Source organism: Adiantum capillus-veneris, chromosome 23 (assembly GCF_014529385.1).
Source record: "Adiantum capillus-veneris isolate H3 chromosome 23, ASM1452938v2, whole genome shotgun sequence".
In the NCBI taxonomy this organism is placed as follows: Eukaryota; Viridiplantae; Streptophyta; class Polypodiopsida; order Polypodiales; family Pteridaceae; genus Adiantum; species Adiantum capillus-veneris.
The window spans coordinates 3,011,594-3,083,682 of NC_140953.1; the positions used below are offsets into that span (position 1 = coordinate 3,011,594).

At 41.9% G+C, this 72,089-nt stretch overlaps 2 protein-coding genes across 2 annotated transcripts; both read left to right on the plus strand.

Annotated features, from left to right (window-relative positions):
- Positions 1–30,765: 30,765 nt before the first annotated feature.
- LOC147427334 (hydrophobic protein RCI2A) lies at positions 30,766–31,555 on the plus strand. The gene is made up of 2 exons (XM_086496629.1): positions 30,766–31,061; positions 31,156–31,555. The coding sequence occupies exons 1-2, from the start codon at positions 30,981–30,983 to the stop codon at positions 31,237–31,239; spliced, it is 165 nt and encodes a 54-aa protein (XP_086352755.1). The 5' UTR covers positions 30,766–30,980; the 3' UTR covers positions 31,240–31,555.
- Positions 31,556–57,229: 25,674 nt separating this feature from the next.
- LOC147427335 (uncharacterized) lies at positions 57,230–57,622 on the plus strand. Its single transcript, XM_086496516.1, has 2 exons — positions 57,230–57,367; positions 57,473–57,622. Exons 1-2 carry the CDS (start codon positions 57,230–57,232, stop codon positions 57,620–57,622), a joined length of 288 nt encoding a protein of 95 aa, XP_086352642.1.
- Positions 57,623–72,089: the final 14,467 nt, after the last annotated feature.

A 72,089-nucleotide genomic window follows, 5' to 3' on the forward strand; every position in this document is an offset into this window, starting at 1 on the left:
AGGACGGAATCTACATCAAGAGGGGGGCATATTAACCCTCAGGCACATTCCTATCACCTACGACGGACATTGTATTATTTATTTGGTAGAGTCAGGTACCGCGCTTGTCGGTCTAATAAGAAAAGGGATAGAGTGATCCCCGATGAGAGACGCCTTCTAACTAGAACATTCAAGGGATTAGTTGGATAAGCATGGGCGCCCAAGTGTGAATGGGGCGAGCTCATATAAAAGTCAACTAAACCTAAAATTCACTCATTCTCTCATTTGTGCAATTGAAGAGTGCTCTTTTGTTAACCCTCATGCACATTCCTATCACCTACGACGGACGCTGTATTATTTATTTGGTAGAGTCAGGTACCGGGCTTGTCGGTCCAATAGGAAAAGGGTAAGATTGATCGCCGATGAGAGGCGCACTCTAACTGGAACATTCAAGGGATTAGTTGGCTACGCATGGGCGCCCAAGTGTGAATGGGGCAAGCTCATATAAAAGTCAACTAAACCTAAAATTCACTCATTCTCTCATTTGTGCAATTGAAGAGTGCTCTTGCTCCATCTCCATCTTCTTCTTCTTCATCCCCTTATGTGTGTGTATATGTGTGAGAGAGTGAGACAGGGAGAGAGAGGGAGTGTGTGTGCGATCGAGCATCACGAAGGCACAATGACGGCGAGGCAGTTGAGCGCGGCGTAGCGGCGTCTCCCTCTTCTTTGCGGTGAGGAATCCTCCACGACAGCAAGCGTAGAGCGGTGAGTGACACACATCGCCATCTTTAAGCTTACTAGTTTAGGCTTGTTGTGTGCTTGGAGCCATTTGTGGCTCGCACACAGTGTACCGCCAAGTTCCTTGCATTGACACGTGTAACATATGCGCACATTTTTGGCGCCGCTGCCAGGGAATGCCATACACTAAGCTTGAATGGCACTCTTTGCTTCTTTTGTGGTGCAATTTCAATTGTAGGAAAGGTAGGGAAGGAAGGTGTGTGTGTTGAGAAGAAGGATTTTGTGTTACTACTGTGTATTTTTTTTGTTAATAAAGTTTTGAAAGGTTACTGTGTTTTCTGTGTGTAAGGTGTTAGTATTAAGGTTGTTAGTTCTGTGTAATGTAATGTACAGTAAGTAGGAAGTAGATGTGTGATAGATAATGAAGTATGTTAGTGTGTAACAGTAGGTGTATTAGTTGTAAGTAGGTAGGTAGAGTGTGTGTGTGTGTGCTCGTGTACATGCTGCGGCGACCTTATCCCCAAAATAAAAAATAAAAAAATTAAATAAAGGTAGGACCACTCAGGAATATCTCCCAGACCCAAGCGCAGACCCAAGCCCAAGCTCACGCTCAAGCTTAGGCCTTAGTCGCTTTTTAAAATTAATAATTTTAGCTTCACACGTAGCTAAAAATCGATTTTTTTGGACCAACAGAGTTTCAAGTGACCGAACGTTGTGTTGTAAAGCACACCGCGACCCTCTGAGTGATACGCTCGTTTTGAGCTATCACACACTTTAATCACAAAATCGATCATTCAAAAATATTAAAAAGCATATAAAAACGAGTGAAAACGGACATTTAAAAAGGTAAGCGGTTAACCTTCGAAGTTATTCGCCGACGCTTGTAGGGTGCCAAAGGCACATGCATATGCGCTCTAGTCGTGTGCTAGAGACGGAGCAACTAGAGAGAATTTCGACTTACGCGAGTTCTCATTATCCACCTACCTTAGGTTCCGGGCCCTCGGCGGGGATACAAGGTAGTACAAACCAAGACACGAACATAGCGGCTAGTGACTCTTCCTCTGACTACGACGTCATGGAGGGTTTTCCAATGCCTAATCCCGATAGCTCAAGCCAAGACATGCATGCCATGGGCCCGCGGTCCGGGCCGAGCGTGCTTAGCCGCCTAAAGGAAACCTTTAGTAGAGCCACTCGCTCCGAACATGGAGCTATGGATGTAAATGACGGGGGTGGGGAAGTAAATTCTCCATTCGTGACCAACGTAGACCCTATACCCTTAGAGAATGTGCACGTGAATACTTCATTCACTGCACCTCATGACTCTTCAGAGTTATTTCCCTCTAAGGTCATATTACCCGATGGTAGAAGCCTTGCCGAAGTGCAAGAGGTTGAGCGATATATCATTGCGGCTAGGGAAAAGGAAGTCGAGAGCTTACGCAAGGTTGAGCAACAAAATGAGTTAAAAGCGAAATCCCCTATGTCAATATCCTTGCTAAGAGAGCAATCAAGTTCTCCTGACTTAGCAACCACTAAGGGCCAACCCCTAGAAAGCAACATTACATCTAGGTCAAAGGACACCGCTAGCACCTCAATCCTAGATGGAGTGCTCTTAAATGAGAACTGGGAGTACGAACTACAAACAAAAACTCTAACCGACTTATACACAGGTCACACCTATCACGTGGGTTGGTTAGATGTCCTACAATCCACAATGGGTGCTACTAGTGTGGAGGATCAACAACAAAGAGTTTGTGAGGTCATCCATAGGGTCATTGAGTTAGAGAGACAGAACAAGGGGATCAACATGTCTTCAACGGGTCTCATGAGATTCTTGGTCTGAGCCCACAAGTGATAGCTTTACCTTTCCAAGTCTAGCTCATCTTTCCCTTGATGACACCACGGCTACCATGCCTAGCCCAATGATGGGCATGCCAAGAAACACGCCATGGACCTCTTTTGTTAGTAAAGCACCACTACATGGTAGCTCAGTGCCTACAACAGCACCTACAAGTGTATACCAATTGTATACACCCATGAGTCCTCGTACTCATGTAGTCCCTACCCCTCCCATTGTTTCAACTACCTATGCTCCACAACCACAACACCCAATGTCTTATTTCCATGGGACTATATCGGCTAGCATTAGCATGTCACATCCGACGTCTGCTATGTGTAGGGCCACACATATGAACTTTGGGCCACCACATGGCACAACATCGTACCCAACGTGGAACCCAAGGGCTTCCTATGCACGAAGCCCAATGCCAATACCTACTCCACATGTAGTCTCGGGAGTACCTCCACCCACGGTTCCTGCTCCCTTAGGTGACTTGGCAACATTTTCTCAAGCTATTGGTCAATCTATTGCTGAGAATATGCGTAACACACCTGATAGAGAGCATAGAAGTAAGGCAGTACAAATAGCCAAGCTCACACAAAAATTTAGTGGGATGGGGATGTGAGAAAGCATATCGAAGTGTTTGAACAAATATGCGATTTTCTAGGAGAACACAATGACCTGCATATGAGTAATGCTTTAAGCCTAACCTTAAGTGGAAAGGTTGGGGATTGGTATAGAACCCTAAGGGTGGAAGAAAAAACGATTTACCCTACTCTTAGGAGACTATTCTTGAAAGAATACATACAAGAGGGAGTGCTTTGGGGTGTAGCCTCTCAGCTCCAAAAAGCCCAACGAGAGGAAGGAGAGTCGGTGAGAGACTTTATTAGTTGCTTGAAGCATTTGAATTCTCGTTGTAATCCAAATGAGCGCTTCAATAATCATCAATTGCTTGATAGATTCATTAGGGGATAACGACATGAGGATATCTACAATGGCTTAGTCATTAGAGGTATCACCACTTGGGAAGCAGTTACCACCAATCCGATCCAATTGGAGGATAATTTAATGATTCAAGGAGAAAGAGTGTCTGTTGAGACTAAATCTATTAGCTCCCAAGCATCAGGGTATCAGCCAATGACCTTAAAGCCTATTGCTAAGGAGCCAAAGATATCTGAGATGACTTTAGCAGATCGCACCAAGGCCATTCAAGAGAGTCTTAGAGACAATCGTGCTCTACAAAACAATCATATGTATCCAAGAAGGGACCAACAATGGTGCTCAATATGCTATGGACCACATAGTACCAGTGATTGCCCTACTTTTAGAGTAAAATTCAATGGGAATTTCAATGCCTATGGGAGGTATGGTCATCAAGCTAAGGATTGCATAGTATTCAAGTGCGTGATGGCAAATAGACCAACCTTAGCATGGACAGACACACCTCAAGTGCCTGCATTGATGTCGGCCCCACCTCTTGAACAAACATCACACACATAGTCCCTAGGGCCCAAAATGTTGTTCAAACAACACCTTTACCACCTCCAGTGCTAGGACCGCAACCACCCCATCTGAGAATCACTTCTGTGAATCAAGTGGATTGTGAGTCATCTATTGCTTGTTTGGAAGGCTGTGAGGAAGATACAGATCCTAATATTGCCTATGGGCTGGATGTGCTTGAAGAAAGTCCACAATACTATATGGAGGACTATTGGGGACAAGTCAAACCTGTATGTCAAGTAGCTGCTCTTGCGGAAAGAGGACAAAATATCAATTACACTGCTAAGAGACCACCTCTTCAATGCTATGAGTATGGAGGTCCACATCGTGTAGCCGAGTGTCCTATTAGGCTACAAAAGAACGCCCCACTAATGCAAACCAATCAAGGGAGCACGTCTACAATACAAATACTCATGTGTAATCGATGTGGCATAGATCATTTGATTGCCCAATGTCCAAATAATCCAAATGAACCAAAGATCACGCCATTAAACTTGATTGAAGTTACCGAGGAGCCATCACAAAGTACACATGTGGTACCAGTAAATGTACTCACACGATCGATGCTCCAAAAACAAAATTATATTCTTGAGAAAAGAGACACAGCATCAATCTCCCAATCTCAGAAAAAGAAGAAAACACGAAGAAAGAGATCGCAAAAAGCAGCGAAGTCAGACCCCAGTTCAAAGACCAACATAGGGACTGGTGACGACCTTGTATATATGAACGACGCTGAAGACGATTCGGATTCAGGTGAAACCATGGAGACCAAAACGACTACTAAGATAGAAACCAACAAGGAAGACCTTCATGAGCCACAATGGCCAGGATCCAAGAAGAAGATAGGAACTTATCCAAACCCTACAGAGGAGATTGAGCGAGTCAAGAAATTAAGTAGTTTGGTAGAAGATACCCAAAGGGATCTAGAACCATCACCTAGGCAGATCCAGATTACAGACACCGTGTTCCCTACGCAACAACAACCTCACCAAGTCCATAGACCCTTAGCCATACCTAGTGTCATCCAAGAAGAAAGTGACTTAAAGTCATGGGAAAGTGGGCGTACTCACTTCTTGATGGAAAGAATGTTTACGGAGGGACTACTTGATCCTATCAAAGAAATGGAGATCCCATCTTCCCCACGTCAAGGGACTGAAGTCCAAAAGGTGCCGTTAAACATTGCCAAATTGATGGATTTCATGTCTTCAGAAGTTAGAACCACCATCATGTCCAAACTATATAAAGACCCTGAGCTAGTCTCAGCTCTTCGAGCCTTCGTCAATGGAGAACTAAAGTTTGGGCTACCACAATTTTCACAGATGGATGCAGCTGGGGAGATGCCAATAGAGGAGGAACACTTAGATCCACAACCCAACCTAGAGGAGAACCTTGTTATAGAAATACATGTTAACAAGTTGGGACAATACTTTGAGGGTGATGAATCCAATGCGACCATACCAATCACTACTAAGGGATTAAGCGTGAAGAGAATCCTTGATGGTGGCGCTGGGGTTAGCATTGTGAACTAAAAATTGTTGGGAAACTATGGGAAGACCTCACCTTGCAACCACAACCATAGTAGTGAAGACGGCCAATGGGTCTATTGCTAAACCTATTGGGATACTAGAAGATCTCAAGATCAAGGTCTTTAGACATAAAATAAGGATTACCTTCATTGTTATGGATTTCTCCAAATACACTATGGCATCAAAAATGATCTTAGGACGTCCTTTCATGAGGGAAGCAAAAATGGTGCATGCTTGATCTAAAAACCATGTCTACCTGCAGTTCCAAGATTCTGTTATTCGAGTAGATCTTGTAACTAGTCGAGCACATCCTCTAGGAAACAGGTTTGTAATTGATCATAAATCTGACACCACAGTTCACTCGGCCCCATTGCAGTATTGTTACACGTGTAAAGCTGACACTGATGTTGGGGAAGATTTTCCTTATATGGACGTACTACCTGGGATGACTGAGTTGGAAAATGTGGATTGGGTCCACCTAGCAGCAACCATAGACACTTGGAGTAACAGAGGGACGACCTGGGTAACACCTGAGGGGGATGAAATGCCCGTACGCTTAAATATGCTACAAGCAATGCCTATAGCTTCTGACAAGACTCATCCTAATGTAACGAAGAAAACATACAAGTGGATCCCTAAATCTTCTTTAGCGACCATAGCTAGTGCTAAAAAACAGAAGCCTTGTAAGAAACGTCCCACTCATCCCAAGAAATGTAAGAAAACATGGCGGTGGATACCTAAACGACTATTGGAAGCCCAAGGATACTATCAAGAAAATGATCAAATCTGCGTGCCAAAATGTAGATTGTGTTCATACTTGTCACCTGACCCATGTGAGCCCAATCCTGTAGCTCCAAAACGAATTGACGATCGCGGAAAGAAAAAAATCACAAAATGCTACACACCCGCTCTAGAGCTAGTTTGGGTACCAAAGAAAGAACAATTTGTTCCACCTAGCTCAGGAAGGGGGGAGTCCCATGAAGCTTCTAGCTCCTCATGTAATGCATCCATAGAGGTAAAAGCTTCTCCACCTCCTCCACCTACAATAGTGATCTCCATAAAGCTACAAAGAAATCCACACCTCCCAGTGTTCAAGAATCACCTGATGAACCACTTCAAGTTCGATCCTAGGACAATACCTTACCACCCTTGCAACTCGATGAGGCACCTAAGGTAATAGAAAAATACTGGCAAAAATCCTTACCTATTACCAACTGGAACAATTGGTTTCAAAGGGTGATGAGCACATTTCAAACGGTATGAACTACCCAAGGAAAGGGGAAGTGTTTGCTGACAGTCATCATTCACTCACTCCCCTCTCAACCTTCCTCCCTGACCTCTCAATCTCCCAATCTTAGGGAATTTATATATAAAGCCTTATACTCACTTTAAAAAAAAAAAAGAGCAAGAGCAATTAGCAAACGAGTATGCACAATAAAAGTCAAAACATTGACCCAAACCTACACATTCACATCCGTTTCACTGAAACAGAAACCTATGTCATCAGATACCTTTGATCCTCATCACTTTAGTGATGGAGGGTAGGTCAAATTAGTACGATAGGAGTGTTTTTGTTTTAGAGTTTAGTGATTAGCAAAGTTCTTTTTTCCCACTGATGTGCCTCCTAGAGGTATTCTTTGTGTTTCCTAGTGTGTACATGAACGTGTTGCTGTGACTAGGATTTGGACCTTCATGGAATCTTTCTCTCATCCACTTTTCAAATCAAGCGCGATCATCAACACAAACAGGTGTTTCTTTTCCATTAGCATTGCCCCTTATCTTTTTACATCCATGTTTGTCTGCTTTAATTGTGATTGGTAGCATAATATTCAGCGCATTTGCTTAGTATGAAACATTAAATTCAATGTAATTTTTTGTCATAATCACTTGTCTAGGTTTAAAAATCAAGCAATCTGACTAAGCTAGTTTGACCAAGTTAGGTGTAAGAGATCTTCTCTTAATACCATGGGGAATGCCTTCCTACAGATCAATGGCTACTTAGGTTCTTAATACGATTAGGCAGAATTGTGTGAAATATACTAGGGCTTTCTAGTGGGCTTAGTCCCTATTGACCTTTAGCTTAAGTATTATAAAGGGATTTTACTAGTGTGATGAGCCTGCGGAGGTGTAACAGTGTTACATAACCCCCCAAAGTTACAAAATTAAAATGCTGAAAACGAACAAACCAAAAAAAAAGAAAAAAAAACAAGTGCCACAATGTAAAATCTTAAGCTGGAAGAGAAATCTCAGCTTAATCTGGTACTTCACTCACATGTATCGCCTATGGTACTAGAGCCCTAGAGGTTCCCAGTGTGGGCGCTTTTCCTTGAAAAGCAAAAAACCCAAGGCATACAAAATAAGCACACACATCAAAATGGAATCACTGTGAAAAGACTTTGGGGGGTCAAAGAAAAGGTAATCAGTCAGGCGATGAGAAATTCCTTTTATCATAGCTTAACTACAAGGTATTCTAGGTATAGCCTCTAGTCAGCCCTCGAACATGAAATACTTGGCTCTCGCGATTAAACAACTTAATTGACCAGAGAAAATTAAGAAGCTTACCCATGGTATTAATAGTCGATCTTTAGTGCCTTTCAACCGTTAAATTAGCAACCTCGGACTTGTTTAATTTTTTATCTTTACAACTGTTTATGAATTTGATTATATTGCAATTTAATGTTTATTACTGACAAATGGTTTAAAATTCTGTTACCAATGAAATTGTCTGCCTACAACTGCATATGATTTTTAATTGCTTATGAGAATGCAATTACTGTGCGAATGTTGTTTGATTTTGCAGTGACTGAAGAAGGCTAAGGGTATTCATCTCAAATGCTCTTCCACCTCGATGAGCAAGCTTCAACTCAATAGCTTTCGAGGACGGAATCTACATCAAGAAGGGGGGCATGTTAACCCTCACTGACATTCCTATCACCTACGACGGACGCTGTATTATTTATTTGGTAGAGTCAGGTATCGGGCTTGTCGGTCCAATAGGAAAAGGGTAAGGTTGATTGCCGATGAGAGGCGCACTCTAACTAGAACATTCAAGAGATTAGTTGGCTAAGCATGGGCGCCCAAGTGTGAATGGGGCGAGCTCATATAAAAGTCAACTAAACCTAAAATTCACTCATTCTCTCATTTGTGCAATTGAAGAGTGCTCTTGCTCCATCCCCATCTTCTTCTTCTTCATCTCCTTGTGTGTGTGTGTATGTGTGAGAGAGTGAGAGAGGGAGAGAGAGGGAGTGTGTGTGCGATCGAGCATTACGAAAGCACGACGGCGGCGAGGCGGTTGAGTGCGGTGTAGCGGCGTCTCCCTCTTATTTGCGGTGAGGAATCCTCCACAACAGGAAGCATAGAGCGGTGAGTGACACACCAACGGCATCTTTGAGCTTACTAGTTTAGGCTTGTTGTGTGCTTGGAGCCATTTGTGGCTCGCACAAAGTGTATCGGCAAGTTCCTTGAATTGACACGTGCGACATAGACGCACAATATAGATATGTGCTTATAGATCTATCTCAACATGGGGCCAATGGTAAAGGGGCCCAAATGAGAGATAGTCTATGAAAGAACAAGGCTAACCCATGGAGCATAAGACCTTAGGGTTAGCATCATTGAAGACCTCCAATAATTAGTGTAAAAGTCCTTTGAGTTAGGTAAGCTAGGGCTGCGCTTGAGGTGGGAACCCGACCCAAGCTTAAGGTGCTTGACGTGCTTGATGACTAAGGTGCTAAAGATACTTGAGGTGCCTGATGACTGATATGATTGAGATGCTTGTCATGCTTGAGATGCTAGGGCTGTACTTGAGGTGAGAACCCAACCCAAGCTCGAGGGGCTTAAGGGCCAAGCTTGTGGTGAGAACTAGGCCCAAGGTTGAGGGGTTTGAGGTGGCACAAAAGTCAATACCAATCCCTACAAGGAGGGGGCGAGCCCTACAAGAGGGGGGATGAGAGAGAACACACACACACACACACTCACACAAGGCATGCTTGGTACAAAGAAAGCAAAAGGGACACTTGTCAAGTTCCTCCTCATGCTACCCTCATGGTGTGCCTGTAGCCTATTGGTTGGTCACCCAAGGGGTCCAATGATAAATTAGAAAATTTAATTAATTGTCTTTGCATTTATCAAATCTTCTCTCTCAAAGGGGAAAGGGAGACACTTGTCCCAAGGCTACCCTTGTTACTTGATTTACCTCCTACTTGTGATTGGCACTTCCAAGTGAGAAAATCTTTGCACGTCAAAATCGAACACTGAACTAAATAAAATTTACCTCTATTATATCATATTGCATAAACTGATTACCTCATGTGAGAGTACACTGCGCATGTCAAGGCTAGGGACTTGCTACGCGCCGTGTGCGAGCCACAAAGGCTCCTAGCACACAGTCATACAACAGACAAGCTCACAAGGAAGAATGGTGTGTCACTCACCTTCCTGCGTAGTTGCGAATGAAGGATTCCCGCGCCGCGAAGAAGAGGGAGACGCCGCTACGCCGCGCTCAACCGCATCGCTACCGTCGTGCCGCCGCAATGCTCGATCACACACACACTCTCACACTCCCTCTCTCTCACACGTACACACACACACACAAGGAGATGGTGAAGGAGAAGGTGGAGATGGAGCAAGAGCAGCTTCTATTGCACAATGAGAGAATGAGTAAAAATTAGGTTTAGTGGCTTTTATATGTGCTCACCCCATTCACACTTGGGCGCCCATACTTAGCCAACTAACTCCTTGAATATTCCAGTTAGAGTGCGCCTGTCATCGGCGATCACCCTTACCCTGTTCCTATTGGTCCGACAAGCCCAATACCTGACTCTAAATAATACAACGTTTATAGATCATAGGGTGTCCGTGTGCCGTGAGGGTTAACATGCCCCCCTTTCTGATGTAGATTCCGTCCTCGGAAGCTATCCAGTTGAAGCTCGTTCGTCGAGATGGAAGAGTAGTCGACATGGATGTGCGTAGCCTTCTTCAATCACTGCAAAATCAAACAACATTGCCACAGTAATTGCATTCTCATATACAATTAAAAATCATATGCAATAGACAAACAAAGTGATTGGTAACAGAATTTTAGACAATTTGTCAGCAATAAACATTAAATTGCAATATAATCAAATGCATAAACAGATGTAAAGGTAAAAAATTAAACAAGTCCGGGGTCGCTAATTTAACAGTCAAAAGGCATTAGAGCTCGACTATTAATACCATGGGTAACTTCTCAATTTTTTCTGGTCAATTAAGTTGTTTAATCGCGAGAGCCAAGTATTTGATGTTCGAGGGCTGACTAGAGGCTATACCTAGAAGACCTTGTAGTTAAGCTACGATAAAAGGAATTTATCATGAAATCATCGCCTGACTGATTACCTTTTCTTTGACCCCCCAAAGTATTTTCACATTGATTCAATTTTGATGTGTGTGCTTATTTTGTATGCCTTGGGTTTTTTTCTTTTCAAGGAAAAGCGCCCACACTGGGAACCTCTAGGGCTCTAGTACCATAGGCGATACATGTGAGTGAAGTACCAATTTAAGCAGGGATTTCTCTTCCAGCTTAAAATTTTACATTGTGGCACTTTGATTTTTTGTTTGTTCATTTTCAGCATTTTATTTTTGTAACTTTGGGGGGTCATATAACACTGTTACCCTCCCCAGGCTCATCACATTAGTAAACTCCCTTTATATTACTTAAGCTAAAGTTCAATAGGGTTAAGCCCACTAGAAAGCCCTAGTACATTTCAGACAATGCTGCCTAAATCGGATTAAGAACCTAAGTAACCATTGCTTATTAGGAAGGCATTCCCCATGGTATTAAGAGAAGATTTCTAATACCTAGCTTGGTCAAACTAGCTTAGTCGGACTGCTTGATTTTTAAACCTAGACAAGTGATTATGACAAAACATTACATTGAATTAAATGTTTGATACTAAGCAAATGCGCCGAATATTATGCTACCAATCACAGTCAAAGCAGACAAACATGGATGCAAAAAGATAAGGTCAATGCTAATGGACATAAAACACCTGTTTGTGTTGATGGTCGCGCTTGATTTGAAGTGTGAATGAGAGAAAGGTTCCATGAAGGTCCAAATCCTATCAATAGCAACACGCTCCTGTACACACTAGGAAACAAAAGGAATACCTCCAGAAGGCACATTAGTGGGAAAAGGTACCAACACTTATTGAACACAACAAAAAACATAAGGAACCCTAACCTAATTATTTGCACTCTCCCTAAAGAGTCAAGGGAATAGGATATTGTAGAGGTTGGGGGGAAACCCTAAGGCTAAACCCCTATTCTCGTCGTCGAGATAAAAAAAGTCATCATCCATGAGACCATATGTGCCATCCGTGTAGTCATGTAAATTTTCTTCTTCATCATAGGTGCCCATGTTTACTAAGAAGGTCACTAGACGCCTATAGTCATCTTGGTCAAAAGGGTAGGCTTGTGCAATGGGAGAAACGCTCTCTACTAAGTATGGATCAAACGTGGTCAAGAGACGTATCAACCATTCTAACTCCTCAAAATTCCTCTCACATGCTAGCATACCTATCAAATCCCATTCACATGCAAGCACTGGAAAGACCATGTGAAATATTTGTGAAAAGTAACGAGGGTACCTCTCACCCAAGGCAGGAGTGGATGACTCTAGCGTACTAGCCATATCTGTACACGCAAATAGATGATGGTTAGAGTGCAAATATTACAAGGGTTGTGTTCTTGTGCATAATTTGTTTTTATGATTTGTGTGATGGATCTTGCTCTTTTACTTTTTTATCTTGTTTTTGTGAGTATAAGGCTTTATATATACATTCCCTAAGATCGGAGATTAAGAGGTCAGGGAGAAAGTGTAATGGAATTTGCCTATTCAATTTGAGAATAGCGGAATTTAATGAGAGTACTTTCAAGAAATGATTTTGTGAGCATAGCGGGTATACATAATTGAAGATAGCAACATAATCATAGCAATTAGTTAACTTGGCATAGACAATACTTTTGCAAGAGAGAGAGTTTAGAGAACATGACAACAATTGAGGACCGGATTTATGTGGAGCCGGTCCCCCCTCCAATAGGCATTTGTATTATGATTTCTCCCATAAAGAGAGACTTGTTACAATACAGTCTTTGTGTTCCTTGTGACCTAGGTGATGCCATGAAGATGGAAGGCTTCATGCACCACAAACATAACATAAACTTGAAGAAAGCTTTAACTATCCCAAGCCTCAGTCCCAAGACCTCAAACACCTTCGAAGGTGGAGAGAGCTAGCAGGGAATGAGGGTAGGGAAGAGGAAGAAGAAACATTTCGTAGGAGAAAGAATGAGTTCCTCACTTATCATACTCTTGTTGCTAGGATACATAATAGCATAGTAATGAAGAAGAAGGAGATGGCAAGCTTAAGCATTGAAGCATGGCTCTTGGTTGGATTTGCACTCCATAGCCAAGAGTGTTGGTGTAGGCTCTCAACCTCTACTTGCTTGGAGAGGGAGCTCTTGCACTTTGCATATCACACAATGAGAGTGCTTGTGAGTGTGTGTGAGTGAGTATACCCCCTAGGCACCCCCCTATCTTGCTTGGGTCGACCCCCCCTTGTAGCTCATGCCTGAAGCTCATTGGACCCCTCCAGGCCTAGCCAATCACAAGCAGGAGCCATTACAAGCAACATGGGTAGCCTTGGGACAAGTGTCCCCTTTCCCCTTCCCTTTGAGAGAGAGGACTTGATAAATGCTAAAACAATTAGATAATTCATGTAATTTATCATTGGACCCCTTTGAAGCCTAGCCAATAGGCTTCAAGCAACACATGAAGGTAACATGGGTAGGGGCCTGACATGTGTCCTTGCTGCCTCTTCAAGATGGGCTTCCCTTGTGTGTGTGAGTGGGTGTTCTCTCTCTAGGCCCTAGGAAAAGGGCTCGCCCCCCCTCTTGTAGGAATTCTTTTGACTTTTAGGTGATCAAGCACCTTACTCACCAAGCATGACAAAGCACTTCAACTAGGGGGGGTTCCCACAAGCATCTCAGTCAAGCTTCTCAAGGCACCTCAAGTACTTTAATCATGCAGCAAGTCAAGCACCTCAAGCATGGAGCCAGTCAAGCACCTCAAGCATCTTAATCAAGCACCTCAAGCATGAAAAACACCTCAAGCATGACAAGCACCTCAAGCAGGACAAGCACCTCGAGCTTGGGCCAGGTTCCCACCTCAAGTTCAACCCTAGCTTACTTAAGGTCAAAAGGACTTTTACACACATTTATTGGAGGTCTTCAATGAAGCTAACCCTAAGGTCTTATGCTCCATTGGTTAGCCTTGCTCTTTGATAGACCATCTCCCTTTTGGGCCCCTTTACATTGGCCCCGTGTTGAGATAGATCTAAAAGCACATACCTATATCTTAACACTTGTTCCCGTTTATTCTCCCACATTAAGTGATCAATTTAATATGAGAAAATCATTTGGGTTAGTTAGATATTAGATTTTATGACAGAAAGGTTGAGAGGGAAGCAAGTGAATGATGGATGTCCACAAACACTCCCCCCTTCCTTGGGTAGATCATACCGTTTGAAATGAGCTTGTCACCCTTTGAAACCAATTGTTCCAATTGGTAATAGGTGAGGATTTTTGCCAGTAGTTTTCTATTACCCTAGGTGCCTCGTCAAGTTGCAAGGGTGGTAAGGTACTCTCCCAAGATCGAACTTGAAGTGGTTTATCAGGTGATTCTTGAACACTGGGAGGTGTGGATTCTTTTGTAGCTTCATTGAGGTCCATTACTATAGATGGAGGCTGTGTAGAAGCTTTTACCTCTATGGATGTATTACATGAGGAGCTAGAAGCTTCATGGAACTCCCCCCTTCTTGAGCTAGGTGGAATAAATTGGGTTTGCCGTGGAGCCCAAACTAGCTTTGGACTAGGTGTGTAGCATTCTGTGATCTTTCCCTTCCCACGGTCTGCCATTGGCTTTAGCGTTACACTGTTTGACTCATATGGGTTTGTTGTCGATAGGGAAGGACACATTTTACGTTTAGGTACCCAAATTTCCTCATTTCCATCATAGTATCCTTGGGCTTTTAATAGTCGTTTAGGAATCCAGCGCCACGTTTTCTTACATTTCTTGGAGCGAGTGGGACGTTTCTTACGAGGCTTCCATTTTTTAGCATCAGCCATGGTTACTAAAGAAGCTTTAGGGACCCACTTGTATGCTTTCTTTGTTATATTAGGATGGTTCTTGTGTGTCTCAAGCTTTCTTTCAACTACATCAGTTGAAGATCTAGAGAGTTGGGCTATGGGGACGTATGGTTCAACCTCCTGGACATGCAATGTCTTGGGTTTTATTTCCTTAGGTAATATCTCAGGGACTATGGCTTGAGTGGTAGGGATAAGAGTTGGTTTTTGCGTTGTGACACCCCCAGTCCCCCAATCAATAGTGCATTTGGTGGCTATCATCCACGTGCGTCCTAGGTTTATATTACCCTCCATAGTTCCAGTAGGCATGACCAAAAAGTCTTGAGCTACAATTCCATTGTCATAACTGACAGAAGTGTGCCAGATTCCAAAAACCGTAGTTTTTTTTCTTGTTGACACCCTTGACTTGGATAATACTCTCAGATAGAGGTGGCTTCCCTAACTGACACCACACCCCATAGGATAGCAGATTATATTTAGCACCCGTGTCCAATAAGGCGTTATATAGCACTTTTCCATAGGCACTATTTAACTCAATAGGGTATCGTAGAGGTGTGTCAGAGTCCAACCAATCCTCTTCGATTTCCACGTGGAATGCATTTGTGACTCCAAGGTTAGCCTCTCGTTTTTGTCTTATACGTTGTTGTCTCCTTAGCCTCAGCTTGAGCTTGTATCTTGTTTAACTCGGTTTGTGCTTTGGCGGCCTTCTTTTGATGAATGGCCCGTAGTTCTTCTTGGCTTAAAGGATCATAATATCTTTTGAATTTACTCCCATTGAGGAATCCAATGGTTTCAACTCCATCAAGAGTTTCCACACGAAGGGTACCTTGTGGGGTAATTTCACATACTCTATATGGTCCTTTACCAACATATTTCAACTTTTTCTTCTCTTTACGTACTCCATACATAAGGACTTTATCACCAACTTTGATGTCCTTGTCCTTCACATGGCGATCAAACCACTTCTTTCTCCTATCCTTTTCCACAAGAGCATTTTGCACAGCCAACTGTCTCTCTTCGTCTAGTTTTTCTAAGATATACAAACGCTCGGTTAAGGGGTTACCATTCCATCCTTCTTGCGAAGCTACCCTAAGACTAGGAATGACAAACTCCCAAGGCATAACCGCTTATTGGCCATATACCATTTTGAATGGCGTGCAATTAATAGCCACTTTATAATCAGTACGATAAGCCCATAGAGCAGATGTCAACTTCAAATCCCAATCAGTGCGATGAGCTTCTACCGTCTTGGTTAAAATAGAGATTAGAGTCTTGTTGGTGCTCTCGGCTTGTCCATTAGCTTGCGGGTAATAAGGTGTAGACTTATGGTGGGATATCATAAAGGTCGTGGTAAGCTCTCTTACTACCTCATTTATAAAATGGGTACCATTATCACTAACAATTTCAAAAGGGCAACCAAATCTTGTGATAATGTTCTCAAAAAGAAACTTAGCTATTGTCCTCGCGTCAGCTTTTTGTGAAGCCTTAGCTTCAGCCCACTTTGTTACATAGTCCGTAACAACTAGAATATATCGAGATTGAGTGTTGCGAGCTGCGGGACTAATTGGACCTACAAAGTCTAAGCCCCATTTTTCAAATGGTTGGGTTACTTTAGTAGGATGTAAGGGCATTCTGTCTTTGTGCTGTGTGGTCTTGTAACGTTGGCACTCATCACACCCTTTTGTAAAAAGTGATGCATCCTTAAATAAAGTTGGCCACCAATAGCCTGATTGCAGCACCTTTCTAGCAGTCAGGTCTCCTGAAAAATGTCCTCCTGCTATGCCCATATGTGCTTCTTGCAAGATATACAAATATTCATCCTCGCAGGCACAACGCCTAAGAATATCGTCCTTGCCTAGTCTATACAGAGTTCCGGCAATCAAACAATAGGGTTCACATTCTTTTACTAGCCTTCGAGCGATATCCTTACGAAGTTCCTTGGGTGGAAAACCATTAACTAAAAAGTTAACAATGTTCTCACTCCATTCAGGCATAGTCTCAACTATGAATAGGGAAGTATCGGGTAATTCATCATCAACTCCTGTAGGGGCTTCACCATTGGGTATGCGAGACAAATGATCAGCCATGACGTGCCTTTTACCGGGTCTCACTACAATCGTGAAATCAAACTCTAGAAGAATTAACAACCATCGTGTGATTCTTCCTGTGGAGCATGGCTTGTTTACCAGATACAGCAACGCTTGATGATCCACATAAAATACAAACTTGTTTGCCAGAAGGTAGTAGCGAAATTTCTTTACTGCATAAACCATTGCTAAACCTTCTCGCTCTGTAGTGGTGTAGTTCCTTTCAGCATCGTTCAATTGACGGCTTGCAAAGCTAATGGGATAGTCCAATTTATGTTCTCCTGGTTGAGTGAGAACACACCCAATAGCAAAGTTTGATGCATCAATATGCACATGGAAAATGACATCCCAGTTAGGTGTCCTTAAAATCGGAGCTTTAAATTCAATGATAAGCTTGTACAAAGGACGTGCTATCTCAGCGAAAAATAAAATAAACCGTCGATAATAACCCACGTGTCCCATAAACCTTTGAACTCCCTTGTAATTGGTTGGTGGTGGTAACTCTAGAATCACTTTAATTTTGCTCTCATCGGTTGAGATACCATTCTTAGATACTATATGCCCTAAAATAACTCCATGCTTGACCCAAAATTGGCATTTGAACGGGTTCAATGAGATACGATATAACCTACACTTTTCAAACACCTTCCGCAAACATGATAGATGTTCTTTTCAAGAAGAGTAAACACAAAGGTCATCTAAGAAAGCTTCACAAAACTCTCTCAAATATTCTTTAAAATCAGTGTTTATTAATCGTTGGAATGTAGCAGGGGCATTTGTTAAGCCAAAAGCCATCACACGAAATGCAAACACGCCAAATTCTGTGATGAAGGCAGTTTTAGCTTGGTCCTCTAGCGCTATCGTGATTTGGTTGTAGCCTGAGTACCCATCTAGAAAGCTATAAGCTTCCTTGCCTGCAACTCTTTCGAGTACATGTTTGGAATATGGTAGGGGGTTTCCTGAGTTTCCCATTCTTTTTTGGCACGATGACTATTGGAGACACCCATTCAGAGTGTTCAATAGGATATATGAACCCACATTTGATAAGCTTTTCTAGTTCTTCTTGAATGATCCTTGCGTACTTAGGATTCATTGGGTAGGGTCTTTGTTGTACGGGCTTCGTAGTGCTAATCATAGGGATTGTATGTTGGACCACAGAAGGTGGAACACCTTTCATATCATGGTATGTCCAAGCGAATATGTCCTTGAATTCCTTGAGAAGCTCTTTGAGGACCGCCTCTTCAACTTCTGTGAGGTCTTGGGCAATAAAAACAAGTTTTGATTCTTCACCGGGGTCGGCTAATTCTATTTCTTTAACTATTGCCGGACCATCATAGATTCCATTATTCCCATGGATAGGTATTCTTTGGGCTTTTGTGTACACAACCTTTGCTTCCCCTGTGGTGTAAGATTTGAAATGTTCTGGTGCAGGATGCAAGTCTGTGGATTCTGGTTGTGCTTTGGTCTGTGCTTCCATTTCTGCTTTCTTGTGTTGTCGAGCTAACTCTTGGTTTTGACGCCTCCTTGTAGTGCAGCTCAACTTTGGCTTGTCTATGATCTCTAATTGGGCTATGTCATGGGGTCGCGGTCTACACCACATAACATTTTGGAGATATTCACCCCAATCGTCTACCAATTTTCGATGAGCATCACATGCTCCTATATAACTGATCCATTCTGCTGAGGATCTCTTCTTTTTTATCCTAGCACGTACATTGGCTCGATATCTACGCCTCTTAAAGTTTTTCTTTTTCTTATTTGAGACCTGCTTTTGATTTGCATTTAGATCTGGCTCACTAAAGGAGTCCTCATTGGTGTCCTCTTCACTCTCGGAGGAGCTATCATCGGTTGATGTGCTCGGTCCTTCCGAATTTTTTGACTCTGAACTTGCTCCACTCTCTAATTCATGAGATTCAGAATCCGTTTCACTCTGGGAGTCCGTGACTGAGTCGTGTTGGTCAAAGTCTTCTATTGAGCTATCGGTGTCACTGTCAGATTGGTCTACAATTGCCTTGCCCTTAGAAGATGCATGTATGGAACTTATCATGTTCAAAGGTGCAATTTGTGGTACCTCTTCCCCCTCTGGTGTGACCCAAGTGGTTCCTCTATTTCCCCAAGTATCTATGGTTGCAGCTAGGTGTACCCAGTCTACGTTGTCTGATTCCGTCATACCCGGTAACACATCCATGTAAGGAGAATCTTGGCCAATGTCTGTATCCTTCTTACAAGTGTAACAATATTGTAGTGGGGCCGAGTGAACTGTGGTGTCAGAGTGATGATCAATAATGGTTTTACTCCCTAAGGGGTGTACCTTACCAGTCACCAAATCCACTCTAAGGACAGAGTCTTGGAATTGCAAATAGACATGATTTTTAGACCAATCATGAACCATTTGTGCTTCCCTCATGAATGGTCGTCCTAAAATCATTTCATATGACATAAGGTGTTTAGAGAAATCCATTACAATGAACGTATGTCGTACCTTGTGTCCTAGAACTTTGATCTTAAGATCCTTGAGTATCCCCATAGGTTTGGCTATGGTGCCATTTGCCATCTTTACCACAATGTTAGTAACACTGAGGCGGGGTTTTCCCATGGATTCCCAACAATATTTTGTAACGATGCTAACTCCCGCACCACCATCAAGAATTCCCTTTATAGTTAATCCCTTGGTAGTGATGGGTAGGGTCGCATTAGACTCGTCGCCTTCAAAATACTGCCCTAATTCGTTAATGGGTACCTCGATCACAGACTCGTGTCCATCTAAGTCAAGTGATTGCACATGATTTTCCTCATCAATCATAATCGAGTCAGGCCTATTTGGTTGTGCAAACTGCGGTAATCCCGTTCGTAGCTCTCCGTTAAGGAATGCTCGAAGTGCAAGGAATAACTCAAGATCTCCATACAGCTTTGCTATGATCGTGGTTCGGACCTTAGAAGACATGAAGTCCACTAGTTTGGCAACATTCATTGGCATTTTGCAGGGTGTAGGTCCTTGACTAGGAACTGGTGAGGATGGAATCTCATATTCCTCAATGGGATCACGTATTCCTTCGTTAAACATCCTTTCCAACAAGAAAGGTGTATGCTCACTTTCTGATGTCCCGTCCTCACTCCCTTCTTGGATGATACTAGATATGGCTAACGGTCTATGGTTCATGTGGGGTGGATGAACTTGCGTGGGAAACACTGTGTCATGAATTTTGACATGCATGGGTTCTGGTTCTAGTTTCCTTTGAGTCTCCTCCACTAAACCTCTTAGATGTTTCACCTGCTCAATCTCATCTACTGGGTTTGGGTACGTCCCAATCTTCTTTTTACGATTCTTCCCTTTTTGCCCCTGCGGTTTATCTTGGGGGTCTTGGATTGGATTTGGAAACACTTGTGGTGTTTTCAGAGGCTCTTTATGGTTTTCTCTTATTCGGTTTTCATTTGGTTCCATGTTACGGTTTTCTTTGTCCTTTCCCTTTGTGGTATTGGTTCTAGTCTCCATTGTCTCGATTGAATCTGAATCATCCTCGAGGTCATTCATATACACGGGGTCATCTCCTGTTCCTATGTTTGTTTTGGAACTTGGCTTTGAATTTCCCGTATTCTGCGACCTCTTCCTTCGTGTCTTCTTTTTCTTTGCTTGGATAACTGACGCGGTATCTCTCTCTTCGAGGATATGGCCTGGCCCTTGAATCATGGACCGTGTAATCGCATAAGCGGGTGCGACGCGTGGTATTGGCGATGTCACACTAGCAATTTCAACCAAATTTAGGGGTGTGATTTTAGGCGCATTTGGGTTATAGGGGCATTGGGCAATCAAGTGATCTATGCCACAACGATTACATGTGAGTATTGGCATTGCAGACGTGCTCCCTTGATTCATTTGCATCTGTGCAGCATTCTTTTGCAGCCTAATAGGGCACTCCGCTGCCCGATGTGGTCCACCACACTCGTAGCATTGAAGAGGTGGCCTCCTAGCCTGTGTGTTGATATTTTGACCTCTGGATGCAAGAGCAGCAGCTTGATAAACCGGCTTGACTTGCCTCCAACAATCTTCCATGTAGTATATAGGACACTCTTCCAATATATCAAGTCCGTAGGCAATATTAGTGTCTATTTCCCTTCTTGGATACATGTGACTATTTTGAGGGGGTCGATTATCCTTAAGAGACTCTTGGATTGCCTTGGTGAGGTCTGTCAAGAATGTCTCAAATACCTTTGGCTCATTGGCAATGGGCTTTGCAGTCATGGGTTCATACTCAATGGCTTGTGAGCTAGTGGATCTCGTGTCAGTAGACACCCTCATGCCTGCTATCATCAAGTTGTCCTCTAATTGGATTGCATTGGCAGTGACATCTTCCCAGGTTGTGATACCTCTAATCACTAGTCCATTATAGATTCCTTCATTCCTCAACCCTCGAATGAATCGATCAAGCAGTTGGTTATTGTTGAAGCGCTCATTTATAGGGCAGTGAGAGTTTAAGTGCTTTAGACGACTAATGAAGTCCCTTACTGACTCTCCTTCCTTACGTTCGGCCTTCTGTAGCTGAGATGCTACACCCCAAAGCACACCTTCTCGTATGTACTCCTTTAGAAACAACCTTCAAAGGGTAGGGTAGATTGTTTTCTCGTCCACCCTTAGGGTTCTATACCAATCTCCAACCTTCCCACTTAATGTCAAGCTTAAGGCATTGCACTTATGTAGTTTGTTGCGTTCCCCTAAGGAATCACATACTTGTTCAAACACTTCAATGTGTTTTCTAGCATCTTCGTCCCCATTGAATTTTTGCGTGAGTTTGGCAATTTGTACTGCCTTACTTTCAGGCTCTCTATCAGATGCATGACGCATATTTTCCGCGATAGATCGACCTATGGTTTGAGCAAACGCTGCCAAGTCACCTATGTGAGGAGGCAGGGCCGGTGGAGGTACTCTTGGAATCATATGTGGGAGAGGGACGGGTACCGGTCTTGGCATATGTGTGGATGATGCAAGATATGGAACATAACCGGGCATAGGTCCACTCGGATAAGGGCTAGCGAGCGGCACTCGAGGAGCATAAACAAGTGGTACAATTGGAGGTGTGGGGGCCGTGTGTGCATAAGGGGCTAGAGGCACATACGGTCGAGGCCCCATATTAGGTACTACGACACTAGGTAATGGCACTGCGCTAACCGTAGATGTCATCGGTACATTCTCTGTGAGGCCTATCCCTGGAGTGAGCACTGTGTTTTCCTTAATAGAGGGTTGAGCCAAGTTAGGGAAGCTAAAGTTGTTGCCCGGAGGCTCAGATTGCATAGAGACCCCAGGTGAAATGACGTAAGATGGGTTCATGGGACTCATAGAGGAGTCTCCATTTGTGATAGAGTAGGCTGTTGAGCCTTGCTCGTATCCAGAAATCTCATGGGGCCAGTTGAGAGTATATTTACCCCTCGGTTTTTCCTTTCTGATTGAATAATGCCATGGATAACATTACAGATCATTTTCTGTTGATCTTCGATGCTCGTGGCACTAGAGGTGGATTGTACAATCTCTATCCATCCTACATGGTAGGCGTGGCCAGAGTGTAGATCCGTCAACACCTCAGTGTGGAGGTCGTATGTACAATGATCATTAATGAACAATCCTTCTAGAGTCGACGTGTTAACGGTTTCTTGTGAGGTAGAAGCAATGTTGCTCCCCGTGGTTTTACTTGTCACCAACAGTACTCTAGAGGGAACTTCTGAAGGAGGCAGCTCAACAGGGCCTTCTTGGTAAGAAGTTGGTGGATATCCACATGGACACTCTTTGGGGGTGTGGGGTCCACGTGCGATGTGAAAGGAGAGTCCACTTCCCCACCCCCTTCGTGTTCTTCATTTACATCAGGTTCCAAGCGAGTAGCTCTACCTAATGTTTCCATGAAACGACTAAACATACTAGTACTAGGCTATGGAGCTTCGGGAGGTGCATGGCCTTCTCTCTCAGTGTTTTGGGTAGGGTATGCTTCCATGATTTCTGAGTCGGAGGAGGAATCACTAGCGGCTATTTTAGGGTCTTGGGTGGTGCTACCTTGTGTCCTCGTTGAGGGTCTAGAGCCTATCGTGGATGGGTAATGGGTGTCCGTATGAACAGAGGCACCCTCAATATGCTCGTGTTCTAGCACCCGCCCAGAGCGTAAGTGCATGTGCTTTTGATACCCTAAGGTGTCAAAAAGCTGCTCTAGGAGGCCTTGTGACTAGTTTTTTGCGTGTTTTTTGTTTGTTTTTTTGCTTGATTTTTTAGAGCGTGTCGTGGAATGGTCCGTGTGATAGCTCGAAACGAGCGTATCGCTAGGAGGGACGCGCTGTGCTTTACAGCCCACCGTTTGGTTCTATTTTGCTCCAGAAAAGCCCGAAAACAGTCTTTTCCTAGCTGGGGAACTAGGCTCCAAATAGCAAGTCTAAGGGTGCAAGTGGGAAGAGAAGGGAGGAGAGTGGAGGACTTGCCCCACATGCTCTCATTCCCTCTTGAGGGGGTACGGTATATATATAAGAGTGAGTCTAGTATATAACAAAAGACTGAGGACTGAGGCCTAGGCCTGGGCCTGGGCCTGGGCTTGGGCTTGGGCTTGGGGAAATGATCCCGATCAAAATTTTGGTGATCCCCCCAGTCACTCACGCTTAAATATTTTCGATTTTTTTATAACCTCCCCCTCACTCACGTTTTTATTGTTCGAATTTTTAAATTTCTTTTTTAATTTTTTTTTTAAATATTATTTGGTACGCGTTTTGATGCACGTTGACCTCACCTAACTATTTACTGTCCCACCTACCTACTGACCTGCTAATCAATGGTTCACCTAATTACTAACCTGCTTAATTAACTAACTGTGCGCCTAACTGTGCACAAACTAGAAAACACAGAAAATTGAAACTTGACATAACTGTGCAGTGCAAACCAGAAAATGCAAAAAACGCAGAAACGCAAGAAATGCTAACTGTGTAAGCTGAGTGTTGGAATTAGGGTTGCAGAGAAACACACACAGCTTGGAGAAGACGAAGGAAGCTCAAGGCACACAATAGAGAGTGTGTTACTTAGTGTGCAATGGAAAGATAGTTAGCCCTAGAGTGATGGGCATATATACAATGCACGGGGGAAAAAACCTCCTAAAGAGGGAAAAAATGCCCCGGCGGTCCTAGTGTGTTCACACACATCACTACCACATGTATATGGTAACAAATCCCCCCTGGAGTGATGCGGTGAACGAGAGCTGGCACATGAGTAAAGGGAAGTGCCATGCCCTGAGGACAGGATCAGTCCACAAAGGGGAGTAAGCCCAAAGCTTTGCGGAAAGCTTCAAGCTTCTCACGAGACAATGCCTTTGTGAAAAGATCTGCAAGGTTGTCTTGTGTTGGCACATAAGCCAAGCTGATCTCTCCTGCTGAGAGCCTCTCCCTGACATAGTGGTAATGCACCTCAATGTGCTTTGTGCGAGCATGAAAAACTGGGTTCCTCGCAACTGCCAATGCGCTCTGACTGTCAGTGTAGATAGTGTTGGCAGTGTCCTGTCCAACACCCAAGTCAGCCATAAGGCGTCTGAGCCATACACACTCAACCGTAGCTGTGAAGACTGCCCTGTACTAAGCCTCACAACTTGAAGTGGCCACAGTAGGTTGCTTCTTGCTCAACCATGATATACATGAACTCCCAAGCATGAAACAAAAACCACTTGTGGACACTCGCGTGTCAAAACAACCAACCCAATCTGAGTCCGAAAAAGCATGTAAGTCTGGCGGCAATGATCCCCCCTTGGGATAAAACAAGCCAAGATGTAAAGTGCCACTAAGGTAGCGGAAAATCCTCTTGACAGCCTGCCAATGCTTAGACCCTGGGCTATGCATAAATCTGCTGACCTGCGAGACTGCAAACTGAATATCTAGCCTCGTGTTGCATACATAAATGAGGCAGCCAACAGCAGTTTGGTAAAGAGTGACATCAGTAGGATCGCCAGCATCATGTAGACTCAACTTCAAACCTGTTTCCATGGGAGTGGCAATAGGTTTGCAATCCTCAAGTCCAAACTTACATAGCAATGTCTCTATGTAACTTTTCTGACACAAGGCAATACCACCATCACACTGCTTAAACTGTATACCCAAGTAATGATGCAACAGCCCCAAATCTTTCATCTTGAAAGTAGCATTCAAATCAGCCTTAAATTCAGCAATATGTCTCTCATTTGGTCCAGTGATCAGCAAATCATCAACATAAAGAACCACAATGAGAAATACATCATCCTCACGCTTTACATACAATGTGCTTTCTGTTGGACTGTTACGAAAGCCTCGTTTAACCAAATGAGTGTCAGCTTTCTCATACCAAGCATGAGGAGATTGCTTCAACCCATACAAAGCCTTCTTACATTTGCACACTTTGTCCTCTTGTCCTTTTATGACAAACCGCGAGGCTGCGTTACATAAACTTCCTCAAATATGTCACCATTCAAGAAAGCAGTAACAATGTCTGATTGATGTACATCCCAACCAAAATGAGCTGCCAATGCACATAGAAAACGCACAGTAGTCATACGACAAGTGGGAGCAAAAGTCTCTTCATAATCTATGCCTTTTTGTTGTGCATAACCCTTTGCAACAAGTCGAGCCTTAATGGCGATCGATCTCACCATCCGGCTTGCGTTTCAACTTGTAAACCCACTTCGTACCAATGGCCTTTTTGCCAGGAGGCAAATCACATAAAGTCCATGTGTCATTCTCTATAAGTGCATCATATTCTGATTTCATGGCAGCAATCCAATTTTCTGAATTCTGCGCTTCATCAAAAGACAGAGGCTCCTCAACATCATGTAAACTAGACACAGCCAAAGCATAACAATCTGATGCATAAGATGCATGGCGAGAGCCTGAACGAGTACAACTAGATAAAGGTGCATCCAATTTACTGTCACGCAAAGTGTGCACCAGCCATTTTGGCATACCTCTAGCCTGCTCATTTTCAGCCCTTTCCTCATCAAGTACATCATGTACATCTGCATCAGTAATAGGCTGTTCTAAAACATTTTCAGAAACCCCCATAGGCTGTACATTTGCCTCATTGGAACTTACATTCGTATTTCCACCACTGAAAAGAGGCAACAAAGTGTCATAAATGTCCTGTGAGCTTACATTACTGTCTTTAGTACATGACAGCAAGGGCTGAACAGAATCTTCCACAAACACTACATCCCGTGAAACCAAAATACGTTTTGTTTGCGGATGATACAACCTGTAACCTTTGCTTTCAGCACTGTAACCAACAAAAATACATTTGACAGCCTTATCATCCAATTTTCTGCGCTTCACTTGTGGCACCAAAGCATATGCCAAACAGCCAAAAACACGTATGTGCTCAATCGAAGGCTTTCTATCATGCCATGCTTCATATGGAGTAATAGAGTGCAAAGCTTTCGTAGGACACCTGTTAAGTACATAAGTGGCACACATGATGGCCTCAAGCCAAAAAGAATGTGGCAAAGCTTGACTTTTGACCATACATCGTGCCATTTTCGTTAGTGACCTGTTTTTCCTCTCAGCAACACCATTTTGCTGAGGTGTATAAGGCACTATACATTGGTGTTTTATCCCACGACTAGCCAGAAATGCATTAAATTCATGAGACATATACTCCCCCCCTCGATCGGAACGGAGGGTGCCCATAGTACATTTTGAGACATTTTCAGCCATAGCCAAAAATTGTTTGAAGCACATAAAAACTTCGGACTTCGCTTTAAGCGGAAATACCCATGCATGCCTGGAGTAATCATCAATGAAAGTCACGAAGTACAGGTAATTGCCCAAGGTCGGAGTTTGCATGGGCCCACAAACATCACTATGCACAAGTTGCAACCTGCATGTGGCCCTAACTGAACCATCCTTTGGAAACTTAGAACGCTGCATTTTACCCAGAATACAGCCTTCACAAACATGTTTTGACAGGTGCTTCAAGAGGCGGCAAAGAAGCAACCATATCAGATTTCTGCAAACGCAGCAAACTGGCAAAATTCAGATGACCAAAACGTGCATGCCAAAGTTTTGCATCTGAAATAGCCCTTGAATCTGCAACAGCATTTGCAAAATTTTGTCCACACTTGTCATACAAAGTGAGCTTATACAGCCCACGGCACAAAAGCCCAGATGCAACAATTTCATCACCAAAACTGAGATCATGAACTGTACATCTGTCATCCACAAATTTGACTACAAGTCCAAGTCTAGCAAGTGCGGATACAGACAAGAGATTCTTCTTGATCCCAGGTACATAAAGTGCATCAACAAGTGTGAAGGAACTGCCATTAGCAGCAGTGAGCACAATCTTTCCAACTCCCTGAACTGGATAAGAGGCGTTGTTGGCACAAGTGACTGAGTTCCCATGAGGGACAGACTCGAGAGAGGTAAACAATTCACGATGTGAGGTAATGTGCTTTGTAGCACCACTGTCGAAATACCACACATGTGAATCTGCAGCAACTGACAAGCATGCATCATGGACAGCAGGATTGTAAGTGCACTCTGCGCTAAAAGCCCATTCTGCATCAACATCAGCATCACAATCTCTTTCACAGAAGACTCAACAATGGCTGCATTTGTAGTGGAACCAGCATTTGCAGTGGAACCACCCTCTTTCTTCTTAGCCTCTTTGGCCTTCAACTTAGGACACGACTTGATCAAGTGATCATTGGCTTTACAATAATGGCAATGCATCTTCTTTTTGCCCTTATCACCAGAATTGCCAGACGAAGCGAAGTGCTGCCAAGCAAGAAGCATTAGGAACAGAATTTTTGCCACTCGCACAAACCATAAGAAGTGGGCTGCATTACTATTACCACCCTTTCTTGAGAAGCAATAAAAGCTTGTTCAACTGCACGCTGCCTAGTCCTGTTTTTTCTAGAAAGTGACTCTTGCAAACAGCAATGGCATAATGCATCAAACTTGACAACTTCAGGATTTCCTTGGGTCATGAGTCTCTAAGTACTAGCAAAAGTCTGGTAGGAATCTGGTAAGGCATCAAGAACAGTCTGCACAAGGGAACTGTCCGAAATGACTTCACCTGCAGAAATGAGTTGCTCATTGATATCCTTGACACTAGCAAGGAAAGTGTCCATATCATCTTCCTCATGCATAATCTTCGACTCTAGCTCTTTACGCAGCAAAGCAATTTTAGCCTCATTGCAGCTTGCATAAAGACCTGCTAGAATATCCCAAGCCTGTTTTGCAGATTTTTCTGAACGGATGTGAGGAATAATGGTGCGCTTCACAGACAACGCAATCAATGCATGAGCCTGCGCATCCTTAATATCCCAATGAGCTTGTTCTGCCGTAGGCAAAACAACTCTAACAGCTGCAATCCTTGCAGCAAAACCTGCAACATCCTCAACATCGCCTACATCTTCAGAACCAGGACGTACATCAATGCCCTGCACCATGTTCCAGACACCTTTTGACACAAGAACATGTTGCATCATATAAGCCCACATAGGGTAGTTGTCCCCATCCAACCTGTCCTCAGCAGCAAACATCTTGAACACATCTGTGTTGTTGTTGTCAGCCATGGTAAATGCTGCACCTGATGTGAAAACTGCCCGAAAATAGGAGAAATGGAGCGGGAACAACTTGTGCTATATAGCACAAACCGTAGAAGACTATAAGGCACCTGTTATGCAGAAAACGGCACTGACAGAAAATCTGCACAAAATGACGAAATAGCCTGTGCAGTACTGCCCGTAGTGGAAACGGATCCCAAAATATTTATCGACCTGCGAACGCTCGCCAAAGCTCACTGAAATCGGAGAAAGTGAGCAGGCGTGTGCTGGAGCAGCTGGCGACTAAGCCCGGGAAGACGTGACCTGCTCTGATACCAATTGTTGGAATTAGGGTTGCAGAGAAACACACACAGCTTGGAGAAGACGAAGGAAGCTCAAGGCACACAATAGAGAGTGTGTTACTTAGTGTGCAATGGAAAGATAGTTAGCCCTAGAGTGATGGGCGTATATACAATGCACGGGGGAAAAAACCTCCTAAAGAGGGAAAAAATGCCCCGGCGGTCCTAGTGTGTTCACACACATCACTACCACATGTATATGGTAACACTGAGATCTGAGCTTAATAGAACTAACAAAACAGAGCTTAACAGAACACAGAAAACTTGAATGCAGTCAACAACATTGTGTCTTTCTCTACTGTTTTTGCATAACAACAATAATCAAACTTAAGCCGCGCCTTTCCTACATAAAAAATAGCTTCAATACAATTTACAGGTCGCCATTGGAGCTTCACGCGCAGCAGCTCCCCGGCAGCGGCGCCAAAAATGTCAAGGCTAGGGACTTGCTACGCGCCGTGTGCGAGCCACAAAGGCTCATAGCACACAGTCATACAACAGACAAGCTCACAAGGAAGAATGTTGTGTCACTCACCTTCCTGTGTAGTTGCGAATGAAGGATTCCCGCGCCGCGAAGAAGAGGGAGACGCCGCTACGCTGCGTTCAACCACCTCGCCACCGTCGTGCCGCCACAACGCTCGATCACACACACACACTCTCTCACACGTACACACACACACACACACACAAGGAGATGGTGAAGGAGAAGGTGGAGATGGAGCAAGAGCAGCTTCTATTTCACAATGAGAGAATGAGTAAAAATTAGGTTTAGTGGCTTTTATATGTGCTCACCCCATTCACACTTGGGCGCCCATACTTAGCCAACTAACTCCTTGAATATTCTAGTTAGAGTGCGCCTGTCATCGGCGATCACCCTTACCCTGTTCCTATTGGTCCGACAAGCCCGGTACCTGACTCTAAATAATACAACGTTTATAGATCATAGGGTGTCCGTGTGCCGTGAGGGTTAACAGTGCACACAACAACAACCCCTATATTATATCACTAATTCACTTCCACGTGTGTAAACTAAGCACATAGCAAGTGACTCCTATAAAATAAACACTTTGCAATGAGTGAGAGTCTGAGCTCTACACAACATACAAGGCTTATACTATGTGATCCTAAAAATAAATGTTTTTGTCAAATTTTGATCAACAATTTAGATTACTTTTAAGTGAATTTACTTTCAAACTATTTTATTGATTTCAAAGTCATAAAAAATATTTTATTTCTATTTTGTTTCTCACATGGATTACCTTTTATGATGTCAAATGGGCTCAAGAGGGCGCGTTGCCTTCTTATAATTTTTTTCGATCAAACATGTCTTCAATCAAAGTTTTTTTGATCGAAAGATCTTTCGTTCCAAAAAAAAATTGATCGAAATGCTAAGAAGTTATAAGGGACACTGATTTTGCTAACATGGCACCGTATTAAAGGAGAGTATAATTTGGGTCAAGGGATAATACACCTATTATTCCTTCGTGTATTATTCGTCTCCGGAATGACGAATAATACTACTTAGATCCCATCATTGCAATTTACATATGGTTCATACCATATTCACAAACAATTGATGTCCACACACCTTGTGTAGCCTACATCAAGATTAGACCATGACGACAACAAGATCACACACCATGATCATATCCATAGGGTACACACCATAATCACATCAGTGCAACAACTGTGATTTGACGGTGTAATTGAACATTGCTCGCACCTTTTGACATGAACCATTGGTTCCCTTTTGGCAAGTTTGTGTCAATTAGCATTGAGGCCTTGCTAGCCCAAGCAGTGCAATCTAGGAATGCACCCTTTTTGCACTGCTAGGCATGCCTAGTGTGATACCAGGTTGGCGAACCAACGAGGTCTCACATTTAGGGAGAGGATGGTGGCCATGGCCTCTAGTGTAATGGCAGGTGGGCCAGGGTGGCAACATTGGATGATAGAGTGAGAGGGGGAGAGATGTATGTATAACAAGAGTGGCAATAAACAGCGTTGGAATACAAGGGGTGATATATATGGCAGCAAATGAACAAAGGTGGGGTTCGTGGCAAGACTAGGAAGGGGGGCAGGTGTCAAGAGTCGAAAGTATCTGTGTGTCGACCGATTAGCACTATATTAATCTGTGATCTGCTAGAGGAGAAAAGGGAGAGAGACGAAGAAGGATACACGGTAGACCAGAAGAAGAAGAAGAAGCAGCAGCAGCAACAGCAGAAGGAGAGGAGAAGGAGAAGGAGAAGAGCAGAAGAAGGATGGCGTCGGCTACATTCGTGGATGTGCTACTGGCCATCCTTCTGCCCCCTCTGGGAGTCTTCCTCAGATACAGCTGTGGGGTACGTAACCGCCACCACTCTTGCTTTTTGCTTGCATTTGAGTTACTCAACCTCGCAATTGCTTTGCATCTCCTCCTCTTCAACGGTGATGCAGGTGGAATTTTGGATATGCTTGCTGCTCACTATCTTGGGCTACATCCCTGGCATCATCTATGCCATCTATGTGCTTGTGGGCTGAAAGCACTACAATTCGCACGCATTGTTTCAGTGGGTGGTGGCGCTGCGGGCTGGCCCCTGCCTTTCTCTGTAGTTCCACGATGTGGAAGCACCCCACATCTTATTGACCTCCTGCCATCCACCCATCACTCATTTTGGTATGTTAAGACATCGTTCTCCCGTAAGCTAGTGCTCTGGATAAGCAACCTGTTCAAATTTGTATGAATTTTGGCATAAACTCCATTGTATTAGGGTTTCTGGTGAAATATGTGATGATATATCTTCTAGAGAAAGCACCATACACTTCTAATTGAACAACGTTTGTACTCTTCCACCAATTGTGTCCAATTATGCCGCATCCCAACATCTCGTGATTGTCGGAAAAGTGCTTGGAGAGATGAGGATTGCAGTGGTTTGAATTACAATTGTCGTTACTATTTCCATCCTGTGTACATTAACACTGCCACCATCTGCCTGTTCTCAAAGCATGTGCTTGAGAATGTAGAAGCCTTCAGAGGATTAGGAAGCTTGGTAATTTTTGTTTTTAAAAAAATCACAGATCGTTAAAATAGACAGTCGGGACTGTTTTTTTTTTCCATTTGTTTCGAGTAGTATGAGCCCGTTATGCCAGATAGTGCGTTGTCATTGTGATAATTCCATTTTGACAGTTTGAGAGCTTTGGGAACACCAAGAAATGCCAAACTCCATATCCTTCCAAATGCTCTATTGTTTTTGTATGGTCTCTCGACTTACACACGTTCCCTAGTGGGTGGTGATTGTGCTTTATACATAAAAACTAATTTGTTGCTCCTCTCTCATTGTGCAATATTGTGTTGTCATGTGTACTTAATCAATGTGGCGCGTTCTTTGAGCCTCTATTTTTCTGATTAAGAGGGTCATAGTAGTATGTGTATAGAATGATGTCTGTGGTATACGTATGAGCGCACGGTCACACATTAATTCCATCTTCTTATTCGCATGGAGTGGTGATGCGCAACAATAGAGAGAAAATTGGTTGTCCAAATGCTCTATTGTTTTTGTATGGTCTCTCGACTTACACACGTTCCCTAGTGGGTGGTGATTGTGCTTTATACATAAAAACTAATTTGTTGCTCCTCTCTCATTGTGCAATATTGTGTTGTCATGTGTACTTAATCAATGTGGCGCGTTCTTTGAGCCTCTATTTTTCTGATTAAGAGGGTCATAGTAGTATGTGTATAGAATGATGTCTGTGGTATACGTATGAGCGCACGGTCACACATTAATTCCATCTTCTTATTCGCATGGAGTGGTGATGCGCAACAATAGAGAGAAAATTGGTTGTCCAAATGCTCTATTGTTTTTGTATGGTCTCTCGACTTACACACGTTCCCTAGTGGGTGGTGATTGTGCTTTATACATAAAAACTAATTTGTTGTTCCTCTCTCATTGTGCAATATTGTGTTGTCATGTGTACTTAATCAATGTGGCGCGTTCTTTGAGCCTCTATTTTTCTGATTAAGAGGGTCATAGTAGTATGTGTATAGAATGATGTCTGTGGTATACGTATGAGCGCACGGTCACACATTAATTCCATCTTCTTATTCGCATGGAGTGGTGATGCGCAACAATAGAGAGAAAATTGGTTGTCCAAATGCTCTATTGTTTTTGTATGGTCTCTCGACTTACACAAGTTCCCTAGTGGGTGGTGATTGTGCTTTATACATAAAAACTAATTTGTTGCTCCTCTCTCATTGTGCAATATTGTGTTGTCATGTGTACTTAATCAATGTGGCGCGTTCTTTGAGCCTCTATTTTTCTGATTAAGAGGGTCATAGTAGTACGTGTATAGAATGATGTCTGTGGTATACGTATGAGCGCACGGTCACACATTAATTCCATCTTCTTATTCGCATGGAGTGGTGATGCGCAACAATAGAGAGAAAATTGGTTGTCCAAATGCTCTATTGTTTTTGTATGGTCTCTCGACTTACACACGTTCCCTAGTGGGTGGTGATTGTGCTTTATACATAAAAACTAATTTGTTGCTCCTCTCTCATTGTGCAATATTGTGTTGTCATGTGTACTTAATCAATGTGGCGCGTTCTTTGAGCCTCTATTTTTCTGATTAAGAGGGTCATAGTAAGTGTATAGAATGATGTCTGTGGTATACGTATGAGCGCACGGTCACACATTAATTCCATCTTCTTATTCGCATGGAGTGGTGATGCGCAACAATAGAGAGAAAATTGGTTGTCCAAATGCTCTATTGTTTTTGTATGGTCTCTCGACTTACACACGTTCCCTAGTGGGTGGTGATTGTGCTTTATACATAAAAACTAATTTGTTGCTCCTCTCTCATTGTGCAATATTGTGTTGTCATGTGTACTTAATCAATGTGGCGCGTTCTTTGAGCCTCTATTTTTCTGATTAAGAGGGTCATAGTAGTATGTGTATAGAATGATGTCTGTGGTATACGTATGAGCGCACGGTCACACATTAATTCCATCTTCTTATTCGCATGGAGTGGTGATGCGCAACAATAGAGAGAAAATTGGTTGTCCAAATGCTCTATTGTTTTTGTATGGTCTCTCGACTTACACACGTTCCCTAGTGGGTGGTGATTGTGCTTTATACATAAAAACTAATTTGTTGCTCCTCTCTCATTGTGCAATATTGTGTTGTCATGTGTACTTAATCAATGTGGCGCGTTCTTTGAGCCTCTATTTTTCTGATTAAGAGGGTCATAGTAGTATGTGTATAGAATGATGTCTGTGGTATACGTATGAGCGCACGGTCACACATTAATTCCATCTTCTTATTCGCATGGAGTGGTGATGCGCAACAATAGAGAGAAAATTGGTTGTCCAAATGCTCTATTGTTTTTGTATGGTCTCTCGACTTACACACGTTCCCTAGTGGGTGGTGATTGTGCTTTATACATAAAAACTAATTTGTTGCTCCTCTCTCATTGTGCAATATTGTGTTGTCATGTGTACTTAATCAATGTGGCGCGTTCTTTGAGCCTCTATTTTTCTGATTAAGAGGGTCATAGTAGTATGTGTATAGAATGATGTCTGTGGTATACGTATGAGCGCACGGTCACACATTAATTCCATCTTCTTATTCGCATGGAGTGGTGATGCGCAACAATAGAGAGAAAATTGGTTGTCCAAATGCTCTATTGTTTTTGTATGGTCTCTCGACTTACACACGTTCCCTAGTGGGTGGTGATTGTGCTTTATACATAAAAACTAATTTGTTGCTCCTCTCTCATTGTGCAATATTGTGTTGTCATGTGTACTTAATCAATGTGGCGCGTTCTTTGAGCCTCTATTTTTCTGATTAAGAGGGTCATAGTAGTATGTGTATAGAATGATGTCTGTGGTATACGTATGAGCGCACGGTCACACATTAATTCCATCTTCTTATTCGCATGGAGTGGTGATGCGCAACAATAGAGAGAAAATTGGTTGAAAGCGCTTGCAAGCCATATACAACGATTCTCTTAAAGCCGCTAATGGTGTGGTTCGTATAGATAATGTAGATAATTTTTGCAAAGTTACAGCTAACTTCTTCATTTGTCACATTAATTGGTTGAAAGCGCTTACAAGCCATATACAACAATTCTCTGAAAGCTGCTAATGGTGTGGTTGGTGCAAATAATGCAGATAATTTTTGCAAAGTCATAGCTAACTTCTTCATTTGTCACATTCAAAGGTATTCCTAATGGCTTCAAAAAAATTAAAAGATATTCTTGATTCAAAGATTTTCTCAACAACAACAAAAACGATACGTTAATCTAAACGGGTAATGATGAAGCACGTAAATTTAGTATCAATTCGACATGAGAGACGATCAAAACTTTGCATGAGAGAGAGAGAGAGAGAGAGAGAGAGAGAGAGAGTGTTCAAGGACACCAAGAGAAAAAGAGAAAAAAAGAAAAGAGAAACACAAATATACAATGTGAAAGCAACCACCTCTTTATATAGACACAAAAGTTCATTTTACTTTCACCTTGACATGTCTTTACTTTTTCATCTTCATATGTCTCCTTCCTCCTTCATACGTTTTTCCATTTTCTAAACTCACCCTTCACTTATGCACCTAAGCTCACCCTTCACTTACCCAGTTTATATGTTTTGAAAAACTTTTTTTTTTTTTTTTGAGATTGGGGAGACCATATGCTTTTCACTTCCATCTTCAGCTAACTTTTCATTACCGAAGGTCACTCTTCACTTACACACTTGATATGTTTTAAAGGACTTTTCTCAAAATTGGAGAGACCTAATCGTCACATTCATATTTTAGTTGGTTAGTAGCGACCATTATTTTGTGCTGGTGGTCGTACAACCTTCTTTTGCTCGTTAGTGGAAATGAGAGACGACATCACCGTTATGTGTTCCTAATGCTTCAAAACCATCACCACACCCTTCTGATTGACATCTACTATTTAGGGGTAGGGAATGGTTTTGAAGTGACCATTCCCCATTGTGCGACCACATGGCAATCAATGAAGGGCAGTAGCTATGGTGGGAACACATTTCATTTCCATTCTCGACCGTCTGCAATGTCGGTGGGAGGGGGCCAAAAACGTGTTCACTATACCATCAGTCTCGAGCAGCAATAGAAGTACAAATTTTGATGTATTGCACTGTCATGCGTTGGTCCTCGTATTGCACCATCACCTGCTAGGTGCTAATTCCGCGTGCTGAGTTGTCCAAAGCTTAGACACTGACCTGAGATGCAACGAATTCCGCATGCGGAGTTGTAAGGCTTTGAGCACATTCTCGTTGCCGAGCGGTGATCATCGATTGAGTGCACTGTCGTTGTAGATCGTGTGGGTCTCATTATTTTTATAACGGATGCTGAGCTGGCAGCAATCGAACAACCAACCTTGACATTTTTGCTGAATAATTTAGGTGGAATGGAGGGTGTAGACATGTTGCCCTCCGATTGCCGACCTTAACGGGTAGAAATAGATGAAGATTGAGGATACAATCTAGGGATAGTTGAGTGCTAAGAAACTTATGTAGTGAATCTTAATTTCACATTTTGCTTAAAGCTAGTTGCACATTTTTCTAGAATAAATATGAAAACCTTTCTTTTTCATTTTCAAAAGTTTCAAGGTTGATGGTCCAGTGTTCACCATAACAAGGGCGCACCCTAGAAGTGAATTCTCTCAATTCTATGTTGAAGGACGGCTCTCTATTGCGCAGAACGATTTAGGTCACTATATTGTGATGAGCACGAAACTGAATTCCCCAAATCTAAACGATTTAGGTCACTATATTGTGATGAGCACGAAACTGAATTCCCCAAATCTAGAGTGGTCCAATGGGCCTAGGGTCAAAGAGACGATTTGAGCAACATGTAGCAGATTGGTTGGGTCCAAAAGGACTTAACGGACAACAAGGCCCTTTTGTATATGTAAAAGGGGACTTGTCACCTTCATTTGGTTGATTCCGCTCCAGAATCTTTATAGATTCCGCTCCAGTCCTCCGTGACCAACCCTTGTGTGGGCAGCCAAAAATCCCTGAGCAGGGATCGAATTTTGCTTGACGCAACCAGAAGTCATCACGGTAACCAACTCGCCCAAGGGAACTCGCTGCTGCTGAGCGAGTGTTCACGGTGTATGTATAAAAAAAACTTTTACAGTTCCCTTCTACAGCAGCTGCGCACACAACCGGTTGCCTCCGCCTCAACCAACACAAGTGTCCCCCAAGGCTCCACCGTCCCTCTGTAGTCCTTGCCCGCCCGTTCAATAGCTGCTGCCTTCCCTTCACGCCTTCCCCACGGAGAGAGAGAGAGAGAGAGAGGGGGCGCCTACCCGACCTGCTTTCCCTGCGTTTCAGCTGCGCGCTGCTCTCCACCTCTCCGCCTTCATTTGCATCAATTGATTGTTTTCTTGAATTTTTTTCTCGACACTTTTGTCGGCATCTCCTGAAGATTCTTTATTCAGAATTTCTTGAAATCGATAGGACATACTAGTCCACTAATAATTAAAAAAATACGAAAGCGTAAAAACATCAAACGAATATTTTTGGCACTTAAATGATCGTGTTGATCGTGGAGAGGTAAAAGGGCTTATAGAGCAAAGTGGAGTGGATTTCTCAAAGTTCTACATGATGTTAACATCGGACACAACTTTGGCTTTAGGTTTAGAAGTGCCCTCAAAAGCGTCTCCTCGGAGCAGCTAGACCGGCCTTTCCAAAAGACGCCTTAGGCCCTTGTCACACTGGGGCACCCAAAGCGCGAACAAGCGTATGTGGCGCCTCCTCATTCGTTGGCCAAAAAGTAGTTTTGGTCTAGAGGCTTTGTCAGATGGCCGGCCTCACCAGCTCGACACACTTTCGAAAGTGATGGACAACCCTCATAAAGCAGCGTGTGAATGCACGCGGTAGGCATTGAGCCCTGACAGTGAGCGAGAGCGGATGGTCTACCACCTGGCCTACTGGGGTTGGGTGACATCGGACGCCATCTTTTAAACTAAAACCCAATGTGACTAAAACTGGGGCAGGCGGCCCAGTGTGACAAGGGCCTTATATACAATCTTGAAGGAAGAAACTATGTTCGACTCCTAAGAGGCCATCTCTTATGATAACTTGTCTATAGCCTTCATGGTTGGAACTGTAGTTGAAGCGACACCAGCCCAGTATAATGGGCATATATTGTTATACCCTCATACCAATCTCTTGAAATCGGTATGTTATTGTGGACGAGATTTAGGGATGTAAACATGGGAGAGGGAGATTATTGCATTTCCTCCACCAACGATTTTCACCACCTTTAGAGCAGGAGAAAGGCACCATACCATGTATGTACTAAACCATGGATTTATGAGAACTTTACCTTTGCCCCAAGTGAGGTTACTCCCTCTATGAAAAAATCTCTTTGTGGCTCTAGAGGAGAAGAAAAACCAAAGGACAACACCATTAGCTCCTACTAGTGCAATTTCAAGCCCTAAGGATAAGGGCCCATGGTTAATGGAGAGCCTACTAGGAAATTGGATGTTATCCTTTACCCACCATTGCCATGTTTTTGTGGATAATCCGTATGTAATCTTGTACGAGGACTTCCCAATATGGGTCTATAAAATGCCCAAGCACAAATGCTTCTACCTTCTTGAGTACAGCATCTATGTTGATGCTAATTAGTCCTCTTAAACCCCTAGTTTTTTTGACATGTGGGGAACTAAGTATTATTGAAGACCACAATTAAGAGGTGTGTTCCAAAAAGGCTAGAGTAAGTGGATTTTATTTAAGCAGCGGGTCAAAGGAGTCACGCTTTAGGGTTAGCACCTCTCAATGTCCGTTAGTCCCAGGGAATTTGCGAGGGGGATATGGATGCGGTCTTAAAGATCGGAAGAAGAAGAGTAATGTCTATGTTTCCTTGGCAATGATCCACTCGAATCTCGATTCTCTTGGAAACCCCAGTGTACCACAAATGTCTATAGGGGAGACTAAAGAAACCATATTGAAGCCAAACATATCCAAGGATCCTCTACAAGTAGCTCTGTCTCAACTATGTGCAATTCAAAGAAAGTAAAGACCACATTGACGAAAGCTATGTAAATGCACAATGTAATGACTCACCTGCGTGATCATGTAGCTCAATTTTGCCAGGTTGTTTATGCAAAAAAGCTAACATATGTGTATGCCATGATTCAGGTATTTGGACTCACCTTGGAAGGGGAAATCCTTGAATTAGTTTTAGAATCTAATTTTTTTGGTTCTCTATGACTTTGAAGTAATGGTTAAGCCTCTCAAAGAGGAAAGCACTAAGATCGATATTAGGCATAACATAGTGTTGCAAGGACCCAATTTAAGCCGGAACTCAAGGAGAGGGTACGGTGATGCCATTGATCAATTAGAGCGGTACATTTCTTGATGCTCTAGTCCTGAGAAAACCTCGAAGGAAAGACTGATATCATGCTTCTTGGAAGGACTCCTGATAGAACTCTTTATGGAGTCATCTCTTTGGTAAGCATCACTCCACATTGCATGGATTTACAGAGGGGATTCATTCAATGTAGATAAATGTGCACTAGAGGGAGCAAATAATACCCTAAACCCTCTAGTGCGACCACCTGCATGTCAACTTGGATACCATCGTGGACCAAGTCTTGTAGAGAATGCCCCAAGAGGCTAGGGTACGAAGCTACTACATGAAGAATCAACCACCCTTTCCTCGAGTGTATGTTTGCAGGATTTGTGTAGGTAATGGCAGCTAGGAGCCAACAAACATGTATGCTTTGGTGTGATGTATGTAGGAAAATGGAAATAAGGATACTCTAAATTTTATCTTTAGAGAATGTGCACGGAACGAGCTTAGAAGAAGACCACCACCTTCCTAGGCTAGGGTGACTCACTAGTAAGGGGAGCCCTTCACAGCCAACCCGACTGTTAGGGGCCCACCAACTATCACTCGATTGGGCTACGTCCTTGAGATATGCTAATGTTTTCTAGGACAATAAAGGCCAGCAAGCGTAAGGATATAGTTCTAGCTTACCTCACTAGATGCAACTTCTTCTCATTCCTCCAAAAGAAAGAAGACTCAAAGAGAACGTAGAGAAAGTCCTACTTAGCTTGAGCCCCCTACTTCCCTAGTAGACAAGAGCCTTGAGAAGCCACACCATAATAAAAAGGATAAGCCTAAACTAGCTGAAGGAGTTTTTGATATCTAGAATGTTACTCTAACAGGCGCTATTGAGATAGACAAGTTGGATGACATCCTTAACACCATCAAATTGGCTAATTAAGCTAGGGTAGCTCTCACAAAAAACCTTCCTTAAAAATTGAAGGAATGACCTATGCTTGGGAGGAAAGGTATTCAAGAGTCAAGTGCTACTCATAGCCATGCAAATAGTGAGATATTGCTATTGTCGTCACGTTTGGAAGGCAAGGAACGTTCGAATATTCAAGACCATATTAAAAACAGGTAAGTTCACGAAAATAATCCAAGAAAGTAGGGAGATAGTCATTGCCTTCGGGAAACAGATTGTCTTTAATGAGTGGAGCAAGGCCATTAGCGCCACTGACTCTTGTGGATGAAAGAGTGGGTTGATTTCTTGCCATGGGGTGGCTCCCCTTTTAGCTGATTTAATGATGACCGAGGGAAGTTGTCATGGCTCCACTTGAGCATGATAAGAACTTGTAATGTTTTCGCTTTGTCATCTACTCACAACTGTGAGTTTTGCAAAAATATTTAAAAAAAATTGAAGGAATTTCCTTGTGCACTTGAAGAAGCTGCATGGTTTCCACACAATCAAAAACTTGTCGAGGTTATTTAGTGTCAAAACTAGGGTCCTAGGGTGGCTACGTGGGTAGGACTCTAGGGCAAGCCCTTGCCACATGTCTAATACTGGCATTACACTAACCTCCCAACCACTTTTATAGTGTTCCGTGTCCATCCACTTTGATAGTGGTAGGGCCTTTCCTTAAGAGTCCTTGACCACACAACCACCCGTAGAGCCGTTTTGTAAAAAGCAGACTCTAGTCCCAAATTGGAAACTATTTTTGAGCAGAGTGAGGCATCACATTTGAGTGATCTTGTGGTTTCAAGCATTGAGAAAGGACACTTGGGACCCAAGCAAACCATCAAATGGAGTCCTTACCTCCACAAGGAAACATGGGAGCTGCATGGACAACACAACCCATTAGCCAGCTCTATGTGAAGAAATTGGAGAGAAATGTTATGGAGGGAAAGATTTTATCTCCACTTCTATCCATTGTGGAACCTTACAAAGAATGGAATGATGAGGGTAAATTTTTCTCCTCCACCCAAACCGTTTTGGGAGAGAAATGATGAGGAAACAAGCTGCTACCAAACCTTAAGGACAATAATTCGCTATAGGAGAGAGTTTGAGGCGCAATTTGATGTTGTGCCTTGATCATGAGTTTCTCAAACTAGTCCAAAGGAAGAAATAAAAAGTGGTGCCCATTCATAAAATCTCCTACAAGGACGATGAAGCAACCAAGGGAACTCGACATTGTATGTGGAGTTCAAGGAGAAAATTCTTCCAACTATCTTAGACATAGGGTGGGAAGTGAGTATAGCTAGAAAGTTGACTTGGGAAATATAAGGAAAGAAAGCCCTCAAAAAAACAAGAACGGTTATGGAAATGGTAGATGCATGACTGGAAAAACCCATTGCTGTTTTTGGAAAGGTCCAAGTCACTAGTTATAGGGTGCAACACTTGCACTCCTTTGCTATAGTAGACTTTGATAGAGATCCCAACTACCACCTTATATTAGGGTTGAGTTTCATGAGACAACTTATGCTTGTCCAAGACTAGGGCTATGGACACCTCTACGTGCACCATGAGAGACTAACACCAAGGGTCAACCTTGTTGCTCATGGTTATCTGGACATCGTTAGTATACCAATAGTACGTATTGAAATAGCCACCATTTTTTCACTAAACGAGGAGAGTGAAGTTTATGAGGGAATAAAATATCTTGTTGTTTGAGGCAAAAGAAAGCAAGATTCTGGTTGTGAATAGAGCAAAGACAGAAACTACTATCACCTCAGTCAAGGAGTGTGTAAACCAAGAGCTCTCAGAGAATGAATCAGTCAACCAAGAATGGGTGTCATTATAGCTACTATTGAAACTTTGAGGCCTAGAATCCCAAGTGAAATTTTGCAACAAAGAGGGCTACGATGTCATTTTAATTAGAGTGGTGTCATTTTTTTATGACCCTGAAGAAATAGTAATGAAGCAGACATTGAAATAGTTTGTGCGAGTGCCCTAACTTGACGATAAAAAATAATGCTATAGTGGCTTTGAGAGTGCTCTTTAAATGAGCTCTACAAAAGACGAGACCAACACAATAAATGAAGTAATAAAGCCTACAAAAAATGAAGTTTTTTAATAAAAAAACTTGGTTAGGCTTTTGACTTAATGAAAGGATATGATAAGGAGAAAGTAAAAGGTATTCCTAATGGCTTCAAAAAAAGTAAAAGGTGCTCCTAATTCAAGGAATCCACTCAAAAACAAGAAAAATGATGCGTTAATTTATAGCACGTAATGACAGGCAATGACGAAGCACATAGATATGCAACAATACTACCTAAGAAAGATGAATAAAACATTGAGAGAGAGAGAGAGAGAGAGAGAGAGAGAGAGAGGAAAATGCTAAGGAGAACTTAGAAGAAAACGCTAAAAGAAAAATAAAAGAGAAGAGAAACACCTATTTATATGGACACAAAAGGTCTTTTGACTTTCCATCCTCATTTGTCTTTTGACTTTCCACCTTCATTCGCCTTTTGACTTTCCACCTTCATCTGTTTTTTCATTTCTTAAACTCACCCTTCACTTATGCACTTAACATGTTTTGAAAGAATTTCTATTTATCTGAGATTAGGGATGTCATAAAATCTAATATCTAACCAACCCAAATGATTTTCTCATATTAAACTGATCATTTAATGTGGGAGAATAAACGGGAACAAGGGTAAAGATATATACATGTGCTTATAGATCTATCTCAACACGGTGCAATGCTAAAGGGGCCCAAATGAGAGATGGTCTATCACAAAGAAATGCTAATCAATGGAGCAAACAGCCTTAGGGTTAGCTTCATTGAAGACCTCCAATAGTTAGTGTAAAAGTCCAAGTTTGACCTTAGGTAAGCTAGGGTTGAGCTTGAGGTGGGAACCCGGTCCAAGCTTGAGGTGGGAACCTAGCCCAAGCTTAAGGTTCTTGAGGTTCTTGATGACTGAGGTGCTTGAGATGCTTGAGGTGCTTGACATGCTTGAGATGCTAGGGGTATACTTGAGGTGAGAACCCAGCCCAAGCTTACCAGCCCAAGCTTAAAGTGTTTAAGAGCCAAGCTTGTAGTGGAAACTAGGCCTGAGCTTGAGGGGTTTGAGGTGTCAAAATTCAAAGATCCAATCCCTACAAAGAGGGGGCGAGCCCTACATGAGGGGGGATGAGAGAGAACACCCACACACTCACACAAGGCATACTTGGTACAAAGAAATCATAAGGGACACTTTTGAAGTTCCTCCTCATGTTGCTCTCATGGTGTGCCTGAAGCCTATTGGTTGGCCACCCAAGGGGTCCAATGATAATTTAGGAGATTTATTTAATTGTCTTTGCATTTATCAAGTCCTTTCTCTCAAAGGGGATAGGGGGACACTTGTCCCAAGGCTACCCTTGTTGCTTGTAACACCTCCTGCTTGTGATTGGTTAGGCCTGGAGGGGTCCAATGAGCTTCAAGCATGAGCTACAAGGCGGGGTTGACCAAATCAACCTATGGGATATACTCTCCCACACACACTCACACACACTCTCATTATGCATTGTGCAAAGTGCAAGAGCTCCCTCTCCTTCTCCAAGCAAGTAGAGGTTGAGAGCCTACATCAACACTCTTGGATATGGAGTGCAAATCCAACCAAGAGCCATGCTTCAATGTTTAAGCTTGCCATCTTATCCATCTTCATTACTATGCTATTATGTATGCTAGCAAGAAGAGTTATGATAAGTGAGGAACTAATTCTTTCTCCTATGAAATGTTTATTCTTCCTCTTCCCTACCCTCATTCCTTGCTAGCTCTCTCCACCTTCGAAGGTGTTTGAGGTCTTGAGACTGAGGCTTGGGATAGTTAAATCTTTCTTCAAAGTTTATGTTATGCTTGTGATGCATGAAGATTTCCATCTTCATTGCATCACCTAGGTCACAAGGAACACAAAGATTGTATTGTAACAAGTCTCTCTTAATGGGAGCATAATACAAATGCCTATTGGAGGGGGGACCGGATCCACATAAATCCGGTCCTTAAATGTTGTCATGTTCTCTAAATTATCTCTCTTGCAAAAGTATTGTTCATGCCAAGTTAACTAATTGCTATGTTTATGTTTTTATCTTCAACTATGTTCACCCGCTATGCTCACAAAGTAATTTCCTAAAAGTATTCATATTAATTTCCGCTACTCTCAAGTCAATAGGCCAATTCCATTACATTGGTATTAGAGCATTTGGTTTCTCTTTTCTTGCTTAAGAAGAGAGGTCCTTAAGTAGCTATTATGGTTGATGTTGTTAATTATATTAGGGTAAGTGAAACTGGGACGTATTATCGATTTTGTTGAGCCCACTATGTGGGATATGGTGCACACCTTGGGAGCTTTGGACTTAATAATGGAGTCCTTTTAGATTTGCCTACGGCTTTACCATTATTGAGCCATAAGAAGTCCGAAAGGAGATATCCCTAGGCAACTCTGCTATGTTAGACCTACTCCACTACTCTCTATAATTAACCACTTCGAGCCGTTGGTGTAGATACTTAAGAGCCGATTTTCAAAGGCTAAGAGGAGTGGAAATTATGTTTTTGAATTGGCAAAGCATACATTAAGTACATACATAACTTTTGTTAACATGGCTGGCAATAATCAAGAGAGTAGAATGAACATTAATAGCTTTGATTTTGCCCATGAAGGTGCTAATGATAATGTCCCCATGTTTGTGAATTATCTCGTTACTAGGTTGCATCAAGCTATGGGCAAATTTGCTTTGCAAGCCGGAGTTACTCAACAACTTCGTGCTTATGGAATTTCCCTTCCTGTCCAAGAGGAGAGAGAGCTTAAGAGGCCTCTTGAAGAGACCCCCAAAACAAGACTCTCTCCCATTTGAGAGGAGGAATTTAAAGAGCAAGAAAGCAATGAAACTTTAAGTTCCTCTGAAGGTGTGGCTCCATGAAGACGGCGGTCTAGAGATCACCACTCCTCCCAAGAGAAAAAGATCAACACACAGTCCCTCTCCTTGTCATTTCAAAAGAGAAGAGAGGAAACAAAGGAAGAAAAGGGCTAGGATGTTGTCACCCTATTCTCCTTCTTTTTCACCTTCCTCCTCTTTTGATGAAAGCTATGGCTATTCTCCTAGAGAATATAGGAGGGGAAGACATCGCAAATCATACCTTGCATGGCGAAGGTCCCAAAAGCTAAATAAGTTCAAGGAGGGAGGAAAGAGTATCTCTTTTCTCACCTATGATGGCACCTTTGGTGCTACCGACAAAGTGTTGTCCTTCATCCAGTAATTTGATGCAGCCTTTGGAGACGAGGGCTTCACGCATTCCTCCAAGCTACACCATGTAGCTATGCACTTCCAAAAGTCAGCTCGTCAATGGTGGGCTAGCCTTCGTGGCAACGACAAAGCCCCAAAGACATGGAAAACTCTACGAGTTTCCATCATGAAGCAATTACTTGCAAGCGATGCAAAGGCCAAAGTGCTTACCGAATGGCATAACTTGAAGCTTCTCTCTCATGAGTCTATCCACAAGTATGTACACAAGTTTTGGGATCTATATCTCAACGCTACTGTCTTTCAAAAGATAGACTTTGCCGAGCAAAGGCAACAATTCTGTGCGGGATTACCTGAAGAGATACTCGAATACATAAACTCTCCACGGCGTGGTTCTATTAGCGAAGTAATTTATCACACCATGGTTGCTTCACGTATCAATTTCCATCAAGGGGCTAGAGGGAATGTCAAGCCCATGGAAAACAAAGACAAAAATGATGCAAAGGGGAAAACCAATGCTCAAAATTCTTCCCAAGGCACTTCCAACAACAACAACAACAATCGGTCCAAGGAGAAGGGAGTTTACAAAGGCAAAAACAAACTCTCTCCTGAAGAGCTTGAAGCTTTTTGCAAGGACCATAAGTGCTTCAAGTGTGGGGAGCAAGGACATGGCTATCGTTCTTGCCCCAAAGAGAATGCTCGCAGTGAGACTCCTAGGGCTTCCACCATCGAAGCTCCAAAACAGGATGCTCATTGTTGCAAAGGATCATCACTTTCCTATGCTTGGAGAAAGGTAAGAGAGCATGGTGCCTTCATCTTGTTTGACCCTGGCTTTACTCACAACTTCATATCAACGGAGCTGGCCACCAAGTTGGGCATTCAAGATTTTGAGATGGGAGATATGGTAATGGTTGACACAGCTTTCAAGGAACAGCAAGCCTTCGTTACTCCCTTGATTGGGAAGTTGAGGCTTCATGTCCAAAGATACGTCGACAAAGAAGACTTTTTCATCTCTCCTGTCCAACATGAGGATGCTATCCTAGGGGCCCCATGGTTTGATTGCATGGCTGCCATATGAAGTTCCCTAAAAGGATAATCTACTTCACCTATAGAGGAAAGAACATGTATATAGATGCTAGTGAGCGTGATAAAAGTATTCCACTTGTAAATCCTCTTGCTTTTGATAATTCAATGAAGAGCTCAGTTTTTGCGTACATGATTTTCGTCAAAGAGTCTCAAAAAGATCTTAATGTTTCATCAAATGTAAATGGTAGGAGTCAAGAAGAGCTAGACTTGTCTAATTTTCTAAAAACATTCCAAGATGTGTTCGTCGATGATATCCCTATGGACTTAACTTCAAATCGAGGGGATGATGACCATCGAATTGAGCTCCCTCCAGGAAGCTCACTACCTAACAAGCCTCCTTATCGAGTCTCACAAGCTCAATAAGAGGAGATCATGAGGCAAGCACATGAATTGGTAGACAAAATGGAGGGTGAGGCCTAGTTCCTCTCCCTTTTGTTCTCCAGTCCTTTTAGTGCAAAAGAAAGATGGTACATACCATATGTGTGTGCGCTATAGAGCACTAAACCATATCCCTATCAAAAACAGATTTCCCATGTCTCAAGTAGAAGATCTGTTTGATAAGCTACAAGGCTCTACCTACTTCATTAGGATTGACCTTAAAAGTGGCTATCATCAAATAAGGATAGTGGATGAAGATATCCTAAAAATCGCGTTTCGCACAATGTTTGGTCTTTATGAATATCTAGTCATGCCTTTTGGTTTGACTACTGCACCAGTTATGTTCAATCGTCTAATGGAGAAAATTTTTAGACCTTATTGCAAATTCATTGGATTGTTTTTTGATGATATCATCATTTACTCCAAGTCTTTGGAGTAACATAAGAAACATCTCCAAGTGATTTTTCAAGCATTGAGGGAGAACAAGCTTTTTCACAACCAAAAGAAAAGCAAATTTTTCCTCCAAGAGATTCAATACCTAGGTCATATTATCTCTCAAGATGGTATCCGTATGGATCCATCAAAGTTAGAGGTAATAAAAGCATGGACTAATCCAAGGAATCTACATGAGCTAAGAAGATGTATTGGTATGTGCGCATACTATAGACGCTTCATAGCAAAATTCTCTTAAGTAGCAGGACCACTACATGACTTAACTAAGAAGAACGTTAAGTATGTATGGACTGCTAAGGAGCAAAATGATTTTGATTAGATCAAGGAGAACCTTACCTCCCAATGAGTCCTCATGCTTTCGGATCTCTCAAGCCATTTAGGGTCCAATGTGATGCTTGTGGTGATTGCCTTGGAGCAGTTTTGCTTCAAGAAGGGCATGACATAGCATATGAGAGCCGAACGCTCAATATGGATGAACGAGTCTGGGGAATTTATGAGAAAGAGCTTTTAGCTGTTCTACATGCCCTAGACACATGGAAGCACTACCTATTGGGGACTCCATTTATTCTATGAACCGACCACCAAAGTCTCAAGTATTTCATGACGCAAACCAAGCTTTTCGAGAAACAAATGATCTGGGAAAATTTTCTTTTGCAATTTAATTTCCATATTTCTCACATTACTGGGAAGCACAATTAAGTGGCCGATGCACTTTCACGACAACCAAAAGTTAATGCCATGTCTATAGCTACTCACAATGATCTATCCTCTATGATAGATGAGTATGCTACTAACCCTAACTTTAGAGACATAATGTCAGCCCTTGCTTTGGGAAAGAAAGAGGAACTATTCACCTTGCAGGATGGTTATCTTCTCCATGGAAATAGGCTATGTGCTACCCATTCCCTTCGTGAGAAAATTATGTATGAATCCCATGCTCCTCCCTATACGGGATGATAGAGGTATTCAACCTACTCTTCGAGGAGTAGAGACGTATTTCTATTGGCCTACCATGAAAGTGGACATACAAGAGTATGTTTCAAAATGCGTAGTATGCCAAAATACCAAATATCATAGAGGAAAGCAACCTGGATTACTTCAGCCATTGCCTATCCCACGTTCACCATGGGAGAGTATATCCATGGATTTCATCTTTGGATTGCCCAAGTCTATCCATGTGAATACGGGAATATAGACAATAGTTGACAGGTTTAGCAAGGAAGCACACTTTATTCCTGTTAAAAAGACTATTAAGGAACACCAAATGGAACCTCTCTTCATATCACAGATTTTCAAACACCATGGATTACCAACATCCATCGTGTCAGATAGACATCCTTGAATGACCAATAATTTTTGGAAAGGTCTCTTTGAAAATATAGGAACAAGATTGAATTTCTCTTTGGCCTATCATCCACAAACGGATGGCCAAAGTGAGATAGTCAATCTTACGATACTCGATCTACTCAAGACTTATGTTACCAAAGTAGATCAACGCTCACAATGGGAAAAGTACTTACCTCTTGTAGAGTATGCCTACAATAATACAATACATACTTCTACGAGAAAAGTACCTTTTGAGATCATTGAGGGAAGACCTAAAAGTCCCTTGCTACTCAAAGTACATGGGAAGATCTTTGCCATCGATGAGTATAGACGTGACCTACAAGAATATTTTCAAAAGATTAAGGAGGCTATATCCATATCTCAACAAAGGCAAAAAACTGTTGCTGACAAACACAGAAGGGCCTAAACATTCAAAGAAAATGGTTGGGTCTTGCTTAAGTTTCCTAAGGCTTGATTAAGGCAAACCACGGGCAAAAATCCTACGGGCCATCAAAAATATTATGCTAAGCTAGCAAAACGATATTGTGGTCCTTTCCAAATCTTGAAGCCCATCAATGAGATGGCTTACCAACTCAAGTTGCCCAGCCATTGGCTCATACACAATTCCTTTCATGTGAGTCTACTTAAGCCCTACAAAGGAGAGCCACCAAGTAAACCAATTATTGAAGACCCTCCCAAAGTTGAAGACCAAAAAGAGGTCCTACAACCCGAAGCTATCCTTCGGCATGAATACAAGGTACTACGACATGGTAAGATTATCCGACGGTATCTTATTAAGTTCAAAAATTATACTTTTGAAGATGCTAGATGGATGCAATGAATATAGCTTAAGGATAGTATGAACCTTGTCAATCCTTACAAGAGTAACCAAATGTACAAATTTCTTTTAAATGACCCATGTTTTTGTCTTATAAGACTAGTTCTCTTTCTAATTGTGCACAAAATTAAATAGTATGCATGCTTAGAATCATGTTTGTGATGACGACGTCTCTCAAACACCAAGTAGAATTTGTCACTCTACTTTGGGAGAACGAAATGGACTAAAGAGCAGACATGCGTGCAACAGCTATGTCTCCCAAGCACCAAATGGATTAGTCATCCATGTTGGAAAGATGTAGAGTAAAAATGGATCCTCTACCCGCTAAGTAAGATTGACCAATGACTAAGGCTTTATCTCTTCTACCTCATAGTCGAGGACGACTATGATTTCAAGGGAGAGAAAAAGCCATAAAATCTAATATCTAACCAACCCAAATGATTTTCTCATATTAAACTAATCATTTAAAGTGGGAGAATAAACGGGAACAAGGGTTAAGATATAGACATGTGCTTATAGATCTATCCCAACACAGGGCCAATGGTAAAGGGACCCAAATGAGAGATGGTATATCAAAGATCAAGGCTAACCAATGGCGCATAAGACCTTAGGGTTAGCTTCATTGAAGACCTCCAATAGTTAGTGTAAAAGTACTTTGACCTTAGGTAAGCTAGGGCTGAGCTTGAGATGGAAACTCGGCCCAAGCTTGAAGTGCTTGAGGTGGGAACCTGGCCCAAGCTTAAGGTGCTTGAGGTGCTTGATGACTGAGGTGCTTGAGATGCTTGAGGTTCTTGATGATTGAGATTGTTGAGATGCTTGACATGCTTGAGATGCTAGGGTTGTATTTGAGGTGAGAACCCAGCCCAAGCTTAAAGTGCTTAAGGGCCAAGCTTGTAGTGGGAACTGGGCCTAAGCTTGAGGGGCTTGAGGTGTCAAAAATCAAAGATCCAATCGCTACAAGGAGGGGGTGAGCCCTACATGAAGGGGGATGAGAAAGAACACCCACACACTCACACAAGGCATACCTGGTACAAAGAAAGCATAAGGGGCACTTGTCAAGTTCCTCCTCATGTTGCCCTAATGGTGTGTCAGAAGCCTATTGGCTGGCCACCCAAGGGGTCAAATGATAATTTAGGAGATTTAATTAATTGTCTCTACATTTATCAAGTCCTCTCTCTCAAAGGGGAAAGGGGGACAATTGTCCCAAGACTACCCTTGTTGCTTGTAATGCCTCCTGCTTGTGATTGGCTAGGCTTGGAGGGGGCCAATGAGCTTCAAGCATGAGGTACAAGGGGGGGTCGACCAAAGAAACCTAGGGGGTTCTTAGGGGGTATACTCTACTACACACAATCACACACTCTCATTATGCATTGTGAAAAGTGCAAGAGATCCCTCTCCTTATCCAAGCAAGTAGAGGTTGAGAGCCTACACCAACACTCTTGGTTATAGAGTGCAAATCCAACCAAGAGCCATGCTTCAATGCTTAATCTTGCCATCTTCATTACTATGCTTTTATGTATGCTAGCAAGAAGAGTTATGATAATTGAGGAGCTAATTATTTTTCATATGAATGTTTCTTCTTCCTCTTGCCTACCCTCATTCCTTGCTAGCTCTCTCCACCTTCGAAGGTTTTTGAGGTCTTGGGACTGAGGCTTGGGATAGTTAACACTAGGTTGGTAATGGGACACTTTTATGTCCTGGGACACTTTTATGTCCTGTTAGGTGACCATTTTCCTTGAATTATGTCAAGAGTTTCAAAATGGATTTTGAGGTGCTATCTATCTAAAAATTTGTCTCATGAGCTGAAAAAAACTCGACATTTTTTTGGAATATCAATTCCATCTTTAACCTTGTCCTTGCACAACATTTCACAACCTAAACTATGTGAAAAAACGGGTCCTATTTTTGCCTTTTTTTCAACGTTTTGCAACTATACCACTCTAGAATTCATGTTTATGAGGTCTATAATGCTAGAGAACTATCTTTAGTAGTCCTCAACATGTCCTGATGCTTCTAGGGAGAAATAAATATTAAAGTTGTAAGTTATGACCAAATTAAAAAAATTGTCAAATCATGTTTTTTAGCCAATTTTGGCTCTTCTATGATTTTTTTGGTGGATTTCATGATATCCAAATGCATTTTTTATTTTCTATGTCGCATATTGTAACATAAAGCTAATTTTCCTTGAGTTTTGGGGCACCTAATACCCTATTTTGCATAGTACACAACGATGGTTTATTTTTTCAATTATAGAAGAAAACGAAACATTCTAGTATATCAAGTATAGCTTTTTCAATATTGGTAGTTTCTTGTGATAACTACATGCATTTTGTAGGTAGTAACCATATCTAGTCATAAGGATCAAATTTGGCTAGATATTGAATAGTTTCTATGGGATTCTATAACTCATAATGTTGAACCCAGTTTTTTCATGTTTGCTGTATTTAGCACTTCATCTTTGTCCCCAAGATTCCCCTTGGGAAGAGATGTATTATTATTTTGACATGCTCCATGGATTCTTATGAACATAAAGGACAATAGGGAACTAAGAAAATGTGCATATATGATTTGTATTGAGCGTGGCTATAGAAACTTTGATGATAGGTTTGCAGAATGGTAAAAATTCAACGTTTTCGTACCTATTTATTTTGGCAAAACAAAAAATAGTGAGTGAGAAGCAATCATATGATCTGATCACCAACCCATTGAATTTAACTAGGGAATTTATATCAAGTCCTACAAAAATCCCTAATCTTATTTTTATGCAACAAAACGTAAGAAATGACTGTTTTGATGAAAATGCACTGGTCCATCAACTTTGGAGGCTTGGTGTGACCAAAATATGATAAGTTTTACAAGTTTCTTATTTTTTCCATGTGTAGTAGGCCTTGAACTATAACCTCATGAAAGGATTTTACAAAATGAGTGGATCTACTATGGTTTTGGAGGTTTTTCTCAAAACCCTGAAAGGACACTTTTATGTCCTGCTAGGTTACCAACCTAGTGTTAAAGCTTTCTTTAAAGTTTATGATATGCTTGTGATGCATGAAGTTTTTCATCTTGATTGCATCACCTAGGTCACAAGGAACACAAATATTGTATTGTAACAAGTCTCCCTTAATGGGAGAAATAATACAAATACATATTGGAGGGGGGACAGGCCCCACATAAATCCTATCCTCAATTGTTGTCATGTTCTCTAAATTCTCTCTCTTGCAAAAGTATTGTTCATGCAAAGTTAACTAATTGCTATGTTTATGTTGGTATCTTCAACTATGTTCACCCCCTATGCTCACAAGGTTATACTTAAAAGTATTCTCATTAATTTTCACTACTCTCAAGTTAATAAGCCAATTCCATTACCGGGGAGACCTAATGAAAGGATATGATAAGGAGAAAGTAAAAAAAGGAAACAAATATGCAAGGCTTTTAAGAAAGAAAGTCGACCTAAAAATGTCACCAAGTAAATTAAAATTTTGCTCCATGTGGAGGCTTTTGACTACATAAAAGAGACCTATAGTGGAAACAAGGAATGGGGTGCCAAACAACTTTCAACCTGGCCCAAAAAGATATCTCCTTATCAACCACCAAGACAAAACAAAGAAGAAAACATAAAATGGACAATAAAGACAATGATTCAGCTAGAGAGTTAGAGACGAGCAAGAAAAGTCCTAAAATTCTTCAAAGGTGGGGTGATGCAAATATATCAGGGATAGGAAATTGTTAGGGTTCAAGCCAACTAGTCGAACACTCATCTTACTGATTGCACTAACACGAGATTCTAATTCTCATTTAGAGCTCCATACAAAACTCTCTATGTTCTCCTTCCTTGCATAGCACGTTGAGCACACACACATCCACGTATGAACTCTTCACTAGTGGTATCATAGCCAATTGGTTGTCGATGAGAGAGCTTCATAGTTGTGAGTGCTTCATGCACTATTCGGAGTTGATTTGCAGCCATTCTTGAGTGCTTATGGAGGAGAGTATTTGGAGCTAATTTGTAGCCATTCTTGACAATACTCTAAATCGGCATAACATTTTTTGTAACAGCATTGTCAGAGAGAGCGGTTTTGATGGCTCCTTAGAGCTATGTTTTGAACAATTTTTTATGTGTTTCTACTGTGGCTCGGTTATGTGATGTTTAGTCGTTGAAATCTCATATGTTACGAGTTTCATCGATTTTCTAGACTCACAAGTCTACATTGTACATAACTATAGATTTTATAGGTTTTCTTGGCAAGATTGCCACTAGAGTCTGATATTTTTACACTTGATAGGTTCTAGTTACTGTATGCTTGACATCTGTTGTTTGATTTTTCCTAGCCTAGTTGGTTGCAAATTACAAGTTTTGTTAGGAATAGATTCCAGGTTTAGTGAGAGACTTTTGACCAGTGATTGCTTCTCTTTGGGAGCTTCATGCATATGGAGAGTGGGAATGGGGAACACATCTAACACACACCACAATGCCTCTCTATAGCCCACGGTATTCACAACACCCCTACTCTCTGGGAAAACACCTTCAAACAACACATTCGCACAGGCAAACCACTGTTTGCACACAAATCAATGCGCCAAAGCGCTCACCAAGACCAAACACATACACATTCATAGTTTCTATTGCACAAGCCAGCAACGCAAACAAAAAACTTCTCTCTCTCTCTCTCTCTCTGTGTGTGTGTGTGTGTGTGTGTGTGTGTGTGTGTGTGTGCGTGTGTGTGCACCACACCAAGCAGTCTGCGGGTTTGCCAGCACCGAGACACCCACAAAGAGATGCAACAGAAAAGAGAAGGGGGTGGGGCATAGACAAAATGTTGGGAATTCCAAGATTCATTCAACACCAAAACACTATACCCTTGGTCATTAATCTTGACGGTGCATCCTCTCGACCATTCGGAAAAAATCCCCAAAAAAGGGTACAAAAATTAGTTTATAGAGCCTCATCTACCATTTTTAGCAAGTCATAGAGCTCCGAACAAGTGTCCACTCGATCTAGAAACATTTGCATGTGAAACTACCCTTTGTAAGGTTGTCGACCTCCCTCTTTCTCTCTCAGTGCCTTTGTGCATTGCGGGAAGGGCCCCCTCTCCAAGAAGTAGCACTAGCGCTAGTGGGAGGCCCCATTGCCTTAAAAAATTGGACCCCTTAGTGGGTGCGGGACCAAGCCCCACAATCATCCATGTCATCACTGTGTCTTGCCCCTACCGTCAGCCGGTGTCGAGCACTCAACACTGCCGTCATCTTTGGCAACCACCAAAACCTTTACAAACAAACACCGACACCGCTCGCACAATGCCCTATAGGGCCACCATAGCAATAAGCCACATGAGAGCTCACTCTCTCTCACTTGCACACCACATGTATGTCACGTTCCAACCTTTATCCATTGCTTACCTAGGAGGAAATCCATACTCCGAGAAAAACTTTTTGAGCTTATGCAAACCCGAGCAACTTTGTGCAATTAAGTTCCTCAATACTTTAACTTAAGAAATAGATATTGGAAGCTTAGTTGAAGGCACAACCATTGACTACAAGAATCTTTGGAATCTATGTTTATGAAGGACCTTCAAATAAAGCACAAAATATTGAAGTAAAGTGGTACACGGTGGTAGCCAAGTTGAAAACATAATTTTAGCTTACAACGATCTTTGGAATATATGTATGTTCAGGAGTTATAGATTTATATTTGGTGAATAAAGATGATGATCAACAACCTAAAATTTATACTCTCTTTGATGTAGCAATGGAAACACTTATTTTGTAGCAACTACCAATATCTTTATACATAATAAAAATTATGACGTTAATACGCATTCAAAGTACAATGCCAAAAGAAAAAAACCCATGTCCTTGAGGAACTCAACACGTGTTTTCCTAAGGTTACGTAACTCACCATAACTACATATGTTTCCAAAGCACCAACTACTCTCACTTAAACAATTAGCACGCACCAAAATAATTTGTCCCCATTTCCATTAATATGTCCAGAGCATTTTTTTGCTAGTCCATATCATTTGTATGCCAATTTCATATCTATGTTTTAAGCTATAGTTGCATATTCATCCTAATAGCTACTTGTGCTTGTAACCTTTTCCATTCGTTAGAGCACCATGATATAGAAACTCATGGACATGACAATCCAATGCAAGATTTCAGGAGCAAGTAGTACAAATCTATATAAGGCATATTCATAAGCCTATTAATGTACTTCCGATTTGAATTCAAAGTTAAGTGGCCTAGCACATTAAAAAATATAAATAAAAATCCCTTTACATAGTAGGAGCAAAAAGTAACTCCTTAAAGAGAGGCCTAGCTATTTAGTAATTTTCATGCATGGGTCCAAAATTGCAAGTTACCAGCTTGTTATCGATATAGAAACAAGCTAATACAATTTATTAGAGCCATTTAAAGAAGGGTACATATATTACATAAATATAAATATATAATGCTATCAGTATATATAGCAAAAGAAGAGAGACTTAAATAAACTAATTGAAAAGAAAAACATTTCTCTGCATAATCCAACTTAGGGGATAATGACATCTTGAAGAAAAAATATTTTCTCGTGTACGAATGGTAGAAACTAAGAGTAAAGCATCACCTCCTGCAACCAACAGAAGTGCTTTGAATCCCTTTGATGCTCTCATTTTGTTTCAAGTCTAGTCCTTTTCCCATGCCACCAATATTTTCTCATTCATTGATGTGTGTGTGTGTGTGTGTGTGTGTGAGAGAGAGAGAGAGAGAGAGAGAGAGAGAGAGAGATACCTAGAGAGAGAGAGGAATAACATAAGTTTTACCATCATGAAAATCCCACTTGACCTCAAGGATTTATGTGATTGAACTCATTAGACCTTGAATAACCTCATCTATTTGATTAAGATCATGTGGACTTGTTATGTGTGTGTGTGTGTGTGTGTGTGTGTGTGTGTGTGTGTGTGTGTTTGTGTGTGTGTGAGAGAGAGAGAGAGAGAGAGAGAGAGAGAGAGAGAGAGATTATTTTGAACAAAGTAGGTGTCCAATATTCCCAAGATATTTTAAAGATCTACCTAAGCCGTTTTGACCGAATTCAAATAACCAATCCACAATTGGATAATAGAAAGCTTATTCCATTTTTTTCTTCTTAGTTGTTCTTATTTGCACGCACCTACTTGCATCCATGCGGCCAAAATTTTTAATATCTTATGAACATTCCCATTAATTTCTCATTGACGGCACATTTAATGTTGGCCTCCGTCCGGTATATAAACCACCCCTAATTGCGACCCGTCATTCCCTCCTCCAAACCCGTTTCTAGAAATGTACGTCAAACAGGTTGTGGTCATGAAAATTGCCTAATAGCCCATAGATGAGAAATAGCTCCACCATGCTACAGCTTCTTGACGGCATAAGCTATCCCTAATTACACTAACACGGAAGTGGTTCGACACTCATTATAAACCATTGGCCAAGATGCTCTAATTTGATACTAAAAATTGTTGTGCTCTGTAAAATCCCTGTCATCAACAGCTTATACATGAGAGAGCGTGGATTCTTGGGTTGTAGGTCATGAACTGTCACTCCTTCATTGATTATTGAGGCATCTTTTTACACGTGTCATCTGTCATGAGCTTTGACAACTTGTAACTTGCTAGTATTGTTGAGTTTGGTAATAGTCATAAGACTCGGCAAGCTTGGATGTTGGTGGCATAGAATTGCGGCTTTTGACATAAGTCTCCCTCCCTCTCAATTGCATGTAGCCACCCGCAATGGCGTGAATGCCTTCAGGCAGGTGCCATGAGGTGGCTCGGCATAGAATTATGGGTTTCTTCATAATTAGTATGGATGTAGCCATTCGCGCTAACATGGATGCCAGCTACAGATAGGTGTCATTAGGTAGCTTGACAACATCTTTTTCTACACGGAGTGAGATGTCATGAGCTTTGACAACTTGGTATGTATTGGGCAAGAGTTACACAACTGAGCGAGCAGCTTGGATGTAAGTGGCAAGGAATTGCGGCTTTTTGCTTTAGTCTTCTGCCTCCCCCTCAACTAGATGTAGCTATCCGCGCTGGTGCGGATGCCTGCAGGCAGGTCTCCTGAGGTAGTTCTAGCTTAGAAATATGGTGTTCCAAAATGATTTTCTGATCTGCAAGTGAGGTAGGCTTTGATGATTTGATCTATTTGATCGTTGTCAAGGAGCAGCTAGAGTTTGCATCACGAACTGCTGCTCGTGCAAGGATCTATCCCATCCGAGAACCTGGAGATTGTACAAGTTTTTGCCTGCTCTTGCATGGTACCATAGAATGCAAGATGCGAACATTGGATGTCATTGATGAAGGTGCATGATGCTATGGATTGCGGGGCCCAAGGCTCTTGATTATATGCTTATGCTTGTCATATATAGTGCCTCGTGACGTGGCTCTTCAACATGAACCTTCGATGGCAGCTGAAGTAACCATAAACGCTTCAAGGAGTTGGAGTTATAAGTCTGGTTGTTGAGGTAGTGAAAGGCAATGCGGGTGGGATCCTTGCATTTCTCTCTTCTACAAGGCTAGAAACTTCGGCAATACAATTTCCTGAGTGCATGCACCACGGAGGGGATCCATTTGCTGATCAAGTGGGACAGGGATCCTGCCCTCATTCTTGAGGGTCCAACATGCACCCTCATCTTGTATGTTTGCAAAGCAACGATGTGTCGGATGAGCTCCAGCCATAGCAGCATATTGCTGGGGTACAATGTCATCCATATTCAGTGAGGTGCCATCATGAATATGATGTTGATGATTGGCCGGGAGTAGTGCATCATCCTGAAGCTGGTGCAAATCCAGCTGGTAATGAGCTTATAGATATCCAGGGGAGCTCGGAGGACCACAAACAACATGCTACTAGGCGTGTCAAATTATATATGTAGCAACGTAGGTTGACGAGAGAGGGTATAATTAGAGTCTTCGATCTTGGGGTATTAATGTATAAGCATGTCGGCTCCTCGTACTGGACATCCATGTTTGTTGAAGGTAGGTAGAGTACATGAGGCAGCTGTCATGAGGTAGCGCAGGTTTACTGCTTTAGTCCCCCTCAACAATTGCATGTAGCCATCTGCACCAGCATGGATGCCTATAGTTAGATGTCATAAGGTAGCTCAGTCAACATCCTTTTATGAATTTGATTATATAAAAAATGAGTGAAAACAAAATTCTCTTGGAGTCTTGAACACGCTGCACTTTCATTCAGTTGTTTGGTGTTATTCGAGCACTACTAAAAGAGAGAGAGAGAGAGAGAGAGAGAGAGAGAGAGAGAGAGAGAGAGAGAGAGAGAGAGAGAGAGAGAGAGAGAGAGAGCGCTTGCGTTTTATCCCCAATTTTCACTACTTAATCATCCACGCCGGTACAGATTTCTACCCATATGTATGTCAACTTAATATGAATTTCCTCTCATTATATAATGAGGAATCTTTAAGCTCTTTTTGCAAGATGTATTAGGTACTTTACACACTTCCATACAGGGTTCCACCATCACCAATGCACCAAGCATTCTGTCAATTCGGCTACTCATGGCATCCTCTGATTTGGTCCTCAAAAAAAGGGATTACATAGTTTTGAGAGTCAAAATACTTGAATATGGGACCCGCCTCCTATCAACCAAACAAACTATCCAATAGGTTACAAGCAAGTCACTGCAAGGGGGCCCTATTTTGTTATACTTGAAGTCTAGCAAGCACGTAATTCACTTTACCTAAGAAAAATGATGGTATTGGCAGGCACCAAGGTATGTAAACACCCTAAGTTTATGAATCCTACACTATACTTTTCCATTTAGAAATGTTAGCATCACTCATTTTTTAATAAATTTTGTGTTTTGCATTATGTCTTTAAAAGTCAAACTTGCTTCCTTTCACACATTAAATACACAAACTGATTACCAATCACCTCATTGCAATATGAAAGAAGAAGTGTTATGATTTTAACGACCACTACACTTTCAAAAGAGGTGCACTCGAAAGTAGTATCTACACTTCCCTATAATGGTGTGTGAAACCACCGCCTACAAGGACTGACATGTCAGCATCCAATCACCCACTATCCAACCACCACGATCGGTGGCAAGATAGGCTAAAACCTCCCAGGCATGCTCGTGGGTGCCACTTGCGCCACCACTATGCCAACACAGCACCGTCAGGACCAACCGCCATAGCCAATGCATGCGAGAGCTCTCCTTCTCTCCCCTTGTGTCCATATGAGTGCTCATACCCCTAGCGAAGTACCCAAAATCCCCCGCGTTTGAGCATGCATGTGGCTCCATTGCATTGCCATGTGGAAGTCCAAGGTGAATCTGCCATCTCCCAGCCTCCAAAGCCCCTCTAAATGCTTGAAAAAAAATCCATTTTCTTCCCTTGATTTGACATATTGCCCTAGAGTGCTCCGAGCTCCCTTTTCCAACCTATAAAACCATGTTTTTACCCAGTCCACAACTGTGGTCCATGTAAGCACTGCTGCATTTCGATCTTGTCCAGCTTGTCAACCGATGCACTCAAAACTGGGAAAAATCTCTTTGGCATCACACCCCCGTCATTTGGTAGAAACTTCAACTCGTAGTAACTTGCTGACTAGGACTCTGTTTGACATGTCGTCACTTTCTTCCAACTCCATAGACCACATAAAATGCACACAATCCCTAGCATAGCTCCTAAAACATCAGATGTCACATCCACCGAGGCAACCATCCTGGCACAAACCTGGCCCCCAACAAAACTTCGCCCGACCGTATCTTGGCATCCAGGACTCCGATCGGTGATCTAAAAAGACTGATGTGCTCCATCAATCAAGCACTACACACCCATAGCTCCAAGTTGTCTCGGACTACTTGGCATCATTTGGCATGTCCGTCTCAGATCTGCAAACACCTTCAATTTCAAAGCATTGTATCTTACACATTGTGGCTCCGTTTGACTAGTCGTTTGAACTTGTTCCTTCAGCACCTCAAGCTCTACATATTTGGGCCAAAAACCAGCACCTTAGACATTCTTCACATGTCACCCTGTCAGGCCCTATTTGGAGCGCATCTAGTCTAGAAAACCACATAAAGCATACATCTTCGCTACCATTTGCCTGCCGAGGCTCTTCCCATCTGCTCCGACCCTCTGCCATGCATCTATAAGCATACACATCACTACATGTGCCCTTTGCTAGGGTCGACACAGTTTGGCTACACCATCATCATGATATTGAAACCAATGTGGGTCACAATCGTTGATATTGATTGACAGATTGGCTTGACCTAAGGTGACCATCTTTCCTTGGTTTTCATCTTTGAGCTCTATTTGATTTTTCATTAATGGTACATCTGACATAGGTAGAATATTTGATGGTGTTGGCTTGAGCTCCAATGTCCATCCATCTAGAAGCCATATTTTGATGGGTACATCTATGCCTCCAAGCCAATTTTTCTCTGTCTAAATTGCTTCAATTTGAGAAGGTGTTGCTGCAGGTGATGGAATTTGTACATCGTTTTGTCATTCCTTGCACTTTAAAATCTACAACTTAGCTTCCTCTTGAGCATGTACTTGATTAGCATGGCTTTTCTTCTTCCTTTTTGTTGCATCATGGATCTTTGCCAACATTTCTTTGGTTGGTGGCACATGATATTTCTTCAACCTTCCACTAATCTAGTTGGGCATCTCTTCTTCCTCTAATGTTGCAAGGTTTATGGCTCCACTAGATGATATGTGTTGTGAATCCCAAATGGGCCATTTCCTTGCTTCTTTAATTTCTTGGAGTGTTGTTTTAAGGTGTAAACTAATACATAGTCACCCTTTTTCAACTCCTTATTGATCACATGTTTATTGAAACTCTTTCATGCGTCTTTTTTGTGCATAGATGCCTGTGACACCTCGTAAATGTGTCTTCTCTTGTCTTTCAAGAATATCTAGCCTTTCTAAAATTTCATGACCTATCCATTCTAAGTTTTAGGCTACTGAAAATATGGGAATCAAGAAATCCATTGGCAATATAGCATTAAGTCCAAACACCAAGTTAAACGGTGTCATTCCAATTGCTGCTTTGTAAGCTACTCATCTGTATGCCCATAAAGTTGAATGTAGCTTTTGGTCCCAATAGGATCTCGATCCACTTACAATCTTTGTGAGCACCATGCATAGGATCTTGTTTGTGCTCTTTGCTTGGCCATTAGCTTGAGTATAATAAGGTATGGATTTGCGATGAATTACATGAACTTATCTAGCAATAATTCTATCACTTTATTTAGGAAGTGAGTCCCTCTATCACTAACTATTTTAATTGCTAAGGCTTGAGTGTGATAAGGCTTGCCCATTAACTTGAGTGTGATAAGGTATTGTGACAAATTACCATGAACTCATCTAGCAGGAATTCTATCACTTTATTTAGGAACTGAGTCCCTCTATCACTAACTATTTCAATCGATAGCCCATATTTTGTAAAGATATTCTCATACAAGAATTACGCTATTGTTATTGCATCATTCTTTTGTGTTGCTTTTGCTTTAACCCATTTGGTCAGATAGTCTATGGCCACTATGATATACTGAGCAAGTGTATGACACACGGAGGTGCAATATACCTACAAAATCTATGTCTCATTTGGAAAATTCTCTTGCATCCATCATAGGTCATAAAGGCATTTTGTTTCTTTGCATATGTACCTTTATTCGTTGATATTCATCACATATATTTACATATGCTTTAGCATCCATGAACAAGGTCCGACACCAAATTCTTGCAACAAGAATTTCTTTTGTTGCTTTGTCAATAGAAAAATGTCAGCATGCTTTCCCAGCATGAGCTTTCTCTAGAATTGGAATGTATTTTCTTTTCGTGGCACACATCTATAACATATGTAATTGATCGTCCTTTCCTCTCTTGTTATCCTCAATCAACACATAACTCTTTGCTTCCGTCTGAATGAATTTTATTCTTGCCTTGCTCAACCCCTCTGGCAAGTTTCCCATCATTAGGTAATCCACAATGTATGAGCTCCACTTAGGTACAATTATGGTCCTAAACAGTGTCGCATGTTCTATAGGTGCAAAGAGTGCACAAATGCCACATGAACTAATGTAGTTATGAACACTCTTTTGTAGTCTAGGCTAGTATACACCTACTCTTCTTAGTCTCAGAAATTTTTGCGCTTTCCCAATGTGAATTTCCATGTTTTGCACATGAGTTTGGCTCAAGTATACTTTTCTCTCATTTGGCTCTATACATAGCCTCAATAGACCGTCATTTACTTTCTTGTATAGCCTTCTAGCTATTAGCACAAGTGTTTTAGAGTCCTCAAAGATTGATGGTTGCCTTTCAATCTGTGATGATTGAATGGTGAGCAAAGGCATAACATGTTTACTCCACCTTGGCCCCATCTCAATGTTGAAAAGGTAAGAATTTGACAAGTCATCATCAACCCCAATGGGTGCTTGTCCATAAGTCAGTCTCACAAATGGGCAGCTCTCTAATGTGTAGTCCCTTTTTCACCATCTCTGTGAAATCAACTAAAGGAATATAATGAACCATCTAACAATACATCCTATATTGCAAGGTTTTCCCACCAAGTACATGAGAACTCGATAATCAACAAATTTTTATTTTTATTTTCGAAGAAAGTAGTCATTGAACTTATTCACAACATAGAGTATTCCTAACTCTTCCCTTTTTGTAGTCGTGTAATTATTTTTTGAACTATTCAATTGCAACTGGAATAACTTATAAAGAAATCCATGTTGTTCTCTCTAGGGTGAGCTAAAATGCATCCTATAGCATACATGAAAGGTCTTCATCTAATCAGGAGCTTTCAAAATTGGAGCAAAAATCAATCTCTAATCTAATGTTTGGAATGCTTCTTTACATTCGTCATTCCACTCAAATTTTGTGATAAGAGAGAAGAGAAATTTGGCAATGATTGCATACATATATATAAATCTTCTATAATAACCGCAAGGGCCCATGAAGGCTTGTATCTCCCTGTCTTACATTGGTTGTGGTAGAGCAACAATTACTTGGATCTTCTTTAGATCAATGGAAATATCATTCTTGGACACAATGTGCCCTAAAATCTTCCCTTCTCTTACCATGAAGACACATGTCTCTGGGTTTAAGAAAATATGATATGGATCTTTTTCAAGTGCTTTATGTGCTCATTCCTCAAGAGGGAATGCATGCACAAGTTGTCCATGTAAATCTCTCAAAATTGTCCTAGATACTCTTTAAAAGCATGACTCATTAGCCTTTGGAATGTGACAAGTGCATCAATTAAGCCAAATGGCATCACTCCGTAAGAAAATATGCCCTATTCTGTAGAAAAGGCTGTCTTATGTTAATCCTCTAGATTTATAGCAAGCTGGTTGTAGCTCTTTTTTGCAACTCGCCATGATCAATAATTGGGAGGGGATAGTTGTCTCTGATAGAATCCACGTTTACCTATTTGAGATTCACACATACTTGTAATTTCCTATTTTTCTTGGGTATTATCACAATTGGTGAAACCCAATCCATGTGCTCAATCTCATAGACAAACTTTTCTTCTTTAAGCTGGTATATCTCCTGCTTGATCCTTTTAATGAAAGTCTCATTATTAAGGGGTATCGTGTATTGAAAAATGTCTAGATCTACATCATTAAGGTCTTTGTATGACCATGAAAACACAGCCCTATACTCTTTGAGTGTAGCTATTAATAGCTTCTCTTCCTCCTTCATGAGGTCAATGGCGATGTATGCCGGCTTTTGTTCCTCTCCTGGTTCATCTAAGTCAATGCATTTGGCTTTTTTAGGTTCATCATAATATGTCCCTGGTTCTTTAATATCTTGCATCATCTATTGAACTACACTCTTTCAATCTTGGATTGTATATCTTTTATAGTGAGAGGGTGCGTTGATTTTGTTCATGCATGAGCCCTCTTCGCTTTCCATCTCAGTTGTCAAACTTCCTTCAAAGCTTCAATTTTTGATACTCTCATTTACATTTGGTTTTTGTCATCCTAGATGATGTTTCAATTGTGTCTTTGGTTTTTGCTTCTTAGGATTTGACTTTGTTGAAGCAGGTTTTGTCACATCCCCATGTGATCTTGTTTTCAACACAATCTTTGCTCCTACAAGCATCAAAAATTGCATTTTGTTCTTCATAAGGGGCATAGGTTTTCCTTGCATTTGCTTTGGTTTTCTAACTTGTTTTTTGCATTACCTTTCTTGTCTCCAAGATTTTTGGTTAGGGAAATAATAAAAGATTTCCTCCTTTTTGTTAGGTTTTGTTTGTTTTTCACAACTACTTGATAGCTCATCCTTGATGTCTATCTCTATAAGAATATTGTTTTGTGAATCTTGGAATTCTTCCTTGTTTTTGTCACTCAGATCTCTAATAGAAATCTCATCAACTATTTGTTTGCACTCAACAATTTTTGTGTATCCAGATCCTTGGTCTTTGACCTTGATTCCAAGATAACAGTCACCATTTGGAAGGTTACTATCATAGCCCTCTTTGTCGTAGAATTTCATTGCAGTAACTTTGTTCACACATACATATAGAGTATCCAGTATATGATTCCATCCAAGAGGTTCAAATAAATTCTCTAGAAATGCCTCTGGAATGTATTCTTTGTCTTCTCCTGGTCACTCTAAGATGCAATCTTCTCTAGCCAGGCTCTCACACTCGGAATCTCCACACACCCAAAGATGTGCTTTGGTTTGTAACCATGCAAGTATTTACTTCTTGTTAACTATTGTTGAATCAAATTACTCTCTATGAGTTTGCCTAATATCTTTGTAGCTATGGTCCTTGACACTATTCCTCATAATAATCTCTTTGTGTTGCTAGTAGATATGGTCATAGCCCCAATATTGTACCATTTTAAGTTAATGCATGAATGGTTGTTTGCGGGTCGCCGCGATGGACGTCCATAGCATAGCTCTCAAGCATCAACATATTTATCAATACAAGGGAAGAGACCAAGATGAGGCATCGAAACTCACTAGGGTGTCACTCCTAATGAAGTGAACTCGATGAGATGCATCTACTCAGTCTACAAGAAAATCAAACGCACTATCGCCAAGTAATCTGACTATGTCTTTCTACAAAGCTCTACAGTCGTCACGCCCGTTTACCATGAAAATCTATTCGGAATCGCACGAAACTTGAAGGGAAGCTACAGGGGACTATCAGGATCGTATCCTATCACTATCACAGCATTCTAGAAAGGTTCAAAGATCGTGATCGTTAGTCCCAAAGTCAGCAAAACCAGCGAACAGGTGATCCTATTGGGTCGTTTTAGGGTCCCTAAAGCCCCTCCTAAGGTCAAAACAACATAAAATACGCATAAAGACACTCAAAACAGCGATTTAAGGTCTCAAACTCGTAGTTAAAAACCTACACCGAATCTTGAATGATTACACTTGAATGGAAGAGCAAGGTAAGAGAAACATAATGCAATGAACGAATCTGAATTTGGATTACCGTAGCCACAATGGCGAATATTACAAGTTGGAGCAAGAAGGAGCTGTCAAACGTACGCTGTCTTCTTAGTTTCCCCACAAAAAGATAATGTTCAAACTTACAAAAAATGACCTTTATAGTTTCGGTCTTTACAAATGGCTTGTCCGGCCAAAAGCTCCTAAACTTCTAACTGGCTCTCTAATATGCAATTGCTCCTAGAAGAATAATCATAAATCCTTTGACAAGTTCTCGTCTTAGAGATGCTCCCTTACAAAAGAATTTTACAAAGGTTTCTCATAAAAATATGACCCTTCTCTGGAAACGGCTGCTTGTCCCTTCGTCCGCCAAACATTCCCCCCTTCCTTATCCTTGGACGCCCTCATGCATGTTCAGTTCTTTGGCCGTTGATGTGGCTCCAATGAAGCAAGTGTTGCTGAAAAGATTCTTGTTCGAAGGACAGCTTCCAGGGCTTCTTGATGCTTTCTGAATGGATTTTCACTTAACGTGTGTTGGTATGCTACGTACCGTGCCTTGAGGTCCTTCGCCATAGGATGGAAAATCCTTGAGTTGATTTCAAAGAATCCTGTGACGAAGGCCTCTTCAAATTTCTGCAAGTAGTGTGAAGGTAGGTACATTAGCCTGGAGCACATTTCCATCAAAATGTGTCGTGGCGGTGAATCCTGGAAATTCCAGTAGATCCCTCTGTGACCTTCCAAGAACAGATTCCACGAATGATCGTCGCCTTCAGTGTCTTTAAACACCTGGATGCAGGTGATGACCATCTGCACTATCTTTACTAGCATTTGACAAGCCACGTCGGGGACATCGCGCAGCAATGTGACTGTCGAATTCAATGTGTTGACCATGTAGGCTACTGCAGGAGGTGGCTGCACTGTCAAGACTGGTTAGTTCAACTTTTGTTGCCTTGAGCCTTTCCATGTGGCTAAATCCTTCCATGTGCGTCTTCTAGGGACTGGGCAAAAAGTAGGATCTATTTGTATATGTTGAGGAGGCTGTGGTAGTTAGTTAGATCTTGTGGCCGTTTGTCCAACCACTTCTGCCTCCACTTTGTGTGGTCGTCGACAAGCATCTGGGCTTCTTCCGCTGTCAGTGCAATGCCTTCGTAACCCCCATCTTTGTTTCGTGGCAGGGATGGCCGCATCTTTTCCTTCCACAGAATTGCTTCATGGCATAACAAAGGAAATGGTAGGTACTCATGGCCAAACCCTTCCGCCTGCTCTTCTGGCTGTAAGTAGGCCAGGGCCGGTGACTCCATTATCTTCTTTTCATAGAGCATTTACTCCTTTGTTGGTCCCTCTGTCATGTCCTTAATGCTCTAAGTGAGCTCATCTCTAATATCCAAATCTGACTCTGCAAATTCATGCTCTTGTTCCCCTTGGTGTGATGTTTCAGGCAAATCAGACACTTGTTGTTTGGGCAGCAGTTGCGGTTGACTCTGGGCTTTGTCTGCTTTGATTTGTTGTTGAAAAATCAGATCTTCTTTTTCCTTCAGTAGCGTGTCACCGATCTTCATCTGAGTCTCTAATTCAGCGCTTGCTTGAGCTAGTTGCTGCTCTAGTTCTTTTATCTTTTGCTCATTTTCCGCCGTCTGGGCCATCATTCCTGATAAGAGCAGCTGTCTTTGAAGCTTTTCTTGCTCTAGCTCTGATTTCAGTGCCGCTATAGTGTTCACTGCTGTGGCATTGTCCGATGTGGAGACCAATGCTCCAACAGGTTCCTAGTTTTCCACCAAGGTTTTCAGAGTGCTTTTGACAGTGTTGTATGAACTGTTAACTCTCTGAAACCTTGCACTCTCATAAGCAAGCTGCTCCGTTGCTTTCTGTACTCTTGCCATCAATTCTTGGAATTCTTTTTCTTTGGCTATCAAATCTGTCCTGACGTCCACCAAATCTCTTATCAGAGACTGAGCCTGTTGTCGCTCAAGGTCTCTTTCCTTAGTTGTGAGTTCTAGTCGCGCCCTCAGGCTCTCTAACTCCATTTGCCTCGATGCTTGATTTTGTTGGGCCTCCTGTACCTGCTTTTCCTTTTCACTCAACACCACATGCTGGCACTGGAACTGTCTTTCTAATTCCTTTAAAGTTTGCCTGTAATCAAAACCAGCAACAACCTGGCAGGCTTCGTGGTATCCGATTGCTCCCGTAGGAGGTATAAACTCCTTTTGCGAGGTTGAAGGAGGAGGTGGTGGCAGTTTTTTGTTTGATGGAGAAGGAGGAGGAGGACGAGATTTGGACAAGGGAGGAGGTGGTGATTTGGGCGAGGGAGGAGGCGATGATTTAGGTGAGGGAGGGGGTGAGCTTGCTTCTTCTCGTACATGCCTCTTTTTGGAAGCATCTTCCCCTCGTTTTTGCAAAGCAGATGCTTCCACTTTTCTTTTCTTTAAAATCTTGATGATTCTTTGGCGGGTCAGATCCGTCGCCCGTCACGCTTCCACATTCCTCTCTCTTTGAATCTTCTTTAGCTCCTTTGCTTGGTTTGTATCATCAGCTGCATCTTTTTCCTTTGTTCCTTCAGTGGACTACAAAGAAATTTCCACTTCTGCAGCCTTTTGTTCTACTTCTAACCTTTGCTTTTCAGCCCGTATGCGAGCTGTATTTTCTATTCTTTCTTGCCTTTCCTTCTCGAATCTTCTTTTTTGTGTTTTTTATGTTGCAACAACTCTTGCCTGTCTGCCAGCCCGTAACTTGGTTCTTCTTTCCTCGACTCTTTGTTGGGCTTCTGCATATGCCTTTTGAAGGTCCGACTGTGGTACTGCACTTCTTTCCCTCCTTTTTCTCTCGAGCGGCTTTCTGGAGTCTTCCTCCTCATTTTCTTCAAACTCTGATGGCCCTTTGTCTTTCGACCCTTGAGATCTTCCTTCTTCATCAGTCTCCGTCTTTTCTTCATCACTCGAGCTTTTGTTGGATGCCTTTGCTGAGCGCGATGAAGTCACGCCAGGGGTCGTCCTTACTGAATGAGCAACCAACTTTGCTTTCTGAATCAGGGCGTTTGAGAACTGGCAGCCGACATATCTTCAATCATTCCCAAAGATTGGTATGCTATTCTTGTTAGCATTGGCCCTGCGTTCATGTAGCTTTTGTTTTATGCCGAGCTTTTCAAATTTGCTTCGACCAAGTTTTCCAAAATGTAAGAACCGTAATGGTTCTATTTTTGGCTGTTGCTAGAGCCATGACCACGGCAATGTGCAGGATTGGCTCGGTGTAGCGAGGAGGATTTGTACTCTGAAATGCTGAGAGATCAATCTCATCGGTAATTCCAGCTCTCCGTATATCTTGTCACTGTATTTGTATTTGTTTCCTTTTTCTTTGACGCATGCCTTCTCATTATCCAGTGACTTTGTCTTTGCCAGCAAGTCGTGTTGCCCTGGAAGGAAATGCAAAGCTTCGTTGATGATTTCTTTCATGATTTTTACTTTCACCTTCGATCCATCCTTGTCCGTGAGCAATGCCTGTCCATCATATTGTATCGAGCTCATGAGCTCGTGGGCCCTCATGTAATCTGTTTCCCATGGCTGTAATCTGAAAAACTACTCCAAATGCACAGCTTGCACTGCCTCTATTACCTCCGGCCTTCGGTGGATATTCCATATCTCCCGTGGCATGATAGTTGTCTTTACCATGTCACCATCAGCATCCTTAAACTTTGAGATGAAAATGTGAGCAAGAATATGAGCTAGTATTTCATTCGAGATGTGAGACTTTTCATTTGTAGCGAGCTCCTCCACTTCATATGGTGTTGTTGTCCACTGCCTTTCTTTCTTTTGGCGAGGCATTCTATGTCAGTAGAATCACAAGCTGTCAGGATTTTCCTTTTGCAATCAGTCACATTTAAACTTTTAGTAAAAAATAGTTCAAAAGTTAAAACTGATAATAAATTGAACAAATTTCATCCATTCTTGTCCATATTTCACCAGTGGGACTAGGAAGACTGATTAAAATTTGAGCCAATTATGGGCCTGAGGTACACCGATCGCGATCGTAGTACAGAGGCCAAAATTAGATTTGATCACATGAGTGGTTTGCTGATAGTTGGAGGGTCATTTTGGTCCACTCTGTGTTTCATTTGAACCACTTTTGAGTTTATAGGTCCCAAATTTGGGTTACAAGGGAGTTTTGGACTAGACTTTGACTTTTCATGAGTTTTTGATGTCCAAATGGCTTGAAACTTGGTTGGTGACTTGAACAAGATGTATACAAGGAATCTGTTAGGTTGTGGTCAAAATCTGATGCTGAGGTACACTGATCGCGATCGTAGTACCTGAGGTTTTTTGGGTGAAAACTGGATGGTCATGGACCCCTATGCCTGCCTAGCCCACTGATGATTTATTTCCAAGTTTGGACTTAAAATGAACAAATTAGAGCAATTTTTCACTGTTTGACCTTATTTTACTAAGTCTAACCATATTGGGTTTTCCTGATGAAATTTGGTTGGAGCCTGGAGTTAGTTGAAGTTAGTTTTAGAGCTTTCATTGCTTCCTTGATGTGTTGCTACCATCAACCTACTCCACTGTCTGATTTTGACTTGATCAGGAACTTTATACCCTGTCTTGGGAGATTTTCCAGACTTGTGTATTTTTCAGGCATTCCTTGGATACCCATGTTGCTACAACTGGAAGCATGGCTGCCTTGCAACATACTGGAAAATAGCACATAACAAGACATAAACGACTAAATCTACGTACCTGCCGACCCGCATAGCACATAACCACGACGTATGCAAACAGAGAGAGATAGAGAGCGAGATAGAGCGAGTGAGAACGTGCAAGCGCACCTCCTAGAGCGGAGTGCTACGTCGGCACGGCGAGAGAGAAGAGAGGAGAGGTGAGAAGAGCAACGCATACACTGGGTGCAATCTCCCCCCGTGCAAGAGTGACCATTTCCCTCTTGCACGTATTTCATTTATAGATTTCTTGAATGGTCAAAATGAGTACAGACTAGCCGGCCAGTCATAGATGGCCAAAGCTCATAAAAGAGAACTTGAATAAATGTACATAAAATGTAATTTCTTTTTGTAATAGCCTAGGTCAGTCAAGCCTTTTCCACCTGCCAGCTGCAATAAATAGTAAAATGTCAATTCCATAACATAACTCTCCGTTGGAAAGCAACTATCCTCAGTTGCGAAGATAAAAATCTGCAAACAATACTTGTCAAAAACAGTGATTAGTATGTTGTGTCAAAAAACATCACATAATAAAAGAAAAGTGTATGAAACTAAACAACATTAGCCTATGCCTGTCGTCATCCACATACTACCTATTCTAGTGTCCCATACCACTAGAATAAGCAGTATATGTCATACCTTGATGAATCAGGATATCATTGGTCACGCTCATCATCAATCTCATAATGTCAAGTCTCATCACACAAACACTGCTGATGATAAAATAAGCATCAAATACCAAATCCCAATTCAATTCCAATTCCACAGTATAAGTTCAAATACAAATCACTTTCATTATGTACCCGGGTAACAAAATCATACGAGTTGCAGTGGTGGCCAGCCACTGTAGCATGATTTTGTGATCGCTGTTGCCTAAATCGGCGAATCTACACCAATAAGACGTGTTTCCTAAATCGTCAAATCTACACTAATAAGACGTGCTGCCTAAATCGGCGAATCTGCATTTGGTTTTAATTTTAAAAATCATGAATCTGTAATTTATCAATGTGCTGTCTAAATCGACGGATCTGCACCAAGATGAGTATGTACACACTGCCTAAATCGGCGAATGTGTGTGTGTGTGACCAATGGACCAAGCAAGGCATAAGAAGAAAATATTTGTTACCTATTTGACACCAAATTAGAGTATGTTCCAGTAGCAAAGCACTTACAAACTGTGGCTCGATATCCGTGAGCACCGTAGCTCAAATGACGAGCTGCACAGCTAATGAATAATCATGGCAATAAAATTTCATAACCTGCAAGTAGTAAGCCTTGACCGTAACAGTGTTGGAGTATTGAGTTGACAAGAAAATGTTGTGTAGCGTATTGCAAAATCATCTCAATGAAAATACAATTAGAAGCCATGACCTTAGCAATGTTTGAGTATTCAGCTTAAAACACAATGCAAAGAAATCGAATATGAAAATAGGAATGTATATTTGATGTGCATACCAGGAGGATATACTGTATTTAAAAATATATATACCATTGTTGGCACATGGGGAGAGGTACTAGTGTTGCACCTAGCAAACTTATACCAAAGTATAGCTAATAGATCCAAAATGTGTTAGCATGGGGTTAATAATTGGTCATTAACTTGCAATGACTATTACAAAATGGATGAGTATACAACTGAGACAAATGTGAGACAACTGAACGGAAATGAAATTTCTACAGTTCTAATT

Excerpts from the sequence above, each read along its gene's own strand:
- LOC147427334 (XM_086496629.1), top strand. The coding sequence starts at position 30,981 with ATGGCGTCGGCTACATTCGTGGATGTGCTACTGGCCATCCTTCTGCCC. Across the intron at positions 31,062-31,155 it reads TCCTCAGATACAGCTGTGGG|GTGGAATTTTGGATATGCTT; the intron begins GTACGTAACCGC and ends ACGGTGATGCAG.
- LOC147427335 (XM_086496516.1), top strand. The coding sequence starts at position 57,230 with ATGTATTGGGCAAGAGTTACACAACTGAGCGAGCAGCTTGGATGTAAG. Across the intron at positions 57,368-57,472 it reads GTGCGGATGCCTGCAGGCAG|GAGCAGCTAGAGTTTGCATC; the intron begins GTCTCCTGAGGT and ends ATCGTTGTCAAG.